We start from the raw sequence: 72089 nt of genomic DNA, 5'->3' as shown, positions 1-72089 counted from the left end.
TCTACCCTGCAATTGGCATAAAGTTCTGACCACTCCTTCTTGGTGTTGCATTTGCTCTGTCAGTCAGTGTAATTAGGCAGAGCTTCAGAAAACAAATGTTGAATTGCAAAACTTCCTATGTATTCTGACCACAGGTTGTTGTTCAAGAAATGTCATCTGAATAAAAAAATTGAAGGAAGGAATGAATATAGGTGGAATCTAGAAAAGTTGAAAGAAAGGAATAGGGACATGTTCCACAAGAACTAAACTAAAAGGTTGAAGGGAACACAACAGATGAAGAGTGGATAGTCGTGAAGAATGAGACCAGTAGGACTGCTGAAGAAATATTAGGAAGAAAGTTAAGACCACGTAAATATTAGTGGATAACACGGGAGATACTAGACCTGCTCGATGAACGGCGTAAATACCTGAATACAAAAAAAAACCGAGGATGGCGACTATTAAAAAATTAAATAGTTTGGAATTGCAGGATAACTAAGGGAGAATGGCTGAAACAGAAGTGCAAGGATGTTGAAGGTTGTATGGTGGAAGGAAATGTAGATGTTTCATAGAGACCAATTAAAGAAACCTTTGGAGAAAGGAAAACTAGGTGTAAGAAATTTAAGAGCTCAGATGGGAAACCTCTTCTACGGAAAGAAGACAAGGCAGGAAGATGGCAGGAACATATCCAGCAGTTGTATCAAGATAAAGAAGTAGATGAAGTAGATCTTCCTCTTCCATTCTCTGTTGATGCTGATGGAATGCGAGACCCATATTTGAGGTCAGAATTCGACATAGCTTTGAGAGACCGAAATGGAAAAAAGCACTTGGAAGTGATTACATATCCTCAGAGTTACTGACCGCCTTACGAGAAACCAGCATGGCGAGGTTCTTGTGTAAGTAGTATGATACAGGAGATGTGCCATTCGATTTTTGGCAGAATGTTGTTATACCTATTCCAAAGAAAGCAGGTGCTGATAAGTGTGAAAACTATCACACCATTAGTTTTGGAACTCATGCTTGCAAAATTTTGACACGTATTATTTATAGAAGAATGGAAAGTCAAGTTGATACCGGGTTGGGAGATGGCCACTTTGTCTTCAGAAGAAAAGTAGGAACACGTGAATCAATCCTTACCATCCGTCTGATTCTAGAGGAACGAATTAGGAAGAACAAGTCCAAGTACATGGCTTTTGTAGGTCGAGATAGAGCATTCGATAATGTTCATTGGACCAAGCTATTTGAGATTCTGGAGGTGATCGCAATCAGATACCGAGAATGAAGAATTAACTGCAATTTGTACAAAAATCAGTGCATTGATATGAATCGGAGGGTATGGAAAAGAAACAGCAATCCAGAAAGGAATGTGGAAAGGCTGCAGTTTGTCACCACTCCTTTTCAGTATTTATGTAGAACAGGTGGTAAAGAAAATCGAAGAGGAGATGGGAAAGGAACTCAAAATCCAAGGAGAGGAAATCAAAATGTCTGAGATTTGCCGATAATATTTTTGTCTTTCCTGAGTGTGCAGAAGACCTGGAGAAATCGCTGAATGGTATGGACACAGTTTTGGAGAAAGAGTGCAAGATGAAATTTAACAAATTCAAAACAAAATTAATGGAGTGCAGTCGAACACATTAGGGTTATGCAGGAAATATTAGACTAGGAAATTAAGTCTTAAAGGAAGTAGATGAATATTGTTACTTCGGGAGTGAAAGAACTAACGATGGAAGAATTAAGGAGGACATAAAATGCAGACTAGCACAAGCAAAGAGGGCCTTCCTTAAAAAAAGAAATGTTCTCACTTCGGTCACTGACATAGGAATTAGTAAGATGTTTTTGAAAACTTTCGTCTGGAGCGTGGCATCATATGGAAGTGGAACACGGAAAATAACTAGCCCAGGAAGAGGGTTAATATAAACTTTTGAAATGTGGTGTTACAGAAGAATGATGAAGGTAAGATGGACAGATCGAATTACGAAAATCCGTGGTACTTTGTGTCACCAGTGTATAGACTTGTTTGATGCATCTCTCCATCCCACCTTGTCCTGTGTTATTTTATAACTTTTACGTAACTACTACATAGGCCCTGCCTTGATCTAATCTTACCGTTATTGCCGCCTACACTTCCCTCAAAAACTAACTGAACAAGTCCTGCGCATCTTAAGATAAGTCCTATCATTATATCTCTTCTGCTGGTCAAATTTCACCAAATCATTATCCTCTCATTAATTCCATTTAGACCGGGCGAGTTGGCCATGCGCGTAGAGGCGCGCGGCTATAAGCTTGCATCCGGGAGATAGTAGGTTCGAATCCCACTATCGGCAGCCCTGAAAATGGTTTTCCGTGGTTTCCCATTTTCACACCAGGCCAATGCTGGGGCTGCACCTTAATTAAGGCCACGGCTTCTACCTTCCAACTCCTAGGCCTTTCCTATCCCATCGTCGCCATAAGACCTATCTGTGTCGGTGCGACGTAAAGCAACTAGCAAAACAATCCATTTAGTATCTTTACAGCCGCGTTTTTTGTCTTCAACAGGTACTCCGATACCAGTATGAGAACAGTGAATTATATCTTCACAGATTTCCATATATACTGCCGGAAAAAATGCTTGCAACATCCTCAAGGACAAGGTCATTTTATTCACAAGCGATATGACAGGTAGCTCATCATTGCAGGAGTATATGAATACAAATTCAGACCAAATGAAACGTACATATCACAGGAAAGGGTGCCCAAACAGTCGCACAATTCACAGTTTGCCCTCTCTGGCGACAATGCAGGTGTGGATTCGCGCATACAATCGATCATAGAGTTGCTGAATGGCATCCTGCGACAGATTTTTCCAAAGCATCTTGCACCTTTTGATACAATTCACCAATGATACTTGCAGGCTCTGGAGAATGCGTAAGTTCCCGCTTCATCTTGTGCCATACGTGTTCAATTGGCGTGAGATCCGGTGAACTAGTTGGCCAGGACAATTGTTGTACACCGTGTAGAGCACGTTGCGTCACAGCTCGAGTATGTGGACGTTCATTGTTCTGTTGAAAAAGCACATCACCTTCCTGACGAAGAAATGACAGTAGCACGGGGACGACAACCTGTGCAGTGTCGCGGAAGCTGGTTACCTTCCCCTGCAGAAACATCAACTGTGAACGCGAGATGTAACTGTTTCCCCCTCCCAAATCATGAAGCCTGGGGTAGGACCTGTGTGTCGTGGGCGAATGCGCTCTGGACAGGCCGCTCACCAGCCTACGCCGTACACGTGTACGTCCATAATTTGCATACAGACATAACCTACTCTCGTCACTGAAGAAAACAGAGCGCCATTCCCCACTCCAGTCGACTCTTTCGCGACACCAGATTAGACGTGCTTGGCGGTGTCGTGGTTTCAGTGGTAGCCTGGCCAGAGGCACACGTGATGGTAATCCTACTGCAAGCAGACTGTTTCCAATGGTCCTTCGTGGCACAGCAGGTGCAGCATGTGTCTGGATTTCTTTTCTGTATGATGTTCGGTTGGCCATCGCTGATCGCAGAATGCGTCGATCTTGACGTGCGTCTGTACTACAAGGACTTCCGGAGCCTGGTCTACGGGTATAGGAATGTTCCACAGGCCATTTCTGAAAGCAGCGACATACCACCGATACATTGCGCCAAGCATGTACAGCAATCATTCGATACGTCCATCCAAATTCCTGCAAGCTCACAATGCGACCCAATTCACATGGCTGCAGTTGTTCAAAAGGAGCACGTAGTCGTCGGCGGGGTATTGTTGTACGATAGAATGAATGTTGCAAACACGGTCCACCTGTAACCTCAGCACAGTTACTGCCTGCAGAGTCAAAGGGGAGTGCTCACGGTCAAGCATTCTGAGCGCCATCTGATCGCCGATGTCCGTGAAATACGGATCACTATTACAACAACTCCTCAGTATGCACATACCCTGGTGCCACTAAACACAGTCCTTGAGGATGTATCAAGTTTTTTCCGGCAGTGTAGTAAAGGTAACAAGCGATGCTTCATCAATTGCTCAAGAAATGGTGCAATATTCTCAGAAAGCATTATGTACTCTTACAGTGTTTCACATTGGTAGAATGGCTTGGAGATTTATCAGTATTAATAGGATTTCTTTCAATTCCTTCAAGAAAATGTTGAAGGACCTCCCCAACCCCTCGCACATTACTCATACAGCCCAGTAAGTAAGTAAGTTTGCCAAAACAACTGCTGACCACCTTGGCCTTCCGCTGACTTTTATATCAGCCAGTTATTATGTGTTTCTCACAAGGATCGTTGAACCCAGCTCAGTCCAGAATTAAAATCCTTGTGCTGGCTCAGAATTGACATGGATCTTAGAATAAGAGGCAATAATTGGCAATTTTCAAGCAGCTCACAACAAATCGCTTCTCAAATTTAGTAGAAATGTGAATGGGGTCTTTCTCAACAATCGCAAAGAAACAAGAAGCGTTAGTCCTCCATTAAGATACGTAGGCTAAGAAGCTAGTTTCTTATGTAGGAGTTATACCTGCTCAACTACACCTATGTAGAAAAGTGCGATTTAGATAAATGTGCTAATTAAAATGACCGTTCCATTACGCTTTGCTTCATATATTTCATATCCTAAGTTGTGTAATAAATTCCACTCAGTAGAGTACTTGCGGTGAGTAAGAGGGTTAATAATTTAGATGGCTGACACAATACTATGTTAGATTTATCCAAAAGCATCGGGTCATATCACATCTTTTACCGCCCCTCGCTCAGAGCCTTGCACCATTCACATAAAATATCCACATTTTGTGAAGTACGGAGGTGCACAATCCTTCCACTCTCTGACCTGGCTCAGCGCTCGCTAGCGTGAAAGGGAGGGAGTGTCGTGCAAAGGTTGCACCAAACTACGCAGAAAAATTCCATTTGCGCACCGTACCTGGACTAGAAGGGTGCATTATCCCATCTACATGAGGTGAGCATTCGTCACGCAGGATAATAACTCATGTATTCGTCATTTACACTTCACGTGGAAGAGTGTTGTTGGAGGTGGGATTGGAGGGACGCTGGTGTTCGCGGAATAGTAAGAATGGGAGTTGTTGGATAAATGCAGTACTGATTTGTGAAGTTTGCAGGTAGATAGAAGTAAGGGATAGTCACACGTGTGCACAGAAAGAAACGATTCTAGTTCAGTTAAACACGTGAAATAAATTACAGTACTGTTGTATCGGAATAATATTGCGACAGTCATTGAATATATATTTTATGAAGAATGATTAAACTGCTCTCAGGTAAAAGCAAATCTACTTCACATTTTGCAACTTCTAAGGAACCATACAATAAGCCAATAAAAAATGCTCAGTATATGACACGTGGCACACGTCTGTAGAATATGACGTCATTTTGATCATTATACAGTAGAAGAGTGTTTATTAGATCGTATACTCATCCTGTTGTACACCATTATTTCAGTTCGCTAAGTTTCTTCAACTTCATTACCTTCAAAACAAAATAAAATAAATTATTTTTTAACTTTCGTTTGATAACGATAATTTTTATACAATATGAGGGGGCAAATATCATTAATTAAACTAAAATAACGCTTATTCCTGAAACACAATCCGTCATCGACACTGAACATTTTCAGTTCACTGAATACAGGTAAATTATCACTGCGCCGGGCTGAGAGTCTCAGACGGTTTAGGAGCTGGCCTTCTGACCCCAACTTGGCAGGTTCGATCCTGACTCAGACCGGTGGTATTTGAAGGTTCTAAAATACGACAGCCTCGTGTCGGTAGATTTACTGGCACGTAAAAGAACTCCTGCGAGACTTAATTCCGGCACCTTGGCGTCTCCGAAAACCGTGAAAATAGTTAGTGGGACGTAAAGCAATAACATTATTATCATTATTATTATTATTATTATTATTATTATTATTATTATTATTATTATTATTATTATTATTATTATTGTCACTGCAGAGGAAGCAAGCTAATCAGTGACTTGATTCCATTTTCCCCATTTGAAAATAGGTGCAGTTTAATTTCAAACGTTTAAATTGGTAAGACATCTTTCCTCAACGTTGTCAATATTTTCAGTTAACGATCAGGCACATTACTAAAACGGATGAGGCTGACGACGTAGACGTTAGTACCCTTAAAACTGCTATTATCATCATCATCATCATAATTACCATCGTGAATGCTGATTTATTCACTTGAAAATCGACCTGAGTTACATTAGCCTACCCCTAGATGCTACCCGTGAACAAAATAAGAAACTGCGGAGAGCTTTAAACGCCTGCATTGTAACCTTTTTGATGACTACCAAATAAATAATAATAATAAAATAAAATATAAATAATTAACATAAATGAAAATATTCAAAAACTTCATAAAATACATGAAATAAATTAATATTACTCAAAATAATGTATCGAAATGTCCGTAGTATGGGCGCCAGGGTTCACAAGAATGGATCCCTCGAATTTTGATAGAGCATGATCAACTTTATATCCCAGGGCGTGTACATAATGCTGCGTACTGGTACATCTGCTGCAGGCCTTACCTAACCTCCTGAAAACGACTAAATAGGTAGGAACTGCACCTAGGTTCATCAATAACTCCACTGATTCTAAAATACCTAACCATATTCTTAACAAAATCCGTGCATGGGCACCTCATCAACACACAAAATTATACATATAATAGACACACAAAACATTGCTGGAAGACTCCATATTTACAACAACAACAATAATGAAAACCGTGGGGGAACGAAAGCGAGAACTAAGCTACCATTTGTAGATAGTCCGATGAACATTGTACATGTATGAAGATAAATACCCTTCACTGTCTCTATATCAATTCGACTTACCGATTCTCATAATCGGCAGTTATCACATCACACAGATACTGTACCTTGTAATACTGTGTTCACATATATTAACACTTGTTGTAAAGATATATACATTTTTAGCAACACACGCCTGTCGATCCTCAACATAAATTATGGAAAGTCTGAGATAGCTTTCACCAACATATAATGCCAGACTTCCACAAGTACTACAATGCTTAATGCGTATGCCCTCCACAATTTGTTGATCAGCCACTTTCCACGAACAGAACGTATACTACGCTCCACAAACGTTTGAAGTCCAGTCCATTGTAGCCGTGTCACTCGAATACCGTATATCCAGCACTACTTCCTTCTCGTACAGTGTGTCAGTTGTCGTTCTCTCATACAGTGTCATTGGTTGTAGTTGAAGTAGTTCCCTTCTGCTGTGATGTCGGAGTATATAAAGACTTCGGCATTCCCCTTCCTCTCAGATGATTCGTCTGGATTGGTCCTTGCCCGCCAATCATGAGTGATCTCTAGTCAAGACCAAGCCCTGAACTTCTTCTTGCTCCCAAGACAATAACAAACGCTCGGGTTTATTACGTGAGTCAACGAACTTTCCTAATACCACAAGAAGCTCCTCTAATCAGGCTGGGATATTTACATGACTCATAGAATTTCCCGACGACAACAACAAATACATCTCCTAAGACACTGGGGTAGCCACATGACTCATACGAATTACCAGAGTCCAAAATAGCAATGTTTTCCCACTTGTGCAAAAGAAATTACTCATACCTACGTATGTGGATATCTTCCAGCTTACAAATATAAATGGCAAAATATGCAAATGAAATACCAATAATAATAATAATAATAATAATAATAATAATAATAATAATAATAAATCGAATACTGACAATAATATCTCCAACTTCTACATATAATTCGGGGGTGTGATATATGTACTATCACAGCATTATATTTATTTTTCATTGAACTTTTCCTCACATTTACCCCCTTTTTATGCACAACTTTCTGGTTAAATGTAGAGCAACTGAGAAATCAGATTCTATCAACCGTTATATATCGACTCATGACTGAAAATATACCTAAATATCTCTCCAGAAATCTCCGTTTTCTATCTTTCTTTCGTGACCGTGACATGCGATTAGGGTGAATAATTGCAGTACCTTCACATCATACATTTGCCTTCAGTAATTCCTTCCTTGTTTCGGGTGCTAGAATATGAATATTTTAACCCCTGAAATTAGAAATTGTTCCTCATTAATTACCTCCAAAAGACCGTCTAAATATTTCCTCTTGAATACGTACGCTATATTATACAGCTATGTGTGAATGTGCGAGTGAATGTCTTGAGCAAGTAGTTCACAAAAGTTTCCATAAATTACTGTTATGTTATATGAATTTCACGCAGAGTAGTTAATATCGAATTAATTGCGCTTATCTTACTCTTAGGATATATATCTTAGAGTTTTAGTCTATATTAAGTTGTATTATTATATTTTATATATGTATTAATTTGAACATATAACTTATACTGTATTCAGTATCAAGCTGCGTAATGTGGTTAAGTGTGAGGGAGGGCCAAGAGCCCTAACTTCACCATAAATAAATAAATAAATAAATAAATAAATAAATAAATAAATAAATAAATAAATAAATAAATAAATAAATAAATAAATAAATAAATAAATAAATAAATACGTTTTTCAAACGATATCAATTCAAAAAGCTTGAATGACAGCAAGGCTCCTGAATATTTATAATTTAGGCGGTGATAACCGAAAATACTAAAATTATTGTACAGAAAGGAAGCACTAGATGATTTATAATTTAGGAGTAGTATAATTGATGACTTAAGATTGTCACCGAATCTATTAAAATGTTCATACCCCGCACTCGAACGCACGTAATTCGGCTTTTCCGTTCCTAACCAGCGCTCTGTTTCCACGAGAGCTATTTATGCAGGCCTAGCTTAGAGGAAGGATCCTCATTAGTGCTTATGAACTATAATAATTCAGTACAGTATTGGCCTTCGTATTCCCCTCATAACCATCATCGGCATGAAGTAATAACAGTAAATGACGAAATAAGTAAAGCCAAACGTTTGTACATATAAGGGTTTAAGAGACCTTCCGCTTGAAGACCAGGGTATCTGGTACATGATTTCCCACTGTTGTGTTAGCGTTCCTAGCTACGGACTAATCTGAAAGCTTTTTGTCATTAATCGCTGTCACGTGTAAAAGCCAATTGATCATCTGCGCTCAGTGTCCAGTCTCGGCGGTAGTATTGGTGGCAGGTGGGCGAGTTATCTGTCATGTGTTGAACGTGTGTTCTACCGAAACTCAAGAGTACTTTTTTAGTTTGGTCAGTGAGGAATGATGATAAGGAAATATGAATTCACTTTATTACAATCTTTAAATAATGTTCCATTACTTCACCATCAGTTCATTGTTCTTGAATTTAAAGAACAAACAAACAAACCTGTTTGTTAATGTAGTGATCATTCTGAAATGAAGAAAGTATCTAAATTAGTAAATCGAACATCTTATAGTTATGGCTTTGCTTTTGGGGGCGTGTCAGCCGAGTGGCATCGTCCATGCCTTCCTACCAATGTGGCTGTGGTTCAAACCCCAGCCAAAATACATGGTGGTTTTGAAATGAAAAATCACGTTCCTCTGGTTCGGATTGCAGGGAAGACTAGAGGAGTTACGACGATATCAACAGACACATTAAAACTACAAACTAGCTTGCTTAGTATAGCTTTCACCATATTAATTCGTCCTGAGGAGAAAGATAACTCATTCAGTCTCGGCACAGTTCAGAGGTGTGTAACGTAATCGAAGAGAGGATATCTCTGATAAGCGTTCATAACTGGTATTTAAGGAACTACCTTCAGAGTGTTGAATCATTAGCTCAATCGATTAAGCGTTGTCCTTCTGTTACCTAAAAATAGAGTTCGACGCTGGGTGAGTTGGGCGGAACTTGAGGTCGTTCAAATACGACAACTCCGAGCGACTGATAAAGAACTCATGGTCAAAATTCTGACACCTCATTGTCTCTTAAAATCTATAGCAGCGGAAATGACATTAAGAAACTATTCTTCTTCTGCTGTACCATAACTGGTGGGAATGGTGCTGTGATTAAATTTGCAACAATAATGGATGAAAAGAGTTGTATTGTTCCAGAAATCGGCTGACATTGAGCCGTAAAGTAGAATACCGTATACCTAGTTTCCAACCACTAAACGTTTGGTGTTCAATCCTTTGAAAATTCTTGTATATATATCAGGTTACTGAGTCGTGTTTATGAATTACTCGGACATATTTTCTACCCTACCAAAGTTCTCCGTGGAGGCAGAAGAGATTTTTTCTTTCATCTTTATATACCTTTCTGTTATACCATGTCATTGTCCATATAACCACGGAGATATTACGATCTAGTTTCATGAATGCCGTATTGTATGAATGACTCGACAATTTCAGATGGTTCCATTATCATCGCTTATTTATAGACACATTGAAGAGCCCTTCATCATGTATGAGGCTCTTTAATGGTGGTACTAATCCTTCATCCCACAGGGCTTTGTGGAAATGAATCTCAAATACAGTATACTGTAGGAGTGCGTAAATTCACCATGCAAACAACATCCCTACAATACGGTATGGGTAGGTCCATTTTTCTTAACCCATTAGCATAGGAAAATGAACATAACGAAAAATGTTCTGATGGCTTGCATAGAAATATGTGACCGGGAGGCGTGCCCAGTCTTAAGGAATATAATGAGTAGGAAGAGCATTGGTACATACGAGGTTTTAGGAGTAAGCCATCGATATTTTTCTTCTTCTTCTTCTTCCTTTTTTGCTATTTTCTTTACGTCGCATCGACACGGATAGGTCTTATGGCGACGATGGGACAGGAAAGGCCTAGGAATGGGAAGGAAGCGGCCCTGGCCTAAATTAAGGTACAGCCCCAGCATTTGCCTGGTGTGAAAATAAGAAACCACAGAAAACCACCTTCATTGCTGCCGACAGTCGGATTCGAACCCACTATCTCCCGGATGCGAGCTAACAGCTGCGCGCCCCTAACCGCACGGCCAACTCTCCCGGCTTTTTTCTTCTTGTACGTGTAAGGAATATGTCACTCTACCTTATTGTTGCACTATCTATAATTCAGATGAATATATATCGATGATTCATGATTATTTCATTTGATTTAATTTTTGTATACGGGGAGGTAGAGACTGAGTAAGAATTTCTTTTCCTAGAATATTAAGTTTCCTTGCTTTATTTACCTTGGCACTAATTAGTTTCATCTACTTGGAAATATTGTACAAATTATCATTCCTATTAAAGTTATAGTTAAATTGGTTCGTGGACTTGCAGGGAAGCGGCCGTAAGTAGCAACGAGAGCTATGCTCAGTAAATACCTCGGATGACGTGACAAAAGGCGGCCAGTGTTAGAATACAAGTATGTCTGTATCCTGATCCTTCGAGTAGGGCATGTTCCAAATTTCCTGTTTCGTGTTTTCCAAGGCTTTACAAATTTCAAGTATATTTTGATCTGAATTTCAGTATTTACTATGTCACTTTTACGTTCGGGCACAGGAAGCACTCAAATACTGAACATATAATAGTGTGTTTGAAGAACCTTCGTATAATGGAAACCCTAGTTAGGCATGGAGCTTCCGAACTATTTTATATCAGTGCCGCCAATAGTAAGTACACTTTAATCAAAGTTTTATCGATCTGTTATAATAAACACCAAAATTAACGAAATCGTATGATAAAAATATTATCGACAGATTCATTATACTCTTGACCCTGGATAACACATCGAACCAACTCGCCAACTTCATCAAACCTCACCGCGATGTTGTTCATCCAGGAAAGGGCACAAATTATAATAATTTTCATTTACATTGCATATTTGGAAGGATAAGTAATAAAAAATTATATCCATTCGTTAACTGTAAATTTGAATCTGTTTGTCGGTTTGAAATCATTAATCAGCTCGCCTGGTGGCTGTTATATTTAAGGCATGAAGTCTGTATTGTCCGACACTGTGGTTAGCCGGATCGAGACCCATTGTTGAAAAAGATTTTCACCATCAGAATGTTGGCCAGCAGTGTAGATGTGGAGGCATACAAATGTCTAGTCATTAGATTGCGTGCAGAAAGCCTGGATTCAATTACAAACCTTTCCGCAGTATTCATACGCAGTGAGGGCGTATGACGATCTTGATGGTGATTCATCCGTCGAATGGGTACGTTATATCTTGAGCATATCTCTTGGTGTTATTCGACAGGAGTAGGCCAAGTGCCGACACTGGATTTCACCCTCTCCATACCTCATAATTCTCATCATAATTATCATTATCATCATCATCATCATCATCATCATCATCATCATCATCATCATCATCGCAGGTACCCTTGACGTCAAGTATAAAGACCAACATCAGGTGAGTCGAACATGTCATCGGTCACTCCCGGAACGAAAAGCCATACGATAAATAAATAAATAAATAAATAAATAAATAAATAAATAAATAAATAAATAAATAAATAAATAAATAAATAAATAAATAAATAAATAAACTCTGTAATGAAGTGAAATGAACATGTCAACGTTTTCTGATATTTGATCATCTTGTACATATATTAAAATGCGATGAATATCTTTTGAGATTCTAGCCAGCTGTGTATGCAACTGCTAAAATACTTACCGTCTGTACGAAGGGTTGCCGATGAAATCCTACGGAAGTCTATTAGCATACTTTAAGAACGCTCAAACGCTCGAGATTTGTGTCGACAAAAATGTATGTTTCATTAGAATCACATTAAGTGCGAAGTTTCAAGACTCCTATTAGGAATAATGGGGGGGGGATAATAATAATAATAATAATAATAATAATAATAATAATAATAATAATAATAATAATATAAGAAGAAGTGGAAATTCATGTCGTTATATAATGATTATTATTATTATTATTATTATTATTATTATTATTATTATTATTATTATTATTATTATTATTATTATTATTATTATTGTTACCGCGTTTTGATGGTAGGTAGAGGTGTAAGAAGGTGCGGGCGTGAATGGGTCTCAAACTACGGAATTAAAGTTAACGTAAAATTTAACAAGGTTATATTTTCTTTTCAAAATTAGGTAACAACAAATAGAACAGGTACTTAGTAGCCGAAACACAATTGAAAAATACATTTACATAGGTACCCCATTTGGGGCTTCAGAAACATAATTCTTGGGCAATCAGCTCAGTTTTACCCCAAACACAATTTTAACAGAGGGGCAGAAAACCCCATTCATACCTAGGAGCCCTTGCTCCAAATTACACTGAAAAGCCTCCTCGAGGCATACAATATACCATTTTCAAAAGAGCCACTCGCTCTCAATTTTAAGCCTCTCCCAGGCCACACCAAACTCCACCTTTAAGCTGTCCTCAAAGGACATATACACAGGGGTAAAATACCCAACCTACTGAGGTCTATTAAATGACAAGAAGGTTAATTAAATGACCTCTAAAACAATTTGAGAGGAGGCGAACTTGCACTCCTAATACACTTTGATTAAGATCTACTTGGCGCTAGGCCGTTAATACAAGGGCTAATCCCATACTAAAGAGGTGACTTAAGAAGAGAACAATTTGTTTTACATTATCGAAGAATAGGTTGAGAAAAATAAGTTCACCTCAAAACAATATGAGTGGGAGCTCGAGAGGGTTAGCACTCTCTATCCCAGAATGTAGCTTTACAAGAGAATCGAAGAAAAGAGTAGTTACATTTTAGGAAAAGGTTACATGGTAGAACGCTTCGCACCCGCCCCGAGAGTTAAACTGCTGAGCAAGAAAAGAAAAAAAATTATTAATCGGCCATTACCTTATTGTTGACCGCTGCAGAAGAAAGAGGCGCTACCCGCCTCCTGCGATGTACTTAATACACTGAAAGATGGAACAGAAGTGGCACGGAGACCCAAAAATCAGCAGTTTATAACCTCTCGTGGAAGGTTCTAGGCGTTAGGGGAATGAAAACACCCGCCCACAATTATTTTATTGGCTAGGACCCCGCAATCGATTCAAGTTGGGGGAAGATACATCTGATTGGATAGAAATTAATTTAAGAAATTCGGGATTGGCTACATGCAAAACAAGGGGAAAGAGAGGGGTATACAGCCAACTTAAACAATAACAGAAAGAAATTTAGCAAAGAACAAACATTTGAAATAAAAATTTCTTCAACAAAATAGTTCTTTGACTCCGCACTAGGTTGCACTATTGTTGATCTTCAGTAGTGTCCTCTAGAAGAGAAAGTTCACACTTCTTACTTCAAGCTAAACAAAAACACATCAAAAGTGACACAGTTCAAAAACTCAAAATTTTCCACGTGGTGACATCTTCTGAGAAAGTAGAGAATTAATAGAGTAGATAAAGTTCAACCTTCCTCCAGAAGAGGAGTTTCAACTGGCGCAACTTTTAAATAAACGGTGTAGAGGTGTACCGCCCGGTACAATTATTATTATTTTTGCTAGTTGCTTTACGTCGCACAGACACAGATAGGTCTTATGGCGACGATGGGACAGGGAAGGGCTAGGAATGGGAAGGAAGCGGCCGTGGCCTTAATTAAGGTACAGCCCCAGCATTTGCCTGGTGTGAAAATGGGAAACCACGGAAAACCATTTCAGGGCTGCCGACAGTGTGGTTCGAACCTACTATCTCCCGAATACTGGAAACTGGCCGCACTTAAGCGACTGCAGCTATCGACCTCGGTATTATTATTATTATGATTAATAATAATAATAATATTAGAGGGTAACATATACAATTTTATCGGCAATTTGGGTACATTCGGACTAGACAGCAGAATACATTCTTGGTTCAAAGTAGTTACTTGTATGCGTGGCATTCAGTTCAGCGAAGACATTGTAATAAGTTTCATTCCAGAGGAAGAACTGATAATTAATTATTATGGGGCGGATTTTAATGACCTAAAATCTTCGTAATATGCAAGCAAATATGACCCAAGAGTCTTTATTATATGACCAAAAAGGGAAAAAATATGACCTCACATTTTAATTGATTTATTTAGGCCTATAAATTAACATTTGTCAGTTTCGTTTGTTACATTCAATTTCTTTTAATCACCAAGTTTTTTTTAACTTTCAGATGTGGCAACACACGTATCCTGTAGAAATAATTAGCAACGGATGATGATCAGATAAAGTATTTAACTAGTTCTGAATCGGCAAATTTCTATAAAAATGACGACGAAAATATCCTTACCTGGTCTTCGTATTCCTTTCCGGCAGTAAAATCGCACTGGATGATCGGATGCATTTTCAAATTGTGGAACTCGAACCTTCTTCGGTCGTCAGGCAGTATGGTTCTGTACCTGGAGAAACGTTGCTGGACGTCACACGATGTTATGGGAGGAAATTTGACAAAGGTTATGACCGCCGGAGAAAACTGCTGCTGAAAATCCCCAAATGTTGTATGGTGTCCACAAAGAATGCCAATTATCTTACAAAGCATAGAATAAACTTCATTTGAGAACAGCACTCTTTACAGTTTATCAGAATTTTTTTTCAGCCACTTCACCCTTCCCTTTCCTTAAATCGCACTCAATGTTCTTCACAATATGCAATGTGTCACTTAGTGGATGCCCCACAGTTTCAAGACGAGTGATTGCTCTTGGTATCACACCGAAATTCGGTGATATGAACGCCATATTTACGACCAAACCTGAAGAAGGAAACCAATTTTGCATAGTCCTGACGGATGATGAATCGCAAGGATCAAATTCCTGATTATTCGTCTTGAAGGAATCATAACTGCTACAGTAATATTGAACAGCATCGAGCCAAGTTCTCCAACTAGTAAGGACAGGCTGAGGTGCAAGAGGCAGAGTAGGAGCAGTTTTTTTCAACTTTTGAGCTTGATAGGGAGCCTTCAGGAATATTGTCTTGCCATTTCCAATTAAGTTATATTCTTTAGGGTAGTTGATCCGAACTTCTTCAGTCACTCTACGCAAAGTATGGGCAAGGCACGTTACGTGGACCATTTTCGGACAAAGTAGATTTAGTCCTTCGGCTGCCTTCTTCATGTACGGGGCGGCATCAGTTACAAGAAGTATTATGCTATTTCTTTTTGCCCCATATGGCCACAATAACTTCATAGCATCATCAAACAGCACTGCAATGGAGGAATGATTTACTTTCTCTAAAACAGCACACGTCAGGAGAAACACATTACCTGGCATGTCATATTTCATATTGCCAATAATTACGTTATCTACTTCAGCTGTTTCGTCCAATGAAACCCATATCTTGTGGTTGAGAAATTCAAGTCTTATCTTCTTTAAAACATCTTTATATAGACTCGAAATATAAAATTTTCTCAAAGTTGATTAATTGGGAATATTTTGACAGTAATACTTCTCTAAGGAGAACCTGAAGCTGGTACTGTTCAATTTTTTCAAGGAAATATTTGAAGTTACAGTCATCCTGGAGAGATCCTTACAGAATTCCGATCTGTTGTCTGACGGAGGAGTATCTGCACATGATGCCCTTTCAAAAAGCAAACGCTGCCTATTCTCTGCCGCGGAAGATTTTATTAAGCACTTCTGATGTTTAGTTGTGGCGTAGTGTTGTTGCATATCAAAACGGTTCTGAGAACATACCTCCACTTCACACAATTTACAACATAAAATAACACCATCACTACTAAAATTCTGCTCTACAATTTCCTTAACAAACTGCCTTAATTTAACACTCTCTGAACACTTCGGTTTAGGCATGTTGAAACTACACTGATGAAGTGGTCTCAAAACAACAAGCCAGATAGTCCTCTATTTTCTAGGAAACAAAAATACCAGTTCATTAGCTACGTACGTACCCCAGGATGCCTTTCTCCTGAAAATTTTCAATCACTTTGTGCTCCTCATTGGGAAATTCCCAGAAGGTCCCTTGTTCATAATTCCAGTTACTTGCTACGATCGTACCTGCCCATTTCCGAGTGCAGAGTAATATTCAGTCCACAAATAGACTCCCTAACTATTACATCCAGATTTCCTCGCTGAATACCTTGCCACAAAAATTCACTCAATATGAAAATTCTTAGAATATGACAGGAAATATGACTTTATTCCGCGTCAAGCAGAAAAATGACCAGTATATAAATTTGTCCAAAATATGACTTTTTAAGCAAAAATATAACATGACATTAAAATCCACCCCTTATTAATTATGGCCTATGCTGGAAACTTGCATGTATGATTTACTGAAGAGAAGTGCAGAGACTCTGGATATGAAATAGAATTGTGAACATGAAAAAAGAAAAGAAAGGAAAATCAGAATAAATATGTGTTCACATAACGAGAAATCACTGATAAAAATATATTTAGATTAATCAAGAAACTCTGCAAAGCGTGGGGATTAACTTTAAATAGTTGAAGCAAACGTTTAATATTTATAATATTGAATCATAAATGAACACAGAAATAAATGCTGCCCGACAGATACTTCTATATTGTTAAAGCAAGTTTTCTGATGTGTGCTTGTAGTGCTTCAGCTTCACATCGTATTTTCTCTTCGATTTTGCAGCGTATGTAAGTGGCTCTTCGAGCTAAACATGCCTAGAGAACTTGTGGAAATTCATGTTATAGTGTTATAGGCTTATTTTTGCTAGTCGTTCATTTTGCACAAATTTCATCTTAAGCATTTTATCCCCCATTATTACACCACGAAAAATTATGCAAATTATGAACATTTTCACCCTATATTAATACATGTGTAGCATTATTTGGAAATGAAAACTTCTGATTTTCTATTAATACATGTGCTTACGAGAGCATCCTAAGAGATCTTCAGAAGGAAAGGAAGATATATGGTCGGTGCACGGAGAACTACCACCCTATCGACGACCAATGTGTGTGTAAACTGTGTGGGAAATACTGCCTTGGATATCACGCTCTAGAGTGCTATAAAAGACAGTTCTGATCCTCTAGCAACAAAGCTTATCGTATTTTTGCCGTCATTAGAGGTTTTCAAAGTGTGGTACGCGTACCACTAGGGATACGTGGGGTCGTCTCTAGGGGTACGCAAAATTTATCGCAGCTTCTGACTGTTTTCGGTGACAGTTCAAAAAAGAGGATCAGAAGTGTTCATTTCTAAATAATGCTGCACATGTATTAGTAGAGACTCAGAATTTTCCATAATTTTTTGTGGTGTAAAAATGGGGGTAAAAAACTTCAGATGAAATTTGTTCAAAATGAACGACTTGCAAAAATAAGCCTATGACATGAATTTCCGCAAGTTATCCGGGCATGTCACGAGTGAACATGCACATTGTGCGCAATTCCTCTTATAATTACAAATTATGGAGTTTAAGGTAAACCACAAAACTGACGGTGGCATCATAATGAGGCGTACTGAGCAGCATTGAGAGTAGGGTAGTTTCTCATTGCTTTCGTCACTGCACCAGAAAGTACTATTGCAGAACTACTTAGCCTATCAGTAGAGCTGAACTCCTGTAGTTGTGCTCTGGTTGTCATTACTCAGCAATCGCCCATACCCAGTGGCTTCCATATTGCCACAGCCATACTGAGACTTCTGTGGACAAGGAGTTTTATTCTGGTGTGTGGTGAGAAACAGGTGTAAAACTACTCGTCCATAAATAGCAAAGCGCGGAGTCATTACCGTATGGAATGATATTTTGTAGATTTTAGAGAGCTAAAATGAACTACAGTACCGGTCAGAAGTTTAGGACCACATAAAGAAATCATGAAATATCATCTAGAACCTAAAATTGTACCACTTGACTTCTGTAATTTGTTTTCTGAGCTCTTGCATCTAATAGGATATATGTTGCCTGATTTCAATGAGTTAGCCCAAGTATTGTAGAAGTTATGTATTTTTAACTATTGGAACGTCGCACCAAAAACTAAAAATTATTGGAAATATAATGTACTGTATACTCTAATTGGTTGCAATTACTACCACCAAGATTTTTTGTATACTTAGCGATAAGTTGGTGTTATTTCTGTATAATTATAAAAATTCCGGAAAAATGTTGCACTGTTTCTTGCGTGTTATTTATTTTCAAAGCAGTACCAACGTGTTCTAATATTTTTCTTGATCTTGTTCTTTTCACAGATCTCAGGGTGAGATACCAGCGGCAGAAATGGGTGCTTGGATGTAATCTGTAGAGGGCGAGTAAAATAAGTATGACGCCGATAGCTGGCCCTGCGAGCTTGGGCCATACATGACAAAAAAAGGAAAAATCCATCATATTGGTGCTGCTTTGAAAAAAGTTAAACACATACAAAGAGGCGGTGTCGCATTTTTCTGAATTTTTTATATTTGAACTAAAACGACCCCGACCTACAAAAAGTCTTGCTGATAATATTTGCAACCAATTAGATGATACAGTACATTCTATATCCAAAATGGTGATTTTTTGGCGTGACCTTCCAACAGTTGAAAATTTCGTAACTTCTACAATACTTGGCCTAACTCAATGAAACCTGGCGACATATATCCTATAAGATGTAAAAGCTCAGAAAACAAATTGCAGAGGTCTAATAACACAATTTTAGGTTCTAGATGGCATTTCACGTTTTTATATGGTCCTAAACATTTAACCGGGACCGTATACTGTGATATCCGCTTGCCAGTCGTGCCCATCTTATGTACTAGTGGACTTTATGTCCACTGGCGTAGCATTGTTAACTGAAAATCTAAAATTCATTATTCGGAAACACACATGCACATGGCAAACTTGGGCAGCGTCAATGAAGCTGTAGCGTGTTGTCCGCTGGATATAGTAAGTTAACTGTGTACTCAAAGCAAAATCAACAACAGATTATGTTGCCCGCCAGCAGAAATATAAGAGCAAAATTGTTCTGTACACGTGTGTAGGACACAGTAGAAAATGTAATAAACGTTTACATTTCGAAACAAATGTTTTAATTAAGCTTAAATTAGAATACACATTATTGTTTATCATAATCATTCATTAACACAGTTCCATTCTCCATGTAATTTTCTGAGTAATATATGAAATTTATATCCAATTTCATTTCTCATTTCGTCTGAACACAACAGGAAGGCAGGACATACCTAGTCGCTTTGACACAACCTGCTGTACAGAGAGTATTATTTCACAGCACATATTTTTCTCGTGCCACCCCAGATGTCATAAGCTGTTCCCAGGTGCATAAATTAATTATTAAAATTATCTTTCTTGTTGTGGGATGTTCACACACGCCGGGATTATTGCACAGTCAGAATGAGCCGTCTCCTGGAGCTTAATTTCCGAGCTCCATCCCCACTGGAATGAGATCAGACGACGAAATTGCATGATGACTAACGCAAACATTATAATTAGTTTTTGCTTAGAAGTCTGTGATATAAAAATCTACGGGAATACATTTCCCTTATGTCATTTTTTTCTGGATAGTTGTATTGCTTTCGTACAATATGCAGTGTATCATTATTTAGAAATGAACAATTCTGATCCTCTATTAACAAAGCTTCTCGTATTTTTTCCATCCTAAGAGGAAACCATGTTTTATAGTCTAGGGCAGTGGTTTTTAGAGTGTGGTACGCGTACCACTAGGGGTTCGCGAGGTCGTCTCTAGGGATACGCAAATTTGTCGTAGCTTCTGATGTTTTCGGTGAGAAGTTCAGGAAAGAGTTGGGCCTGCTTATTTTCAATAAAATCTTGTTTGATTTAGTGTTTTTCTCTATCGCTACACATAGTTCCCTTTCCGAACTATTTATTCTAAACTATGTGTCAGTTTGTACCTCCCATTGACTAGGTATGTAAAAATGCTTATTTAATCTGCATTGCTCCTTCTTAATTTCTTGTTTCGAAATCCACTCATTCACTTCATTTTTCCTGTAAGGTAAAGGAAGGGTGTACTCTGCCCGAAGGCAGGTCCGAACCTTCGCAGGGGGGTGCCTGAGCCGGAGTTTACGTACGGTAGGGTGGCCAGTTCCTTTCCGCTCCTCCATTCCCTTAACCCCACCAACAGCGCGTGGCAACCCATCCAAATCTTGACCACGCCCAATGTTGCTTAACTTCGGAGATCTCACGGGATCCGGTGTTTCAACACGGCTACGGCCGTTGGCATTTTTTCAGTAGCAGTGTATATAGTACGACAGTAATTGTTGGATTAATATAATTATACTCTTAAATATATATTTGCAAGGCAATGAAAACCTCGTAATTCCCTTCATGAAGAAAATTGTTTCTCCATCTCTCCTGTGAAGGCTTGCCACGTTGCCTGAGAATAGAACAAAAGATTCCAACGTTCGTTAAGCAATGAAAATGGCAGTAACAGTTCTCCGACCATTGCTGACCGTTCAGTTTGGGCTTCTTCTGTAAACTTTACTACGATGGAGTTACGAGACTTCCTTTGCCCAGCGACGATTATATACTCGTACAATACATTATAGGGTTATTGTGGTGTAGCGAACTGGCTGCTTTCCTTTAATCTCGGCGACCGTGTTTTGCTTCCTAGTGTTGCTGGGGTGGGATTTTCAGTTGAAAATCCCATGGTGTCAGAGAGAGCATGCGACCTGAAATCCCCGGTCACAATTCTTTCATGCTTCAGTGCGTGCAGGGATCCTGAGTAAGCGAGATGTGCTGTGGAAGATGATGACAATGATGATGATGATGATTATAATTAATATTATTTGGCATCCAGCAACAATCATTTGTTATTTCTGGTGTCATCGCAGTATAATCGTACTTCAGGGGTACGACGTTAAAACAATTGGATTTTCGGAGTTCACCACCCAAAAAGTTTGAATTAGTGATGGGACATTCGATTCATTTTACTGAATCGATTCATTTGATTCCGTTCACGTTATTGAATCGATACAGTGATCCGATTCACGGCACATTAGTCATCGCTCCTACTGCATCTGTGTAGTATGTGCTGGTAAGGCAGCAGCAACAGCATTCAGTGCTCGCAGCTGCCATCTAGTCTTCATACTATGAACTCCTTTCTTAGAAAAAATGCTAGTCACTCTAATACATCGAAGGTTTCCGGCGACGCAGGATGGAAAAGGTTAGGATTAGGAAGGTAGCAGCCATGGCCTGAATTAAGGTACAGTCCCAGCATTTCATGGTGTGAAAATGGGGATACTACGGAAAACAACCTTAACGACTGCCGACGGTGGGATTCGAACCCACCATCCCCCGAATGCAAGCGCATAGCTACGCGATACTAACCGCACGACAACTCGCTCAGTCATTTTTGAAAATATGTATTTTTTTATCAGCTGAGGATTTTTTAAAATCGTCATATTTTGTATAGGTTACCCGAGATGTACAGTAGCCCGCTGGTTTTCTGATTCAACATACTGTTGGTTAAGTTATTGCGTCTGTCCACATATGATTGAAGTCTTGTGCAACGATGTGACATATGAACTGAGAGAATACTGAGCCGTTCTTCCCGATATAAAACAGGTACTCTTGAGTGGTCATGAGCATGACTCATAGTCATAGGATAGGCTAGAGTCGAGTTTAATTGTCAAATGTCAACTACTGTAAGTTATAATACTGAGAATCATTAAACTAATGAATAGTATAACCTAACAGCCTACCTACTTACTAGCTACTTCAGAATTATGTTTTGACTATCTTCTTAACACTACAAATAAATCCATCTATTATTAAAACCTGCATGTAAGAAGAGGACAGTGAATGCAAATGGGTATTATTTTCAAATGAGCTGAGCTCGAGAGTCCATTATAGCATACGATTCTTTCAGTGTACCGTGGCTCCGTGTGTATCTTGAGTCTCGCTGAGCCGTGCTCGTTCACGATCCTTTCGGTGTGCCATGGCACACTGTATGTCTCGCTGCAGCGGAAGCTCGGCTCTCCGCGTGCCCAGTGAGCCGATAAGGAGCCGTGTGTGTCTTGTGTCTCACTGAGTCGCGCTCGTTCACGATTCTTTCGATGTGCCATGATTCACTGTCTCGCTGCAGCGGAAGCTCAGCTCCTCGTCAACGTCCAGTGAGTGCGCCACTCAGCACGGTCCGCTGGGAGTAAGCTGAATCGTGTGCCGTGAGCTCGCCGTTCCTGTGAATCGATTCACTCGGACACTTGAATGAATCGATGCACTGCTTCGAATCATGCATTCAGTAGCCAACACTAGTTTGAATACCACAGGTCTAGGGTATATACCGTAGTTTTGAGACATGATTTCATTTACCAAAATAATAATAATAATAATAATAATAGATTATACTAGATTCCCAGAAACAAATCCACAACAACTCAGATCCAAAACCACCAAGCTGTGATGAGCTCAAGGAGACAATCAAGGAGATTAAAGATAAAAGAACACCTGGCGAAGATGGCATTATGGCAAAAATGTTGAAGATCTGAGTAGAAATCGCTGCAAAAGGAATCCACCGCATTATTGAAGACACGGAAAACTGAAAAGATCCCAAATAACTGTCATTGTGTGCTCATACAAAAGCTCCATAAGGAAGGTAACCGAATGGACCCAAGCAACTACAGAGGGATATCTCCTCTTCCAGTCGCCTACAGGGTACACTCTCAAGTCCTGCTGAAGAGAATTGAAGGTCAAGCTGATCACATCATTGGAAAATACCAAGCTGATTTTCGAAAAGGGAGGCCGTTCGCGGAACAGATATTCTACTTTAAAAGCATTCTTAGATCAAGAACAATAAGGAGGCAGAATACCGTGGTCATCTTTGTTGACTTCCAAAAAAAACATAAGACTAGATTGGTAGACAAACCGTATTTAGTTTCTTAGAGGAGTTTTGAATTGACAAGAAAACGAGAGAAATTATAAAACTACCGAGCTCGATAGCTGCAGTCGCTTAAGTACGGCGAATATCCAGTATTCGGGAGATAGTAGGTTCGAACCCCACTATCGGCAGCCCTGAAAATTGTTTCCGTGGTTTCCCATTTTCACACCAGGCAAATGCTGGGGCTGTACCTTAATTAAGGCCACGGCCGCTTTCTTCCCACTCCTAGTCATTTCCTGTCCCATCGTTGCCATAAGACATATCTGTGTCGGTGCGACTTAAAGCAACTAGCAAAAAAAAATTATAAAACTAACACTGACGGACACTATTTCGAAAGCAACGTTTTTACGAGAATTCTCTGCTCCGTTTGAAATAGCGGCAGGTGTCAGACAAGGAGACGGATTATCCCCCATCCTCATCAACATTGTACTGGAGAAAATAATGAAAAGATGAGAAGAAGCTCTGAAATTGGACGAAATATGTGAATACACCTGGGGAAAAAAGGACAGAACCTTCAAACGAAGTGTTTAATTTTCATCGATAACCTTGCCATCTTAGCCAAAAATCGAGGAGACGCTCAACAGATGCTTGAGAGCCCGCATTAAATCGCCGAAAAAGTGGGCCTCTAAATCTTTTATGAAGAGACTGGCGATAACACATGGGAAGGTTAAAAGGACAGAGATGTTCAAATACCTGGATGAATGAATCCAACTCATCAGACTGGATAGAAAGGCCAACAAGGCAAAAGCCAGAAATTTAGATCTGGCCTGTAAGCTAACACAGAACAGGTACCTTTATAAGGAATGGGTAATATCCTACAAGGACAAAATCCGAGATTATAACTCAGTAATAAAACCGGAAGGACTGTGCGCTTCTTGGTGTCTTGTTTGAAATAAAAAGGGGAAGCTTGAAGAACTCGAAAATAAGGAAAGGAAGATTCTGAAGAAAATTCTGGGAGCGCAGAAGACTACTGATGAGAAATGAGGAGCTCTACAAGTACAGCGAAAAGTGCGGAAACTAAGGTTGAAATTCTACAGATAAATGACAAACGACTCACCAAAAAATGTCTCCAGATTCCTACATCATGGGATTAAAGGCCAGCTCCAAGTGGGTAGAAGGGGTCAAGACGGATGCGGAAGAAGCTGGAATTACAATAGAGATAATCACAACGAAAGATTGTTCAGAAGAAGAGTCAGCAGTCTAAAATTATTTGAAGGGAAACAACTAAAGAGGAGACCCAAACGGATCATTTCCGAAGAGGAGAGAAAGATAAGAAGCGAAAGAATGAAAAGTTTCTGTAGAGAGAAGAGAGAAAAGGCCAAGAAACCGTGAGTTCCATGAGATCTATAGTTGGCCGAATTCGGAAATAATAACAATTGGTTTTACGTCCGATTAACTAATTTTCCGGTTTCGGAGACTACAAGCGGGTGGAATTCCCTTCCGCAGGAATTGTTTTACTTACCAGTAAATCTACAGACACAAGTTTGGCGTATTTGAACGCCATGAAACATCGCCGGATTGAGCCAGGATGAAACTCACCAGCAATATACACATGTTTATGAAGGGTCATGGCGTGAGAGGTGCATTCGTTTAGGCATTGCCCTTCTGTTTCCAAAGTAGAAGGTTCGATGGGGCTGAATTCAGTGGTATTTGATAGAGTGCGTGAATTTCATGGGATTTATATCCAATACGTTGAAGAACTCCCAAGGGACTAAATGTCAACACTCTAACGTGTCTTAAAATCGAAAGCAATTGAAGAGACGTTCATATTTTTCTTCTTCCCCTATTATTATTATTATTATTATTATTAAAACAATTGATCAAGCTGAAGACATTGACAAGTGCAAAAAAGAGCATCTAAGGAGGATCCATTCCATTTTCGAGAGAGAAGTTTCGTGGAACTTACGGCTGCAGAGAGTTCATCGTTCATAGCCTTGTGTTCGATGTGAGGCGAACGATTTATCGATTCTTGGCGAACGTACTGTTTAGTTCAGGGATAAATAAGAAAAACCTTTGCTCCTTTGCAGAAAATATTGTCGCTAAATCTGGTAGATTAACATTCTATTTATATAAACCCAAAAAATAATATCGTTCTTATGATGGATTTGGTCACCTGTGTCTGTGGCACTTTGTAGCAAAACAAGCAGCATCATTTTACAATACATGGTTTAACTCTATTTTATATGGAGGCGTTCAAGAGAAAGAATAATTTCTGATTCGTGTCTTGTGGTAAAGTCAGTCCTTATTGGCAGCTACTTTTGGTTGGGAACCCGAAGAAGTTTCCAGTTTCTAAGGTGAAAATATTTTGTAACCGGTGTGTATATTCGCCATTCTACGAATTTTGAATTTAATAGAGATATCAATTCTTTGTTTCAGTGCTTAATCGTGGCCCAGAACTGCAGTTAGCTACGATTCCACCATCTCAGAATCACTTTCAGGGATGTCTTTGTGAACTACTGTCCAGCTAAAGGTAAGGAAGTAATATTACGTATCTTTTGAATTTTTTGTTATTTGAGTCATCAGTCCATAGACTGCTTTGATAGAGCTCTCAATAACACCCTATCCTGTGTCAACCTTATAATTTCTATATAACTACTACAACCGACGTCTGCTCTAATCTACTTGTCATATTCGTTTTTACCATCCACACTTCCTTCAAAAACCAGCTGTACAGGTTCTGGGTGTCTTAAGATGTGTTCTATCATATTTTGAATTCATTAAAACAATTTGTTTGAAGTACTAGCCGTTGTGCCTGTGCTTGATGGATTATTTTTTGTACAATTCCAGCTTCATTGCCATCTTCCGGAGATGGCGAGACAGAGGGGCCCTCAGCTAGCAACAGTCAGTCCCTGTGATTTTATTAAATGTTTTAATTTAATAATGCACACAATTTGTGAAGAATAAGCTTAATAGTACAAAAGATAGTATTCGTTTCAGTTTATGCCGTAGTCTATGGTAGATTTTCCTCGATTTATACACGTATGAACGTGGTAAAGTTCACAAATTCTGTGACACAGTTCGCAGATACAAGTTGAGATTGGATCATGGTATGATTTTATCTTGCACATTTTATGATGGAACCCGTGCACAGTCAAAGGGGTCATAAAGTGACGTAAGTCCTGAGTCGCACCCATCCATGCTTTATTTATTTTGGCCTCGGTCGAGTAGAACACTGTCCAGATTTCTCTTCTTTCCAATGTCATTTCTTTGTTATTGATGATCAGTTTGAAGGGCGTTGAATATTGTAGGCCATCACATTGTTTCTTCCTGATCGGCGATTTTTGAGCATCCGAGGCCTAAGATTTCGTCTACCTCCTCTCCTACATGATGCCTTTTCTGATAATTTTTGAGTACTCACTAATTCACGTGATTCTTTTCGTTTCAGTAGGCATCTGCATTATCTTCCTAATTAGAAGGTGCAGACGATCACGTGGTTATCCACTTTATAAAGAAGCCACTCATGATTACAACCAGTATTATCTCCATGATGACTTAACAATGTATCTTGAGCTTCTGTATATCGACGTTGCCGGGACAAAAACCTCTAATGTGATAATATTTTTGGAGATATACTGACCCGAAGCACATACATTATGAAGAGCGAGAATGCCTTAACAATATTCAAACAATAGCACCTTAGATGACAAAACCTTACCGACCAATGTTCTAAGCTAAAATATTCCTCATAGGAGGTTTTGTCCCGGCTACGACGATATCTCTGTTAGGGTTGGCCATATCAAAAATCTGTAGAGTTTCTGAATATGTAAAGATATGCAGTGTTTAAATTAAATTTAAAATTAGTTTTGTTTGCATCACTTCTAAATTAAGCTAAACATTTTGAAAATATCAACAAGAAACCATTTCAATCCCATTCCGTTCTCTGAATAATGTAATGCCAATCAGCCAGACAATGGTCTAAGGCCTTTCTAGTACATAGCAAGGTTTTTATTCATAAAAATATTATTTTGGTACGGAAAACACGTAAATTTCTTTTAAAGATAAGTCACTTTGAAATAACAACGGCTACTCATTTACATGTTTACATTCATTCATGTTCATTTGCTGTAACGCTAGAGAACAATACTAAGCTTATTTTTGTTGAATCTAAAGAGGATGCACTGCTGCATTATTCTTGGTAGCATCGAAAGCTTGGTTGTTACTTGCTCTATGAAGTGAATATTCTGTCAAATCTTCCGTTGTCAATTCCACTGATACTTCGCAGTGTCGTGATGTGAACCACTTTTACTGTTCTACGTCAAGTAGAGCAACATATTTTCTTTAATATTGCTCTTTATTCTGCTGGAGATCACGTTGTCTTTCGAGAGTACGTTTGCCAAACATTCATATAGAACTTGCCTTATATTAATATGGTTGTCAAAGCATGTTTCGCGAACTTCGCAACATAGTTTTCTCGGAGTTACAGTCAATGTATTAATTTAAAGAGCGTGCATACGAGTGCATGGTAGTGTATAATTGTAGAAAGGTGCTGAATATCGCGTAAATCATAACTTGTAACTTCACTAGCATTTGTTAAACTTGCGTATACCAGCAATTTTAGGTAATCATGTGACCTGTAGATACTCATACAGCAGAGACAACGTAGTGTTCACACGAGAAGTAAGCGTGCAGTAGGGGTAAAGTGAAGCGCGAATGGTACATATAAATCATCATTTTAGATAAGTAACTTCCAAAGGAACTTTGCCCACTTTTAACTAGAATGAAAGGTAACGTACATTAAAAAGGGGAAAAACTAAAAGGAGAAGAATAAACTTTAACATTTCACAACATGTATTATTGAATTCATTTCAAATCATACAATATTCGTAAGAAAAAAAGTGCAGTAGTCACATCAATGGAATAATGTTTAACTTTCCATGACCCAAGCACAATTAACAAATTCTAAAAGTCTTTTTCCGGTAATCACAAGACTGAAAGAGACGAAAGATTCATATTAAATTCAAAGCTGGAGTGAATCGTTCCGACACCGAAACTAGAAGTCTTCTATCTGACATATACGCTCTTAAATTTCAAAAGGGGGAAAACCTCATTGAGCTCTTTATTTAAAACCCTTAAAATTTTACAAAACGTTGATCACCTAGTTTTTTCTCGACCACCAGAGAGATGTAATCGATAACAATAAATACTACGCTAAAATAGCCTAAAATACAAATTTCTAAAATACACCAGTTTCAATTATTTGAATGCTACAATCTGTGCTGATTCCTGGTATCGACACTAAGACAATGATATGAATTCCTCAGAAGTCTTATAAGAATTTAGAAAATATAAACAATATCACTAGTAGATTTGTAAATAGGTCAGTAAAATTGAATGGCGTATGGCTTTTAGTGCCGGGAGTGTCCGAGGACATGTCCAGCTCGCCAGGTGCAGTTCTTTCGATTTTATGTCCGTAGTCGACGTGCGCGTTGTGGTGAGGATGAAATGATGATGAAGACGAAAAATACACCCAGCCCCCGTGCCAGAGAAATTAACAAATGAGGGTTAAAATTCCCGACCCTGCCGGGAATCGAACCCGGGACCCCTGTGACCAAAGGCTAGCACGCTAACCATTTAGGCATGGAGTCGGACAGAAGGTCAGTGATGTTATCTCATTCTAACTTTAATATCTCAGAGTAATCTGCAAAGTATGTTAATCATTTAGTTAGAATGCTTGTTTGCTGTCCAAGTAGAGGAGCCACCGTTTCGATTTCGAGTCGGACAGCGATTTTATTTTTAATTTCTTGTAGCTCGAAGGTTGAGTGTTTTATGAATTTAACACACAATCATTGAGTTACTCTCATAGTCTAAAGGAAAGAGTGACGAGTTCGATTGCCAGTCGGGCTGGGGATTTAATTTATCACAGCTCAAACGTTAGGTGCTAAGTGATGTAAACATTACAGCAGGCAATTAGAAGTCTCCGGGGTTCAAATCTACAGCTCAGAGCGTCATGCGGAAACAGTGAACTTTGTATTCCCTGTCTCAGCTATTAAGTTACTTCCAAGTCTAGTCAACATGCTCGTATCACCGATTTATATTTTGCTGAGATGTGCATACTAGGCTAAATGCAAAAAAACAATGAACTTGGTATTTCATGTATCAGCAAATACCTCCAAATCTAATCAACTTGCTCGTGCAGTCAGTTTTTGCTGAGATGCACATACTGTCACGACCTCACTTTATACTAAATGAGCTGCATCCTCACACCGTATTCAGTTAACGTAATTTTAACTAACTGTTCACACTTAGTCTTCATTGAAAGAAAACCTCGCCATGAATTTCAGGTCCGGTTGATGCTTTCTTCTCCTTATACACTTAAGCTCTTTAGTTCTGAGTCCAAGTGAGCTCCAGGTTAGAAACGCCGAGCCGGCGACATTTTCCTTTCCTCAGAGTTAGATGTTTGAATTTTCGGAGTTAGATATTTGAATAGCACTTCAGCTGCAAGTCCAAGCGAGTTCCAGGTTCGAACCCTCGTTTGGGTGGGTTTTGTAAATTTCTCGCAGCTTAAACGTTTAAGTCTCTTGAATTAAACAATAGCACTTCGGCTTTATGTCTAAGTAAGCTCCAGATTCAATACCCAATTCGGTCGGTGATTTTTCCATGTGACGCTAAAGCTAGGTGTTTCAATTAAACTCATACGCTTTTAACGTACAGTCATGCTTGTTTTATATCCAAGTTGTGGAGCCACACGTTCGATTTCTAATCGGGTCGGCGATTTTTAAATTCCTTGTAGCTCCAACGTTGGGTGTTTCGAATTTTACGCACGCTTTCAATGAGTGTTTATTTACTTAGCATGATACTCAGCAGTCCAAAGGGAAGAGTTCTGGGTTCCATCCTCTGTAATGTGTAGCGCGAACATTTTTCGGGTCTGAACACAAAATTGTAATCTCTAAGTGGTGTCGACAAGCCTCCAGAGTTCAAAAGTATAAGAACGAAATGTTAAAATGAAGAATTCAGCGATCCAAACACTAAAAACGAATAGCGCGTTACGCATCAGCTCACACGCTAGTGTCTTTAACTCTGCAGCCACTCAGCTTCAAGGCCTTGAAATAGCTTTCTAAAGTTATGTCCCTATGAATAAAGCACATGCATTAAAGCTTACACCATCCTCCTAGACCCGTGCCACCATCTTGTTCAAAGCTCATTTCTGAGCCCTAGACTATAGCTTATTCTCTTTAGCCCTTTTCATTTTAGTCCTTTTTTCCTTTTGTCCGTTTGCCCTTCCCTTCTTTGAAGTTCAGCTTCCACCAAGCTCAGTATCAAAGCCCCTGAATCATGTCTCATCTTGTCTCCTTAGGTTAAGCCTGGGATCGAATCTCGAACTTGAATCTGTAACACCCTTGTTAGGTTAAGCCTGACGTCAGATCTGTGGATGTTAGGTTAAGATTGGAGTCGAATCCGTGCATGATAGGTTAAGCAGGCACTCAGGATGAGGTAGTTATACGCTACTAAGTCTAGGAGGAGGAGGAGGAGGAGGAGCAGGAGGAGGAATGACTCTGCAGTCGCTCAACTTCGAGCCCCAAAAATGCTTCCCAATATTACACCCCTATGAGAACGCATATGAATTACGCCTAACACCAGCTCTCTAGTCCATGTGCAGCCGCCATCTTGTTCCAAGTTCAGCTACAAGCCCCTGAGGTTGCGTTCCAACGTTACGCCCCTATGGATAAAGCATATATATTAAGTATTACATCATCTCGCTAGTCCTATTAGTACAACGTGTAGCCGCTAAGCTAGGGTAGAGAAGGTTAACCAGTTAGGTTACCGCCTGGTTTGCGTGATGTTAAGCCTACACAATTAGCTTGGGTGTAGGGAATGGCAGCCCGTTAGATTAACGCCTGGTCAGCGTAAGGTTAACCCTGCACTTTTAGCTACGGTGTAAGGAAGGGTAACCGGTGAGGTTAACGCCTGGTTAGCGAAACGTTAAACCTGCTCTTTTAGCCTGGGTGTAGGAAAGGGCAACCAGTTATGTTAACATCTATCAGCGTGAGGTTTAGCCAGCACTCTTAGCCATTAACATCATGTAATTTTAAGCCTTCAGTGTTTTGCGGTTAGCCTCGTCATCGAATTTAGGTCTGTAAGGTTAACGCCCTTAGATCTAGGGTCGAACCCGAGGTCGCTAAGGTTATGTCTTGACACGTAACCGGCGTAGTATCTTGTGAGGTTAAGAGCGTGCTCTTAGGCAACCGCCCTACTTTTCAAGTGAGGTCATGTGAGGTTAAAGGTGCACTCTTAGTCAGCACATTCCATGAGGTGGAGGCCTCTCCCAGGGGCTGGAGGTGGAGGTGGTACCAGAACCATCCAGTTACATCTACTGCTGTACTGGAAATCGTGAAATCAGTTTGAGTACGGACGGAATAAACTGCAGTTATCATAGCTTGTTGCGCGATGTGCAGGAGTACTTAGACGAAGAGGTGAGTCATTTCTGTTACATTTCCTCACTGTTGGGTGCAAGAGGTCATATCTCACAGTGCTCTTCCCATCCATTATTTTCCTTAAGACTGTTCACGCCTCCCAGCCACACATGGATATGCAGTCAATTAGAACAATTTTCGTTGTGTTCATTTTCGTATGCTAACGTGTAAAGGATAATGAACCTTAAGTACTTTATACTTCAGGAGTGCGTAAGGATGCCATGCAAACATACATCCTAGAGTGCTGTACAGTAAGGTTCATCTTCCTTTACACGTTAGCATAGGAAAATAAACACAAGGACTATTGTTCTGATGGACTAAATACACACATGTGGCCGGGAGGTCTGACTTTCTCAAGGAAAAAGTGAATACGAAGAGCATTGGGAGATATTACCTTTTGGTCCGAACAGTGACAATTTTTTGGTTACGATGAAAATAGTGAGACAATACGATGGCTCCTCTCCTACTTACATTGAAAGTGATTTACGAGATTTTTCAACTTTTTAAAGTTATTGGTAACTATTTACACCGTAAATATATCTTTATGCCATCCGGAAGGTCACAACTACAAGGATAATATATAACTGAGGGGTGTAGAAGCAAAGCTCACATTGTCCACTTTTCATGATTTACGGTAAAGCTGAAAAAAACCCTCAAATGTGCACACCTGGACGAATCTTGCTATATACGTTTTTATTTACATCTTGAATGTGATAATAAATGCCAGAGAACATCTTTTCTTGTGGAAAGTAAACGTGAAGACGACAAATTACATTTTAAATTTGGAGGATATGAGTTTTGCTCCACGTTTTTGGACAATGAGAGTTATGCATCACAAGGCTGTGGATAATGTAAGTTTTGGTACAAACATTCTTATGTTTAGTAGGCTATATGAAGCTAAGAAATATGATTCAAACAGTGAACAGAAGCAAATAAATAAAAGAAAACCGGGCACTTGGAGGAGAATAATGATAAAAATACAGTTTAATAAACAGTAATGCATAATTTGTCCTTATGAAAATGGAATCTCTCATGAAACCTGCGAAGGTCTTGAGCTCCAACTATACGACATAAGAAGGCTCCCTGACTGTGATTTAATTCCCGAAACTTTGGTAACCTCTTTGAAGAATATCTGGAAGAAAACAAATTCAAAACATGTAAATACAAAAACTTGGAATAGTGAAACCTTCTCTTAATGCCCCATCTCCAGAGCAAGAAAGTGCACATCCAACTCACCTCATTTGTTTAGCCTTGTTTCTTTTCCAGTTAGATTGATCTCTGCTCCTCTTCCGACCTCTTTCCTCCGGACAACATGGTTTCACACTTTCTTCCATTTATAACCCTTATTTTGGGGAACTATTTATCTTAAATCAACAACTGATGTTCTGCTGAAGCCTTCACGTAACAATATGACATAACCTGTAATCTAGTGTAATCATGCGATACCCACAATGCACTCGGAAACAAGTGTAGCATCATGATTGGTGTAACCGGAGAGTGTGACTTTTGCTTCGTGCTGGGAAGTGGATAATGTGAGTGTTGCAACTAACCCTTAATTTCAGAATGATTTTATACAAGTAATATGTTAGTTTCGCTGCAGATGTTTCATTGGAAATGATGCCCATTAACGCAGAGAACATGCCTTCATACAGAACTCTACATTGAAAAAAATGGAATGTGAGTTTTGCTTCTACACCCCTCAACTATTTATTTCGATAGCCACTTTGCATAAGATAAGTGTTTCTCGATTTCATTGTATCACTTGTTATATAAGTCATTAATGTAAAATTCTTACCGGTAGTGAAATTTGGTGAGGATATTGCTACAGTTTTAGGATATGGCACTAGAGCAAACAGAAATTCTTCAAAACAAGGCACGTCATATTTAATAATGTTAAAAAACAGGGTAGAAAATCGTACGTGTAAGCAGGGCCGGGCCTGAGACAGGCCAGGTGAGCAGGGCGCAAATTGCCAACTTCAGGGGTGCCATAATAATGAAGAATAACATTACTAGAATAGGTTTAGTTAAAAATGATACAATATGTGTTTTTCTGTTAGGTTATTTCACAATAGGAAATTACCTAGCCTAATTAATTTAGAGTGCCTTATTCTTTCCGTTGGCAGTATAGGAATCCCCATTCGATCTATGAATAATGTTTTCAAATACAACATGGAAGACTGTTTCCCGAACATTTGATTATGTCCCAGGTTTTAATTGACTACACATTCCTAAGTGGAAGGTGAAGAGCGTAACTTCAGTAAATTGAATCTACTGTAAAAAACATTTGTCAACTTTAGAAAGTATTAGTTGAGAATAAAATTGTCGGTACTTGCATGTATCTCACACGAGAAATACTTTCCCGATAATCAAAGCTAGGTGCCGGAAATGTGTTCGAGGATACAGAGCAGTCGAACATTCCGTACTGCTAATCCAAAGAACTCCTGACATTTTAGTGAAAATGAAAACCTACAACCTGTTTTCCAGTCTTTGGCCGGGTCAGGGATGTAATGAAATGAAATGTCGTATGGCTTTTAGTGCCGGGATATCCCAGGACGTGTTCGGCTCGCCAGGTGCAGGTCTTTCTACTTGATTCCCGTAGGCGACCTGCTCGTCATGATGAGGATGAAAATGATGATGAAGACAACACATAAACCCAGCCCCCCTGCCATTGAAATTAACCAATTAAGGTTAAAATCCCCGACCCGGCCAGGAATCGAACCCGGGACCCTCTGAACTGAAGGCCAGTACGCTGACCGTTCAGCCAACGAGTCGGACAGGGATGTAATGAATGAGGCAGATATAGGCTATTAGTGCGATGGGGTCGCCACTCCCAAAGCCTGACATTTTAGTATGAATTAAAATTAATTAGAAGTTCAGTTATATTTCCAGAGTGTACCCTTTATCTTGACCACCCACAATAACTCCGTACCGGGGTTCCAACTGAAGAAGTGTTTCATACAAAAGATTTGTAACTGAAAGAGGGAAATAGTACTCCTGGGGACTCAGCCTTATCATCATCATCATCATCTGTTTACCCTCCAGGGTCGGCTTTTCCCTCGGACACAGCGAGCGATCCCACCTCTACCGCCTCAAGGGCAGTGTCTTGGAGCTTCAGACTCTTGGTCGGGGATACAACTGGGGAGAATGACCAGTACCTCGCCCAGGCGGCCTCACCTGCTATGCTGAACAGGGGCCTTGTGGAGGGATGGGAAGATTGGAAGGGATAGGCAAGGAAGAGGGAAGGAAGCGGCCGTGGCCTTATGTTAGGTACCATCCCGGCATTCGCCTGGAGGAGAAGTGGGAAACCACGGAAAACCACTTCCAGGATGGCTGAGGTGGGAATCGAACCCACCTCTATTCAGTTGACCTCCCGAGGCTGAGTGGACCCCGTTCCAGCCCTCGTACCACTTTTCAAATTTCGTGGCAGAGCCGGGAATCGAACCCGGGCCTCCGGGGGTGGCAGCTAATCACGCTAACCACTACACCACAGAGGCGGACACTCAGCCTTATAACATGATTTATTAGTGAGATATGAGTCAGTATTTTAAACAGCACTATGTGTTTCATGGTCAAAAATTCAGTGAAGCTTGTCAAGACCAGTTCAAAGAAGTATCACAATGTAGTCCTACCATTCTAATAAATAGATCGTTAAACACCGACAGAGAAACTGGGACGCAGAATTGTTCTTGAAGACCGGTTACTTGATGCGTTGCAGCACGATTTCCCCTACTTCCTCGCATTTATGCAAACCTCATTTTATAATCTAACGTGAAAACATCTCCCACGTCGTCCGATAAGTTCTCGTAATGGTTTGGAATGCGTGTATTCGTTGATGACAATCTAGTAATACGGAAAAAAGTAATGATTGGTCGCATAGAGCCATATAACGAGCGCTACTTGTTGATCAGAAACGGCGTTGACACTGAAATGTTACGATATAAGTAAAATTACAAGTGACTTCTCCGTAGCCGAGGGCATGTTTGGGAGGTAGTAAATATTTTTATGAATTTGTTTCAATCCAACATGACCCGCAATAATTAATACCACTGTAAATTTGGATCACATATTGCATTCGACATGCACAATATATTGCAATGCAAAATGCACATTACAGACGCCTGCTTAACGTTCAGATCATGTGCTATCGCTCATTAGCTGGTATGCGATATCAGTCGCCATGTTCTCAATTTCTTTGTTATTATCAGACGTCACTGGCATATAGCGAACAGGTCTCTTCCGAAGGATATCGCTTCTAGCAGGCGTCTTTAAACCCTTCGAAACCTATCCGAAGCTGCTAGGCTTCGTGTAGGAAATCTTTCTTTGTATAGCTATTGCCCTTCTCATGCATTACGTCTTGATTCTCCGTGGGGAATATATTTTCACGCACTCATCACCTTACACATATTGGTTGCCTGTGTAAGAATAATGACAAGAATATGTAAGTGATATCCTATTCCCTTCTAATCCTTGTGTCGTTGAAAAATCTTTCATGAGCAAATGCTACATTAAACCCCCAGCAAAAATAAAATATTTGGACTGATTTGCTTTGATGCAACAACCATTACCATTCCCATTCTCAACGAGTGGAGTAGGTATCTATAACTTGACTGAATAAGCCCAGCATTATTTCTTTCTTTCTTTCTTTCTTTCTTTCTTTCTTTCTTTCTTTCTTTCTTTATTTATTTATTTATTTATTTATGTTTTCTTTCTTTCTTTCTTTCTTTATTTCTTTATTTATTTATTTATTTATTTATTTATTTATTTATTTATTTATTTATTACTTCCTTCCCTCCCGATTTATGGGTTGCCAAACTTGAGAAAGTATACCGTATTTCATTGATAATGCCATTATTTACAAGTGACCAGTTAATTGTTGATATTCAGTGACAGACTATCTTTTAGCAAATTCTGGTGTGCTAGGTCACGGTAATAGTTCGCACCTACGATGACGTGCCGCTTGACAGAATTGGGCCTACAGTGTAGTGTATAAAATAATTCAGTGTAATATTTAAGAAGGCATTCCACGCATTATGATAGCCAACTTTCATTAATAAATGATGAGTTATAAATTCAACGTTAAAAAAATAGTTTAAAATATGCAGGTGTGACCCAGGTTATTTAATCAGTCACTCAATACTGATCTGCATTTAGGACAGTCGCCCAGGTGGTAGATTCCCTATCTGTTGTTTTCCTAGCCTTTCCTTAAATGATTTCAAAGGAATTGGATATTTATTGAACATCTACCTGGGTAAGTTGTTTTAATCCCTAACTCCCCTTCCTAAGAACGAATATCTGCCCCAATTTGTCCTCTTGAATTCCTACTTTATCTTCATATTGTGATCTTTCCTACTTTTAAAGACACCACTCAAAATTATTCGTCTACTAATGTCATTCCACGCCATCTCTCCACTGACAGCTCGGAACATACCACTTAGTCGAACAGCTCGTCTTCTTTCTCCCAAGTCATCCCAGCCCAAACTTTGCAACATTTTTGTAACGCTACTCTGTTGTCGGAAATCACCCAGAACAAATCGAGCTCCATTTTTTTTTCAGTTCTTGAATCAAGTAATACACTGGAACCATACTCTAGTTGGGGTCTTACCAAAGATCTATATGCCCTCTCTTTTACATCATTACCACAACCACTAAACACCCTCAAAACCACGTGCAAAAATATGTACTCTTTATTTACAATTCCATATAAGTGATTACCCCAATGTAGATCTTTATATTAACACCTAGATACGTACAGTGATCCTCATAGGGAACTTTCACACCATCAACGCAGTAATTAAAACACAGAGGACTTTTCCTATTTGTGAAACCCACAAACTAACTTTTAACCCCATTTATCATCATACCATTTCCTGCTGTCCATCTCACAACATTGTCGAGGTCATATTGGAGTTGCTCACAATCTTGCAACCTACTTATTACTCTATGTGGAATAACATCATCTGCAAAAAGCCTTGCCTCTGATTCTACTTCTTTACTCATATCGTTTATATATAAAGATAATATCTAGTAATACTGCCTTGAGGAATTCCCCTCTTAATTATTACAGGGTCATAAGGACATTTGTTCTCTCCTCAACTTGTTCATTGGAGTTCGACACGCTTACTTCTTATCGATGAGGCAAGTACCGTCAACCACGCTATTGTGCTGTAAAGCACCTGGAACATAGTCTGTTAAACTCATGTTCAGTTGAATTCTATTTCTTCTTGTAAACAGAATTAAAGATATAAACCATGAAGAGGAGACCGTGGGATAATCAAGTAACTCTAACTGTAACTTCCACCTGATGGCTGAATAGGAGCGGATTTCTTATCGAGACACTGTGACACCATGTGCGGTTAAATTTAAGCAGCGATTCTCGTCAACTTCAGGCCATCATCGCCAGGTACCATAATGATGAAGCCATCACTAAAACTCTCTAGATGAAGAACTATCATTTATTTATCTTACTCCTTTCTGAGCGACCAGTTGATACAGTATTTTGTGAGGTAGTCTGAAGTAGATTAGCACGCTGTTGCTTCATTTGCGAGTGCCACGTGTTATTTTTCCGCTCATGCTTCATTTTGTGATAGCCATGTGCTGTGTTAGACAGAATCTGTGAACCAGTTCAAGTTACGATAGCTTTCGCTGACTTAATGATGTGAAAATAAAAATCACTTCTCCCCGAATATGACCCAGTTGAGATCGAGAGACCTAAATAGGAAAAGGGTACCTGGAATTGATCACATACCGTCAGAATTACCTCACATACCGTCAGAATTGCCGACTGCCTAAGGAGAAACCAGCATGGCAAGGTTAATCCGTTTAGTGTGTAAGATGAACGATACAGGATAATTGCCATCCGATTTTAGACAGAATGTTGTTATAACTGTTGCCAAGAAGACAGGTGTTGACAAGTGTGAAAACTAACGCACCATTACTTTAGTATCTCACGCATGCAAAATTTTAACTCGTATTGTATACAGAGGTTTAGAATGACAATTTAAAGCTGAGAAGATAAGTTTGGCTTCAGAAGAAATGTAGGAGAACGTAAAGCAATCCTGGATTGACGCCTGATTCTTGAGGATCGAATTATGGAAAACAAGCCCACGTACATGGACCTCGTAGACCTTGAAAAGGCATTCGATAATATTGATTGGACCAAGTTATTTGATATTCTGCTGGTGATCGTAATCAGATACCGAGAATAAAGGATTATCTGCAATCTGAACAAGTGATAAGAACCGAAGGTTATGTGAAAGGAATTCAGGAATTAAGGTCCCACGAGACTCCGAGTCCCATACAAGCACATTATAAATATATAAAATAATTAAAACGAAAATAAGTATCTGTGAATTTTATCTTAGCCTATTCAAGTCAAAGATATAGTGTGTTCAAGTGACCAAAATCAGTAGATTGTATGTCAGGCTCCATGGCTGAATGGTTAACGTGCGGTTTCGATTCCCGGCAGGGTCGGGAATTGTAACCATAATCGGTTAACTTCGCTGGAATGGGGGCTGAATGCATCTTTCGTCTTCAACATCATTTCATCCTCCTCACAACACGCAGGTCACCTAGGGACGTGAAATCAAAAGACCTGCATCTGGCTAGCCGAACTTGTCCTTGGACACTCCCGGCACTAAAAGCCATACGCCATTTCATTTTAGTAGATTGTATTATTCTATATTTCGGTTCTTCATTAAAAAATGTTGAATGAAGACGTTTTAGGCCTTCTGAAATTATGAATTGTTCTCTCGATACAAAATATAAGTTTAATACTGTGTAGAGTAATTATAAACATCACATGATAATTTCAGATGTATTAGATTTTGTTGTTGTTGTTACTTGTTTGACGTCGCATTAACACATCGAAGGTTTTCGGCGACGGAGGGATGATGAAGGGCTATGACTGGTAAAGTAGAGGCTGTGGCCTTAATTAATGTACAGCCCCAACATCTGACGGGTGTGAATATCTGAAGCACGGAAAACCATGTTCAGGGCTGCCGGTGGTGGTATTCGAACCCAGTATCTCATAAATGCAAGTTGACAGCTGCTCGATCCTAACCGCACGGCCAACTCGCTCGGTAGAAGTATTAGAGTGTTGTTTTCTGTTGAAATACCAATCATGTAATTCCAGATTATTATACAATCTTTCATAAGTATCATTCCACTGAATTCCACTTCGGAAGGTGTTTAATACAATACATAATTCGAAACTGTGATAATAAATTGGCACATATGCACCCGAGTCATTCTGCTTCATGATTAAGATCTGTTACATTAATAATAATAATAATAATAATAATAATAATAATAATAATAATAATAATAATAATCGTATGGCCTCAGCTACCGTTTGCAGACATTTCGATTTGACGCCATCTGGCTGTCCGCTCGTCAATTTCGACGTTCCGTTTTTACTCTAGGTCCGCTAGATGGCAGACAGAGTAAACCGGATCTCTCTTGGGCGTCTATGGCTGAAATTAAATTAATTTTGTCGGGTAAATACCAAATGTATCACCAGAGATCTTTTACATGCCGACATCGTACGACATGGAGTGTCGAATGGACTTTTCTCCGCCCTTCAAAAATCCGACTACCTCTGCCGGGTTTCAACCCGCTATCTTGAGATCCGGAGGCCGACACTCTACCACGGTTCCACAGAGGCAGCTATCTTTTACGTTAAGCACTAGGGAAGGTGTGGTCCAAATGTTTTGTAAATTTTCGTCAATATTTAGCGAACCGCAGTGACAATGTTCTACATGAAGAAAGTACTCTAACTCTAATATTTCAGTTTAGAATGAATATTAATTATCTGCATCCATAAAAGTAAGTGCACAGTCAATTATTTTGTGTTTTCTGTAATGTGTAATTTTTGCATATGTTACAAAATTAAATCGGTAAAGAAGGATATTATCCCTCTCCCCAATTTAGTTTATAGATAGATACCTCTATAAATAGATCTGCAACATAGTGCTCCAAAGAACGTACTATGTCATCATAATTATTTATTCAACTTCACAAAACATACTGTAAAAATAAAAAGACGCATTTATGATAATGTGATGACTCATCGTACTCACCTACGAAAGAGGAATTACTTTTCAGATACACATTCTCTCGAGCTCTACAACGTGTTAGCACACGTATTGCATTGGAGATATGAAACTTCTCTGTGAATGTTGTAAAACTTTGTTCGAAAGTTTGAACGATAAGTTCGTATTTCTCGCAGACAATTACCGTACTTCACAACAATACTGTTATATCGTCACTGCTGTGTTGAAACAGCGAATGTGACAGTGCTCTTCCTATCCATTATTTCCCTTAAGAACGGTCACGCCTCCCAGCCACATGTGGATATCCAGTGCATGAGAACAGTTTTTGTTGAGTTCATTTTCCTATGCGGGTGTATAAAGCATAATGAACCTTACTGTACTCTACTGTATGTTTGCATGGAATATTTACCCATTTCTACAGTGTGATTTAGGGGAAGAGCATTGTCACATTAGCGGTTTGACATATCAACGACGATATATACGAAAACTTAGTGGCAGAAATAGTAGACTTTTTCTATTAACTTACCACAATGTGCTTAAAATTGTGTCATTAACCCTCTACTGCATACTGTTGCCGTCAGGCAACAAATAACAATTCACCTGTATAAATGGATAAAATATAGTAGACAGAGGTAGTTTTACGGCACACCTTCAACTGTACAGTCAAATTAACACATATCCCAGTGATACCTTTCCTTTTACATACCATAAGACGAAACAGCCCTACAACCAAAGGTACTCCTTCCATCCCGTCAATATCCACGCGCACCAACCACCGTTTATTTTACCTGGGCCCTCCCCATCACGTTACCACAGGCTTCAGGAGTACCTCTGGCTCAACCTCAAAGACATTACCGACCTACGGTCGTGCAAGTTGTACCGCAGTACGTGCCCATGGCCAGTAGGCAGTAACGTTCGGTCTTTGAATGTTAAAAGCTTAGCGTGGAAAATTTTATATATATTCCACTATGGCAATCCACATAACATACGAGTGTTAAGCTATTAGCCCCAGTTAAGAATTGCTGGTACATCTAAAACACTGAACGTATGTTGAACATTAAAGCTTGAAATTTTCTTCACGAAACGACAACGACAAACAATTCATCCAGTAGAGGGTTAATATTTCCAGGAGTTTCTCATTATTTTAGTGTTCAATACACTTTGTATTTTAATAGCAATGAAGCACTTGGTCCTTCGAATTCTCTTAGCTGCTGCGTAGTAGTTTTTCTACAGGTATCAATAGCTCTAACTACAGTATTCTGTTGGACTGCTGAGTGGATAGTAAAATCTCCTTTCAAGCTGTGTTTCAATGTTTAACCTTCGTTATTTAAACTTACAAATTTTGATTCGACATTAGCAAATAGATCATTTACCCTTACTCTCTCGAAGTCACTGGCTTGGACTTCCTTCTTTGCCAACATTTTGTTGATTCATAGTCCTAAAGTTGCAAGATATTATGAAGTGCTTTGTGGCAATCCGGTTCCTGTATTTTGTATGAATTCCAATGGTAACAAAAATACTTCATATTACTACTTGATTTGAAAATGTAACACTTCTTCATAGACTGAGCAATTGGGGGCGTAGTTTGGGTCATGCAGCTATCAGCTTGCATTTGGGAGTTAATGGGTTCGAACCTCAGTGTCTGCATCCCAGAAGGTTGTTTTCCGTGGTTTCCTATTTTTAAACTATGCAAGAGCCGGGACTGTACCTCACTTAAGGTCATGGTCGCTTCCTTCCCACTCCTAGATTTTTCCTATCCCATAATCCCATAATCCCCATATGACTTACCTGTGACGATGCGACGAAAAACAAATTGAAATAAGAAAACAATTCAGAACTTCCTGCAGGGAAATGGTATAATTTAGAATACACTGTTTAGGTTTGAAATGTGGAGATAACTATATTGGTCTGGTCGAGAGAATATCATGAGATGATAATCGTTGAACAGTCAAGTAATATTCCGCATAGGAATATTAAGAAAACTGTTTATACACGATATCTATGTGTAGACAGAGATTCATTTAGCTTTCGATGATAACGATCATCATTATCACGACAAGAAGAGCAGGGAAGGGATAGAAACGGCAGAGCGCAGGCTACTGGACAACTGACCACAAGCATATTTAAATTTTGAATGCATTTCCTAAACATTCTTTGTTCAACCTTTTCTGTTCCTTTACCAAAAGCAACAACAGTAAAAAATTAACAACCAAACTTGACGGTGGAGTAAATATTTAGAATAAAATATAACAACATTAATAGTCCACAATACATATCGGTGAGAAGTAACTCACTATTCATGACACTTAATAGCCTCTGTAAGGGTAGAACAGTATTAGGTACGTAGCTTCTAGTAGTTAAGTAAAACGGTACAAGGGAGACAGAACTCACAAACTTCATGATCAATGGCCGAACGTGCCTGGACTTTTCATTAAGGTCCTTTAGTACACTTAAAAGCTCATCAACCTTTACCCAATTTGACAATATTTGCCCTTAGGCAACATGGAAGCAACAAGACAACATATGGATCTGAAGGATCCAGAAGAAGCGGGTGCAGTAGGTCATACTACACAGCCAAGAATGAGAAAATCAAAGGTTAATAGAAAAAGGCCGAAAACAAAATAGACCGGATGATGAACCAATTCAAGCAATCCCGTGACATGACTTGCAATACAACTTGATGGGGCAGAAGGCCCGATGACTCAGACGATAATGTGACTAAGACAGGAAAGAAAATTATTGGCTGAAAGGCAAGAAGAAGATTTAGAAATCTGGAAAAACTTGGTCACCAAGAAAGTAAAGTGAACAAGGGAAGGAAGGGTCAAAACTCGTACATCCTTAATACATTACTAGATACCCGCATGGGTGGTTATACTTCGTAACAAGGAAGCCTAGAGACCTAGATTTTACAGACTATATTGAGGGAAATCCTACATTAAAAGTGGATAATCTTGGCTCCTGCCGAACAGTCACATGCTTGAGGAGAACGCTTTTATCTTCCCGTCGCCACACGCAGGTATGTTCACATGGTAAATTCATTAGCCGCCTACCTTAGAGGCTGCGCCAGCACGTCTGTTGCCTTATGTGAGGAGAACCTCACTCTGCGTAGCGCTGATCAAGATAGATACATAAACTCCAAGATTACTTCTATTTATAGGAGCGAGCTGGGTGATGATCGGTTAATTTAATTTGGAATCACAGTAGTGGCAACTGTGGCCACTTAGAAACAGATGAAATAAGCCATCGTGTGCAACTCCCCAACAGTTACAATTCTCTACTAAACAACCAAATGTAGTAATATATGTTAATACACATGAAAACTATGTGGTTTGCATTAAGTTTAGACTGTCTCCGCGAGACTTCATCACATTCAGGCACTTACGGTGTTTTCTTCCACTAGGGAGAGGCCATACAGATGTTGCAATCATCATCATCTTCATTCTTATTACATTATTATTATTATTGTGATTATTATTGTATTGTTCAGTTTCTTCAAAATTAACAAAAACGTTATAAACACTAAATTCAGTGTATGAATTTTCCGTGGGTCGGCATCATAACCTGGTAGCGGTTTGCAGCTTGGGGGATAAGAAACACTGCATCTCAACATGACTGTCACACATGTCTTCTATAGCAGTAAGTAAGTAAATAAGTAAATAAATAAGTAAGTAAGTAAGACGTTGGATGTATTCGATCACCTCTGCTGTAATGAAGCAAATCTTTTCGCAGATATCAAGGCTGTGTTTTCCAAATCTAGTGTCAAAAGGGACTCCGTGAATGCATATGCGTGTTCTAATAAAATATTTGCACATCAATACATTCCATTACGCTGCCAAGCACTTAATCACTATTTGCACATTACAAGCTCCATTAAGTTCTCATAAATAATTCCATTAAATGTAACATTCATGTGTCGGAACACAGAGACTACCATTAATATGAAAATACTTATTACATAGGATTTTGTGTAATTAATTACAAAACGGAGATTTATGTTTTATCATTTGTGCGGCCGTTGCATGAATTTATCAGATCGTTAAGTATTTTAAATCGATAATGTAGTGTAAGGATATTTAGTCAGGTAGCACTCCCATATTCATCCCAATCAGGACCATTAATCTGATATAATATATACATGCTAAGCATGACTGAAACTAGAAATTGCGAACGTTCTTTAAACGACTTCGATTTTTCATTCTGAGGAACTATAGGCTGCACAACTCTCAGAATATTACTTGATGTTAATCTTCCATCCTTCTTAATTGAAATTCTGCTCATTCCTTCTGAAGTGGAAGTTAATGTTAAATGGTCCTCTATTCAAAAGGAATAATCATTCAGGTACCGATATGAAACCAAACCCCGTGGCGCAACAGCCCCGAAGCGACCGCTGCTCAGCCCCGAGTCCTGCATATTACGAGGGATAGTGTGGTCAGCACGACGGAACCTCTCGGCCGTTATTCTTAGCTTCCTAGACCGGGGCCACAATCTCGCCGTCAGATAGCCCCTCAATTGGGATCACGTAGGCTGAGTCGACCTAGAACCGGCCCTCAGATACAGGTAAAAATCCCTGGCTAGGCCTGGAATCGAACACGGGGCCTCCGGGTAGGAGGCAGGCACGCTACCCCTACACCGCGGGGCCGGCTTCCGGTACCGATATGCAGAACTTGAACTATTTTCGCAAATATTGTCGCTTCAGGCGGTACTGTCAATTTTGTGCACATGGGTCCATCTTCCGTTGACCGAGCTCGATAGGTGCAGTCGCTTAAGTGCGGCCAGTATCCAGTATTCGGGAGATAGTAGGTTCGAACCCCACTGTCGGCAGCCCTGAAGATGGTTTTCCGTGGTTTCCCATTTTCACACCAGGCAAATGCTGGGGCTGAACCTTAATTAAGGCCACGGCCGTTTCCTTCCCACTCCCAGCCCTTCCCTGTCCCATCGTCGCCATAAGACCTATCTGTGTCGGTGCGACGTAAAGCAACTAGCATCTTCCATTGACAAGCATGCGACACCAATATTGTAACTCAGACCTTAGCGGCGCCTTCATCTGTATTAAAGTGCAATGACATAAGGCCTTCGCCTAAAAAGTAATCTGTTATTCACACTCGTAATTAAATTCGGAAGACATTTTCACATGGCTGTGACAATGCCCCTAACAACTAAAGATCTCACCAACACATTTCTCAGATAAACATTTAATCTTCCATACAAAAGCTAAGATTTAGTGCTAAGTAAATTTCATATCGCGGGTTATGAGACAACACAACGTATCTGACAATGCTCTTCCTATCCATCGTTTTCCTTAAGCCACGCCTCTCTTCATTGTGTTCAATTTTTTTTACCTATGAACCTTAAATATGTATTACACTGTACCGGGCGAGTTGGCCATGCGGTTAGGGGCGCGCAACTGTGAGCTTGCACCCATGAGATAGTGGGTTTGATCCACACTGTCGGCAGCCCTGAAGATGGTCTTCCGTGGTTTCCCAGTTTCACACAAGACAAATGCTGTGGCTGTACTTTAATTAGGACCACGGCCGTTTTCTTTCCTAATCCCGTCGTCGCCACAAAACCTATCTGTGCTGGTGCGACGTAAAGTAAATTCTATTATGGTATAAAACATTCCTCCAGTACGTAAGGTTCATTCGAAAGACACAACGCTAATGGTTCTGATGGACTGCATATCCGTACATGGTTGGGAGGCGTGACCAGATTTACGGGAAATAATGAGTAGGAAGGGCATTGTCAGACACGTGGTATTGTTTCTTAATCCGCGATATACTTCTACATCTGACATTGTTCCTTGGTGGCGAACGTTTTCACAAGGATTGCGATGTCAAGGAAGAAATCTGTGAATATGTGATAGTCGTCAATAGCATCAGGATTCTGAGAGATGGTATCGCATCATGCCATTTCCTTACATAAGTAAATAGTCTCAAGTACGTGTAAGCCAATGCACATGATATATCGTCACTGTTCGGGCAAAAGGTCATATCACCCAATGCTCTTCCTATCCATTATTTCCCTTAAGAGTTGTCACGCCTCCCAGCCACATATGCATATTTAGTCCATCAGAACAATATTCGTCGTGTTCATTTTCATGCTTACGTGTAAAGGAAACTGAAACTTACCGTACAGCACACTAGGAATGTATGTTTGGGTGACGTATTTACCCACCCCTACTGTGTAATGTACTTAAGGTTCGTTTTCCTTTACACTTTAGCATACCAAAATTAACACAACGAAAATTGTTCTGATGAACTGCAGATTCATACGTGACTGGGAGGCGTGACCAGTCTTGAGGAAAATATTGGATAGAAGAGCATTGTGAGATATGACCTTTTGCCCGAAGAGCGATGATATGTTTCCAATATAGGTCTGTTTATTTCAGAAAGAAAATAAACTTATACTTTTGGAAAATAAGTCTTCAAGTCTTTAAGTATAAGTGAAATAAGTACACTCTACTCAAGCATACCTTTCGAAATTATTTGAGTGTAAACTATAAATTATTTTCTGAGCAGTGTCTAACATTTCCCCTCCAGATATTTGAAGATTCGGTACCGTAAATTTAATTTTCCTTTACATACAAACATAGGAAAATGAACATTACGAAATAGGTTCTGATGGGCTGCATATCAATATGTGGTTGGGAGGTACGACCAGTCTTAAGGATAATAATGGGTAGGATGAGTACCGTCAGGTACGCGGTTAAAGCGATACAATTCCAAGAGTAATCCAAGCATTCAGAATTATAAACATGAGTTTTCTGAAGTAAGTGAATTACTGTAGTATGTTCAGTTGTCGCAGACCCTTCGTATTACCTGAAAAGGGATGGCTAAGCCAGCTCGAGGAACTTCCTAGTCCGCCCGAGGACATGACACGACCCTTCCTCTACTGTTCCTTTCATCTAATTTCTCCATGCGATTACTGGAACATACGACAGGAAATTTCCATCTACAGCCTAACCCTGAATGTTCTAGTGGCCCAGCATTGAAATGTGAAATGTCGTATGGCTTTTAGTGCCGGGATATCCCAGGACGGGTTCGGCTCGCCAGATGCAGGTCTTTCTATTTGACACCCGTAGGTGACCTGCGCGTCGTGATGAGGATGAAATGATGATGAAGACAACACATACACCCAGCCCCCGTGCCATTGGAATTAACCAATTAAGGTTTAAATCCCCGACCCGGCCGGGAATCGAACCCAGGACCCTCTGAACCGAAGGCCAGTACGCTGACCGTTCAGCCAACGAGTCGGACGGCCCAGCATTGAGGTATAAAGACAAGGCCCCTGCGAGCAAGCTGTTGTTGTGGTGTCGGAGTAACCAGCCAGTGGGTGGGCTGGAGATGACGGAACAAAAGACTGTACTGTGTGTTCGTGTATTTCTGTGATCCGAGCTCGGCGTAGCGAGTGTGAGGGTAAATGTTCGCTGTTGTGAGTATCGTCCTGCTGTTCAATGCTGATGAGCGCTGTTTAGTTGTTCACTGCATGTGACTCTGTGAATTACTGGACTGTTTGTGGAGTCGAACCAACGAACAGTCATCGTATGTTGAGTGGCCCGTAGCTCTGTGTTCAGGTCCGGCGGTCTACACACAGCTGCTATATGAGGTGACTGGAGACGTGGGGAAGTAGAAGTAAGGCTTGAATGTCCCAGGTATAGCTGGACTGCTTGCTGTGCCGTAAGGAAGAGTGAGTCTTTTACATAGACTGCAACTAGTGAGTAGAGCCATTCCTTGTTATTAAGAAGTGTGTGTGTGTGGGGGGGGGGGGCATTTATAGGTCATCCTGAAATAAATTAGAGTAAAACATCGGATGGAGTTTTATTCGTAACAATATTGTATATTTTAAGGAGGAACAGGAAGGAGAGAAGCATTACCTGCTGGTATTCAATACAGTGACAAATAAATAACACATAAGGACTCAAAGGAAAAAGGAACAAATGCAAACCGTTAAATGTTGATAGTAATGAAATAACACAATAAAGATAGTATATGGCTTTGGTCCGCCTCTGTGGTGTAGTGGTTAGCGTGATTAGCTGCCACCCCCGGAGGTCCGGGTTCGATTCCCGGCTCTGCCACGAAATTTGAAAAGTGGTACGAGGGCTGGAACGGGGTCCACTCAGCCTCGGGAGGTCAACTGAGTAGAGGTGGGTTCGATTCCCACCTCAGCCATCCTGGAAGTGGTTTTCCGTGGTTTCCCACTTCTCCTCCAGGCGAATGCCGGGATGGTACCTAACTTAAGGCCACGGCCGCTTCCTTCCCTCTTCCTTGCCTATCCCATCCAATCTTCCCATCCCTCCACAAGGCCCCTGTTCAGCATAGCAGGTGAGGCCGCCTGGGCGAGGTACTGGTCATACTCCCCAGTTGTATCCCTCGACCAAGAGTCTGAAGCTCCAGGACACTGCCCTTGAGGCGGTAGAGGTGGGATCCCTCGCTAAGTCCGAGGGAAAAACCGAACCTGGAGGGTAAACAGATGATGATGATGATGATGATATGGCTTTGACAAACAAGGGAAAGGAAAGGAACAACACAAGTTATATGTTGATATGGTACCAGATAAAATTATTTATTTTATAGACAAATTCAACTCAAACATGGAGACAGTAAGTGTTATCTGCCAAATACTTGACCAGGTCACTGGCATTAGCTGCCTTCACCAGCTTCTCCACTGTGTAGCTTAACGGACACCTATTATGGGCCGCTAAATGCTGCTCGTAAATAATGAGTCAGGGTTTAGGAGACTTCGAGTGGGAAGTAGTGTATAACTCACCAAACTATGGAAGTCATGTGTGTGCAGCAGAATGGAACAATAGAGGATTTTTAAGAGCAAGCAGACAGGTCCAACCATATTGAACAGGGTTCAAGGACTGTGCCTGCTTGCTAAGATGTCTGAGTGTGAGGAGGAAGTGAATGGACAAGTGTTGCTGACACTAAGGATGGAGGCAGGTCATGTACCCCCTAGAGTGCCGACATGTTTTATTTATTTTAATGTTTTTCTTTTTCTTTTTTCTCTTTTTTCTCCCCCAAAAGGCATTATATACCGGGTGGTACAGCTGCCCCTATTTTTCCCGAATATATGCAACCAGCCAGGACGTAAATGCCTCTTAGTCCCATCTTGCGCAACACCTTACAGCAATGTTATGTGCAGTTAACCCGATGTAGACTTCTCCGCACAATGGAAAAATGGTACAAGAGGCAGTAAGTGAAGTCCATCTCAAAAACACTGTACCATTTTATGTAGAGCGGTGTCCAATACTCTACTAATTTTTACGAAATGTTACTATACTGTACAAACCATAAACACGCCTATAGCTGTCGGTAGAGAATTGCGCACCTGATTGGTCCAAGAGGCCATTTTCTTTTGATAGAAAGGGCGGTCGTGGTATCATAGAAACGTGATAGGGTAAGACCAATTACAGACATGTCAATGCACCACCATTTTCTACAGTCTCATCACATCGAAATTGATAGAAACGTGTTTTGCACTGTAGTTTATAATCTGTTGCACGCAAATGCTGTACAGCAGATGTGATAGCTTACGCCATGTAATTACTACCGTTAGAGCGATCAAAAAAGGCATAAAACGGGACCATAAGGCTGTAACTCATCAGTAACTTGTCGAAGCGGGAACTTCCGCTCTCCTCGTGAATACAGAGTTACAAGGACGGCGCTTGTACGTTGCAAATAGCTGCGCGGAATTACGTATGGAAGACGTACCTCGATAGGTTACTTGAAGCAGGAAGGGTTCCAACCATTCTTGAGTCATGCATTTTTTAATGTCATTTCGTATTCGCCTAGGCATCGTTTACGAAGACCTTTCTGAAGTCTCCGATATTCTTCTACGGAAGTTATAATAAACAGGTATCATAAATATCGCCACATACGCACCGATTGGGAATACCACCTGAAACATAACGCTGGACTCATTCAACCAAGTAACGCGTAGAAAATGGTTGCAACTATCTGGGCGTAAGAGAGACGCGATTCTTTAGTTCACTGTGATGTTTGCACATTCGAGTTCAGAACTTTTAACATCAACGATCAGTATCGAAGCGATAGCGTAGGTAATTCCATTAGTACAGAGCTGCGAGACCAATTCTTTGTCGCCTGCAGTGGCTACATGGCACCAATCGCAGCGAGCATACGGTATGTTAGCAGGCATTTAGAGTTCGAATCTAGTCACGAGCTTTTCAATTTTATTTTTATATTATACTTGTAAGGCCATTCGCAATAAATATTTAACGTTCTTAAGTCTCAAAAGTAATTTGCCACCTTTACAAAGAAAGCATACATTCGAAAGGAATAATAACATGCGACTTCCATATGGCAAACGACTACAGGGAATGAAGCGCAGTGCACGTGTTGTCAACATTCTGACCCACCCATTCAACCAAGCAACTGCGCACGTTCGACTCGAAGACCAACTAACAGCGGTCTACACTTCATACGTAGGGCACATGAAACACCATATCGTAATCCTAGCAGCAACGTGTGAGCACGTACTGTACGGTTAGCACGAAAGCAAACATTATGTATTCACGGGATGATTATATGAATATGGTACTACTTTATGGAGAAGCAAGGCAAAATGCACGGGAAGCCAGACGCTTGCATCAAGAACGATTTCCTGGACGAAGGCTGCCAACTGCAGATACATTTCGAAGTGTTGAAAGACGGTTGCGTGCAACGGGGTCATTTCATACATTACCCCCCGTTCGGGATGCTCCAGTGACGTCTGGAAATAACGACGAAGCTGTTCAAAATGCAATTGCATACAACCCGCACACAAGCTCACGGGCCATAGGAAATGAACTGAACATCAGTCATGTATCTGTACTGCGAATATTGCACCGCCATAAATTCCACCCTTTCCATCAACAGCTGCACCAGGAACTTCACGGAGATGACTTTCCAAAACGGATAGAATTTTCGCAATGGATATTACAAAGAGTTGAAGCTGATGCGAATTTCTTAATGGACATTCTCTTTAGTGATGAATCCAGATTTCACAACAACGGAACTGTTAATCGCCACAACTTCCATTACTGGAGCGTTGAAAATCCTCACTGGATCAGGGGAGCTCGATTTCAGGTACAATGGGGCGTCAACGTGTGGTGCGGGATACTAGGTGACAAGATAATTGGACCATATTTCTTCGAAGGAAACCTCACGGGACGACGCTATCTAGAGTTTCTTCGTGAGTACCTCCCACTCTTATTGGAGGATGTGCCCCTTATGACACGGTTACGGATGTAGTTCCAGCAGGATGGAGCTCCCCTCCCACTGGTCGTTGGCAGTACGGAACCACTTGCATAGGACATATCCTGGACGATGGATTGGACGAGGGGGTCCGGTCACATGGCCGGCTAGATCACCTGACCTTACTCCACTCGACTTTTTCCTGTGGGGTTATTTAAAGGAAAGAGTCTATGAGCAGGAGCCTGAGAGCCCGAATCATTTACGGCGGCTCATCACGGAAGCCTGCAGGCAGATTCCACCACATATGTTGCAGCAAGCAAGAATGTCTCTCCTCCACCGTGCTCAGATGTGCATTAACGAAGCAGGTGGTCATTTTGAACATTTGCTTCATTAATCGAATGGCCATGCATAAGCCCATCGCACCGCTGTCGGTACAATCTCACTTTATTGCAAATAGCTCTTTTAAGAGCTCCTTAAAAACCAAACATAGCTGAGTACCTGCAATATGAGAACTGATCATGATTTAGATTTGTCGTCAACAACACGACTCTCACGAACATCAACAACGCAATAAAAATATTCGTCGTACACAGGACTCGAACCGCCTACTAACGAACACCGGTACTCTCCTCTAACTTTTCGCAAGCTCGGCTATCATGGGTTGCTGTTTAGCTCTGTTGTGTTGCTGCTACTTCTAGTCATTCACCAATAATATTCTCTGTACAGGACGTTTCTGCGACACATAATTTTCACGATTCTTTACCATCAATCGGTATTTTATCATTAATGCTGATTTGCTTGACACGAATAAACGAATTATGGAAAGCGTTGTAAGAGCAGACAGTGTAGTGAGTAGTCAAGGTCAATATTTTTAGGTTCGACTATAATCTGCGGGTTGCATAAAACTGCGTGAATAGGGGAGCTGTACCACCCAGTATATTCATGTTGCCGTTCTGCCAAGGTCTCCGATAAGGAGCGAATCAATTCTCTTTTTTTATCAGTTCTATATACTGTATATTGTGTTAGATGTAAATTAGGAATCATACTTAGTAAGAGGGGGTAAGAGGAATTGTATATTTGTTTTTTTATGGATATGGTGAACATATATCTGGGCGAAAGCCTCCTATGTTCAGTGGTCAATAAATAAATAAATAAATATTATGGGCCACTAGCAAAAAAAAAAAGGAAGTTTTTATGATACCCATGCTTTCAATTTTCCTACAGTCTTAGACTTGGAACTAACATTTCTAACATTTATGTTGTGAAGTACTCGATACATCTTTTCAATTGAAGCATGAAAATTGAAACTAAGAATGATTATAGTTCGTCGCCATAAGATCTATCTGTCTCGGCGTGACGTAAAGCCAATTTAAAAATATATAAAGTACTACTATCTTATGGTTATATTTAATTAATAATTAGAGGGTACATCTGTTTGCATATCTCGGATATATGTGGTTAGATATTTAAACGTGAATAGTACACGGTACTTCACTTCTGAGTGTACAGTATGTAGAGCCGGGCATAGACAATATTCACGATTTACAACGGCAACTACGTAGAGGGACTCTAGAGTGATCGACTTCATTTTTTATATTTATTTACTTCGAATAATGGTTTACTGGGTCCTAACTCGGATAAGTGTTTGCAACTATGGAGTAGGGAAGAGCTAGGACTGGGAAGGAGGCATCCGTAACCTTTATTAAGTACAGTCTGGTATGGTACTAAAACGGGAAACTGCGGAAAGCAATTCTCAGATATACTGCTAATGGGGTTGGAACCCACCATCTCTCAAATACAAGCTAACAGCTGCGTGACCCGTACCAAGTGGCTAACTTTTTCTGTTTATTATGTTTGTATTGCTTCTACCATGGTCTGGGGTTATCGTAGTAGCTTCCGTATTAGGCATAGAACGAGGAATTTTCATCGTTTGGAACAGTATAAGGGAAGACAAGTCGCCATCCTATGTTCTCCCTCCACACATTTTGAAATTGATACAGATGCTGGGGTGGTACCAAAGTCCGACTCGTTGGCTGAATGGTCAGCGTACTGGCCTTCAGTTCTGATTAATTCTTCTGGCTCGGGGACAGGGTGTTTGTGTCCGTCCCAACACTCTCCTCTTCACATTCACACAACACACTACACTACCAATCACCACAGAAACACGCAATAGTGATTACATCCCTCCAAATGGGGTTGGCGGCAGGAAGGGCATCCGGACGTAAAACAGGGTGAAATCGACATGTGCGACGCAGTTCACACCCGCGACCCCACAGGCGTGAGAACAGCGGTAGGAGAAGAGGAAGAAGAAGAATAATAATAAAAAGAATTAGTCTCAAATAAGTACAAACACACATAGTGTCTGCACGGTATTGTAGAACACGATATCCAAATCGGCACAGAAGAAAGACAGACAGTGAATACCGGGTGACAGAGGCGTTATCATTGATTTTGTTCAGAGAATAAAATATGGTGTCAATTTTAGTAATTTAGGGGCTGCTAATGTAGTCTAATGTGGAAATGAATAACGATGGCCATACATAGGCGGAATTTTGTTATTTTCTTCATCTCCTCGAGACAAATCTCGGCTTCAATACATTGCCTTAAAATCTGCATATATTTGTTAAATATACACTATTTTTATTTCACAAATCTCTCCGAATGCAATTTTTGATGATGTTCTAGGACACATTACAAACCACGCCTAATTCAGCATCTCTGTCTTCCTACCCCTTTCTTTTAATGTCCTCACAGCCGACGTTTCCAGCTGAGTGACCTAGCTGCTTCGTAATACTAATGTTGACTATAGTTACCAATTGTATGCCACGGTGACATGTGCCACGGACTTCATTAGAATCCTATTTATGGCTTCCCATTAAGTTAATTTTCGTTATTTTGTGAAAAGCTTGGGATGCTACTTCTCTGAAACCCGTGGCTTCTTCCTTACTAATGACAGCAAAATACACTACTTTTCACAGCATGTACACAATTGATGGTAGCTCGTTACTGATATGACCTCGTTCTTCGAAATGAAATGAGAGAACACTAACAAGACGACATTGTAATGTTCTACTGCTCCATCATGTCATCAAGTTGTTTACAAGACATTTCCAGAAGGTGAAATTAATTACAGAAATCGTATTTACCACCTCGCTAGTCTAGCGGCTGGGAGGCTCCGTGTGTTCGTATCACCTCGACTTGCGCTGCTCGAAATTTTAAGACCATGATAACGTGTTAAATGGTGAATTAAAAGGGTGCCAAGCTCAATGTGTGAATCCGTGGTTGAGAGTCGATATTCGAATCCCAAAACTGAGAGTTCAAACCCGCCTTTTGAAGAGTGGATAAAAATGCATTTACACTCGTTGTACACGCATGCACAGAAATGGTGTCCTGACGTAAACACTAAACATTGTCTCACATCTGTACTGAAAAGGAGGAGAGGAAATGAAATTGTAGTGTTGAAGGTTGCTCCTGTATGGAAAAGGAGGGGGAGGGAGTGAACAGGTAGTGGTGAAGGCACAGTGTGTGTATTGCTATACATCCACTGCTGAGCCCATTTCAGTCGCAACAGTCTTATAGCGGGCTGTCTACCTACAGCAATGCGTTAAGCAAGGAGGTGGGGAAACTCCGTGTTTTTTTTTATATCGGGACACCACTTCTTCCCGTGTGTGTACAGAAGTTCGATGCTGACATATAAAATATATTCTGCGATGCATCTGGGGTTCACCAGAAGAAAAATTAAATCTCAGCCGTACGCCTAGCAGAGATGTTTATTCTGTGTCTGGTAGATTAAAGTAGAACATTGAAATTATCGCGCACGCAGCCTAAATGGCATTAATTCAAAATGTGTGCTCACAGTAGGTGAGATCGTGTGATTATATACAGAGTGTATCCAAATTCAAGGCCAAAATTTCAGGGAAGAATTCCTCATAGAGAGAACAGGGAAAAAGGTTATGAAACATAGGCTGAAAATGCATAACTGAATCGTTATGTAATCCTTGCTTAGCCACCACGCTCTCTCGACCTAAACCCTCTGTACTTTTACCTTTGAGGACACGTAATATCTGTTGTGTATTCGACTCCTGTTGATGATGAACCAACTCGACGTGCGATCATTGTGGCAGCCTGTCAGACCGTACACATTACACCGGTCAGTTTTGATCGTGATGATGAGCGGAGGCATGAGGAGGCCACTTAAAATATTTCTTCTGATACGTGAAAAGTATTCCAGCTGGTGTTGCGGACTTACTATCCTTTCATACTACAGGTTTCGAACGTACCGCAAAAAAAATCGTACGGCTCTTTGCAGTAGATATGATGTTTTCACACTGTAACCGTTCCTTGGCGTTGGAAGCTCAGTGCATGTCTTGATGCTAGTCGTACAATAGATTCCTGGAATGGATCGTGAACAAATTATTGCGTTATGGTTATTTCATCGTCGCCGAAAGAGACAAAGACGAAATACCATCTTTTGGTGCATCCTATCAACCAGAGAAGGTATGAAGTGGGATTATTTTACACAATGTCTCCAGACTTTAGTCTTCACCATTGTACGTCCTATGGTCATTTCAGCCAATTCCGAAAAAAAAACACGACTCAACTTTATGCCAATTACACCCTTTTCCAGTTTTATTCTTCAAATGTTAGCTGTCGCAGACAAGTTCCGTCACACAGGATCAGTCTCTTGTTAAGGAAACGGGACAGCAGATCGTCCAAGAACCCTCACCACGAACAGAATCATGGATGACTTTTCCAATGTTTCCTATAGTCTCCAAAGCGTAGTCTATGACGAAAATCGCTGTAACCTTACTTTGTAGAGCATGCTGCACGGAATCCAAAAACAGAGGAGCAGGTAGTGTACAGTGACTTCATTATTACCCAATTCGTACAGGATTAACGCCGTTCATTGTCACTCCAGAAACGTACCCCTCCAATGACAATGGGTGCGGCAAGATCAAGCATCAGCCCACAACACGCGGTAGTTTGGAGATGGCATACTTTCTCTTGGAACTCCATTCCCATACCCTTCCTGCTTTGCGGATCTAACCCCCCCCCCCCCCAGATGCTAGCGTATGGGAAATATTGAAAGAAATCATTTTAAAGATTCTTCCTACAAATATTCCCGAATTAAGGGAGAAGTTAAAGCCGTTTTTCGTGTTCTTCATCAACATGTTCAATAATATTCAGAAGCGTTATGAACAGTGTGTGGCACGTGGTGGTACACATATTGAACACTCCTGCGGAACAAAATTCCAGCACCACAGCATCTCCGAAAACCGTAAACATGGTTTGCGGGGCGTAAACTAAATATTGTTAATTACAAATTTTTAAATAAAAGCAGATATTTCGAAGAGATACTCTTTCTACAGTCTACCGAAAGTTAATACGAATGAAGAGGAGACGTAAATTCTGTACCTTGGAGATCAATAGTCGTAACTCAAAAATTCTCATGTTTTTCAGAAAACAAGAAAGCCTCTTGCTTAATTCATTGCGCTCTTATTACCGGCGCACAGTAAGGACTGCGTTCCAAATAGCTGTTTCCATACCATATTATTTATTTTAGCATATTGTTTGTCAGTTATCAACTGAAATTTCTTCTTACAATACCAGAACTTTAAAATCACTAAACAGCGTGGTTAGGGGCATGAAACAGTGAACTTGCAGTCAGGAGATGGTAGGATCGAACCTACTCTCGGCAGCCCTGAAGATGATTTACTGAAGTTTCCCATTTTCACACAAGGCAAGTACTCAAGCTCTACCTTAATTAAGGCAACAGATGCTGACGTGAAGCTAGTTGCAAAAGTATTAACTAAAATCGGAGTTACGACCCTTGACTTCTAAGGTACAGAACTATGAATGGGATTTTATGAACAGTCTTACCGTAGTGGGAGATTATGGGGTTAAGTGTCGATCATTAAAAGCAATCAAGGGCATTTATGTTAACAGTTGGGCTGCAGTCAGAATGGATGGTAGAATGAGTTCGTGGTTAAAGATTTTTACATATCGTCGTTGCCGGGATAAATCCTCCTATATGATAATATTTTTGGAGATATACTGACCCGCAGCACATACATTATGAAGAGCGAGAATGCCTTGACAACATGCACACAATATTGCACCTTAGATGACAGAACCTTACCGGCCAAAGATCTAAGCTAAAATATTTCACATAGGAGGTTTTGTCCCGGCGGCGACGATGTATTAGTTAAGACTGGAATCTTTCATGTTTGTTGTTCATAATTTAGATGGATCATCTACTGACAGAGGATGATTCAGTTACGCGGAAATGTAATGAGCATTTTGGCTTATGCCCATGACTAGGTCTTAATGGCAGATAGTGTTAAAGGCCGTGAAATGGAACAGGAAATTAGGTGCAGTGAGTATGATATAAAAATTAGCCTTTCCAAGATTAAAGCGATATAAGTAGGTAAGAAATCTAAGAGAAGTGAATGGCAGATTGGGAATACAAAAGTGGAACAGATAGAGAATCTCAAGTATTTAGGATCTGTACTCTCCCAAGATGGTGGCATAATAAGTGAGACTGAATCAAGTTGTAGCAAAGGTAAATGCAGTGAGCTTGCAGTTGCGATCAACAGTATTTTTAAGAAGGCAGTCAGCTACGAGAGGAAACTATATTTACACCGGTCTACTTTCGGACCAACTTTGCTGTACGGGAGTGAAAGCTGGGCTGATTCACCATACATACATATATATATATATATATATATATATATATATATATATATATATATATTTCAGAAGTACAATCAGGTATGAACAATGAGGGTAGGGTAGTTGAATGGGGAGATAAAAGCCTAAGTTAAGAATGAACTCGATGGCTGAAGCTGTACGCATAAAATGGAGGGAGATAAGTTACGCAGGATAAAAATGGACTCTGTCATGAGGGTAATAGATGTAGAGGGAGACCAAGACGACGATGGTTAAACTTATTTTCTAATTATTTAAGGATTTTTATTTTATTTATTCGTATCAGAAGCATTATTACTATAAATACATATATATTCTTACTGAATTATATACATTATAGACAAAGTCACACTTATCAGAAAAGGGTCTATACTACTTTTGCCCATAAATTGGCGACATCCAGTGCATTTTCTGTTGCCTGAAGTAGATCTTGTACTGTGCATGTTTTAGGGCACCTACTACACTGCAACAAACGAGACGTCGTCTGGATTGCACCACACTCACACAATGAGGACTCGATGTTGAAACCCCACTTCTGCAGGTTGCTTTTACATCTTGTCCCGCCTGCCAGTAATCTGTTCAGTGATCTCCAAGTACTCCATTTCTCCATGTGACCAGGTGGTAGTTCTTCACTTGGTGTCAGCCATTCTTCGGAGCGAGTGCAGCTTGCGCGCCACATATCAATTCGGGACTACTGAGGTGTCCTGTTAAGAGCCTCTGTTGTTCTAAGGAAGCTTTTCCTTGATTTGAGTCTTGGAGTAACTGGCCTGTATCCATACAGAGGGTGAGCTTCAAAAATTTCCGCCTTCTTCCTCTCGTTTTTCGCTGCAATCTCTCTACGGATATCAGGAGGGGCAATACCAGCAAGACTGTACAATTTGTCCAACGGAGTAGGTTTTAGACAGCCGGTAACGATGCGATAGGTATCGTTTAGAGCAAAATCTACCTTCCTACCGTGACTTGACTTGTACCATACTGGGGATGCATATTCCGCTGCAGAGTAACATCGATTATTTAAGCATAAGAAATATGGAACTAAATGGAGGCACAGAGCTAGTTAGAGATAGAGGATTGTGGAGGCGTGTAGTATATTCGAAGAGGCTTGCAGGCTGAACGCTGAAAGGCATAACAGTTTGTAATGAAGATGCATGTATGTCTCACCAAGCTTAAAAATATGGATATTAGGAAATGATTAACTTTCGAAGGATGTTCTTCTTCTTCTACTACTTCGCTTTTTCCCAGTTGTTTGGAATTGACAGTTTCTATGGATTCAGCCTATTTTTACGGCCGGATGACTTCCCTGTGGAGGGATGTATTCATTATTACGTCTTTCTGTGATGGTTGGGAGTGTGTTATGTTGTATGTAAACGAAGATACGTATTATGTTCAACACAATCACTCATCCCCTAGCTAGAGGAAATAACCTAACAAGGTTAAACAACCTGCCTAGCCTGGAATCGAACCCAGGGTCCTCTGAACCGAAGATAACTACGCTGATCACTTCACCAAATAGCTGGTCCGTGGGAAGATACTTACACTCAGTTAGAACGTATTCGCCTGACTACAATCACATTATATTCTTATCAATATTGTGGTAAAAAGGAAGAATTAATTCACAATTTATGCTGTTCATAATTCGTTTATAGATGTTCTTCTAAAATAACATTAAAATACTTTAATATATTACCAAATTTTGTACACAGTCAGGATACTAACTTTATAAGCATGTCAACCTTGACGCTAAACAAGAATTCTCGTTAATACAATGCCACGACTCAATCCCTGCAGATCATACCCGCACCCTCCAGTTGCTGAAGTCAGTTTGTTTTCAGCTTTGGAACAGTGTGTATCAGACTTGAAATATACGCAAGAATTAGGAAAAGACTGAGGGAGAAAGAAATATTGTATTGAGATGCTTCCAAAGTGCAGATCCTTCAAAAACATTGCAGAAATAATAAACAGACCCGTCAGTACAGTAAAGAGCATCATATCGCCTTTGCACCTCGAAATTCCGTAATGTGACAATGTTAAGGGGAAAAATATTGACCCGCAGCGCGTCTGTCGCCTGGAACGAAAATTCGTTGATACAGTTCATGCAATAATGAACCTTAGATGACAGAACCTTTCTGGTCAGAGTTCCAAGCTGAAATATTATCACATAGCGGTTCTTCTAGACGCAACGGCGATATACAGGTTCAATCAATGTAAAATTTATCACAACAGAGCAAGAGGTGTTTGACCGTCAATTGTGACTCCTGCAGACAAACAGCAGATAGTCAGAGAAGCAAAGAGGAATCCGAAATTAAGTGCTCCAAAGATTAGGTCTCAAGTGGAAAGTGAAAATGGCAAGCTACGTCACAAACTATATGAAATGTGCTTCATGGAACTGGGTATGATGACCGAACATCCGGAAGAAAATCTTATATCAGTAAGATTAACAGGCGAAAACGACGGTCCTATGCCAAGGATGTCTATGATTTCTGGAAGGAGGTTGTATCATGAAAGTACGTTCAATATTCTCAGATCTGATGGCCGAGAAGCATTGTGGCAGGAAAGGAATTTTGAACTGGATGCGAAAAATCTCATTGCTACAGTTAAACACGATTGGAGCTTCGTACTTGTATGGGGGTGTATGAGTGCTAATTGTGTAAGTGAATTGTGTTTTATTGGCGATACCGTGGAGCACAACAACTAAGTTAACACTTTAAAAGACCGCCTTCTCATGATTGCAAAAAAATATGGGACTTACTAGGGACTACGTCTTCACCCATGTAATGTTTAATAATAATAATAATAATAATAATAATAGAAGGAGAAGAAGAAGAATATGGAGATATCACTCAAACAGATCAAGGAAGCGTGTGGATACTCAAAGTTTCCGAGGCAGGTACATAAAAATGAGAATCTTAACCCAAGATTGACAACAAGGGCATTTTAAACCAGTAAAATACAAATAGAAAAAAGGAGGGGTACCGACAAGTTGTAAAGAGTGAATAATAACACGCTGATTTTAATGCCTCAAAAGGCGGAAGAACACTAACCATAAAGAGCCTCAAGAAGTTAGATAAAAAATCCTAGAATTAAACATCAAAAACAATATTTAGCAAAACTGAACAAGTCATAACACCTGCAAAAGAAAAGAACCCAATAGAATAAAAGAAGGGCAGGACACAGACGGGAATAGGTGGCGAAGAATTCATCCGGAAAAGCAAAACCACGGAATAAAAATAGAACTATCACCACCTTGCATAAAAGTACAGTACATTACATTCCAATAGTCAGTCCTCACGATGTTTCCATTTCCAAAGTGTACATTTCAAATTTTCAAACACAGCACTCGCAGCGATTACACAGTGAGAGAGCAATATAGCATCCCTTGAGTAGTGGCGAGTAATAAGAGCCTGACCGGGGTACGGGAACCTAAGTCCCGGCAATTTAGAAAATATTTTGCTCACCGAATGTCTTTCTGTGAAGTCCAATAATAAAGATGGAAATAACACATGACCAGCCCTTCACACAACAGTCGAACCTGGACTGAGGAACAGGTGCAAAGGACTCAGTTTTATAGGGCGTGTGGAAGGCGCTAGAAGTTTGCACAGCCTGTTCGAGAAAGTAGACAGGAAATATCGTAGCACTGGCGCGGTGATCAGGTGATAGGAAACTTGCAACGCCCAGTTGTATGACGATCCGCAGTGCGAGATGTTGGTGAACTGGAGCGATGTAAGGAGTCGAAGAAAAAGATAAATGACTTAGAATCTTGAAAAAACTTTTGGGGGAACTTTATACTCATTATAACAACCCTAAACATACAGCCCTCAACAGAAAGCTGTGATTAATGTACAACACTCCACACTGGATGCTAACACCCCTACAATCGGCGGGTAACAATTCTATTGAGAATTTGTGACATTTTCTAGAATAATGAACGCAAAACACTACATTTCAAACAAAAATTATCTCAAGAAGACATTGTTGGAAGAATAGAGAAATATACCACCAAAAACATTTGCCAACCTAGTCAAATCAATGACAAGAAGGTTGCAAGAAATCATAGAGGAAAGGGGAGCCGGCCTGGTACTGAAGATGTTGAAGAAAACTTGCAAACTGTCTCTTAGGTATTGCAAGACGAATATTTATTTGGTGTGAAATGAAACATTACTTTGTTAGTACATTTTATTTCTCCTTGGTTCATGGTGTGGGTTACTGTAGTCGTGTCCTAGTCCTTGAACCATGGGCAACGGCTGAGTGGCCCAGTTAGTGGTCCTGAGAGTTAGGATACCAGTTGCTATGGAATGAGAGTGGGCATCTCGGACATATTCTGAGTCATGGCCTTCCTTGTGCTCAGCCGGCTAGGGCTATACAATCCACCGGTGGTCCCTAACTCGATAGAGGAGAGATAATCACTTGGGCTATGTGTAAGTAGGGTAGCATCCTGCTTCATGAATTTACCGAGCTCAGAACATTTTAAGCAAACCTCGAACCTATGGGAGTAACGGAGTTCCACTAACATTTGACAGGCGAGGGAATCCTCGGAAACAACTTGGCGAACGAAATGGAATTCTATGGTGAGCTATCAATATTAATGGGGCTTATGGAAGAAACAAAGTAGAACTGGCTGAGTCAGCAAAGAGAATGCATCTGGATGTGCTAGGCGTAAGTGATATTCGGCTAAGGGGAGATAACGAAGAAGAGACAGGAGATTATAAAGTGTACTTGACGGGTGTTAGAAAGGGAAGGACAGAGTATGGGCTAGGGCTCTTTATCATGAACACCATTGCACGCAGCATACGTTCTGGTATATACGTAAATGAGCGAATGATGTGGGTAGATTTGACAGTTCGAGAAATTAGGATGAGTGAATTCACCATGAGAGGGTGCAGATGAGGGTGAATTTGACAAGTTTTATGAAGCATTGAGTGACATCGTAGTCAGGATCGTGCTAATGGGCGATTTCAATGCGATATTTGGAAATAGAACTGAAGGATACTAAAGGGTGATTTGTAAATGTGGGGAAGATATGGAAGCTAATGTGAATGAGAAGCGTTTGCTGGACTTCTGCGCTAGTATGAGTTTGGCAGTTACGAAAGCATTTTTCAAGCATAAGGATAATCAACGCTACACATGGGAGGCTAGGGGCACCAGATCCATAATGGACTATATCTTAACCGACTTCGAATTCGGGAAGTCTGTTAGGAATGTATGAGATTTCATGGGATTTTTCGATGATACAGACCACTATCTTATCTGTAGAGAACTATGTATCTCTAGGCCTAGAATAGAGAAAGTGAAATCTGTCCGCAAAGGAATAAGGGTAGAAAATCTCCAGGACGAGGAAATTAGACAGAAGTACATTTACATGATTAGTGAGAAGTTTCGAACAGTTGACAGTAAGCAGGTTCAGGATGTAGAAAGAGAATGGGTGGTATACAGGGATGCTGTAGTAGAAATGAAACGAAATGGCGTGTGGCTTTTAATGCCGGGAGTGTCCGAGGATATGTTCGGCTCACCAGGTGCAGGTCATTTAATTTGACTCCCATAGGAGACCTGCGCGACGTGTTGAGGATGAAATAATGATGAATACGATACATACACCCAACCCCCGTGCCAGTGAAATTAACCAATGATGGTTAAAATTCCATACACTGCCGGGAATCGAACCCTGGACCCTTGTGACCAAAGGCCAGCACGCTAACCATTTAGCCATGGAGCCGGGCTGTAGTGGAAGCAGCAAGAGAATGACTAGGAACAACTGTCTGTAAAGATGAGAAAAAGCGAACATCTTGGTGGAATGTTGAAGTGAGAGCAGCCTGTAAACGTGAAAAGAAGGCTTATCAGATATAGCTCCAAACAAGGGCAGAGGCAGACAGGGATCTGTACGTAGATGAAAGAAACAGAGCGAAACAAGTAGCTGTTGAATCCAAAAAGAGGTCATCGGAATATTTTGGTAAAAACATGGAAAGGCATGGTCAAGCAGCAGGGAAACCTTTCTGGATAGTAATAAAGAATCTTAGGATAGGAGGGAAAAAGGAAATGAACAGTGTTTTTGGTCATTCAGGTGAACTCATGTTAGATCCTAGAGAATCACTGGAGAGGTAGAGGGAATAATTTGAACATCTTCTCAACGTAAAAGGAAATCTTCCTGGTGGTGTTGCGAACAACCAAGCTCATGGGGAGGAGGAAAATGATGTTGATGAAATTACGCTTGAGGAAGTGGAAAGGATGGTAAGAAAACTCCATTGTCATAAATCAGCAGGAATAGATGAAATCAGACCTAAATGGTAAAGTATAGTGGGAAGGCAGGGAGGAAATGGCTTCATAGAGTAGTTGTAAGGTTAGCATGGAGTGCTGGTAAGGTACCTTCGATTAGACAAAGGCAGTAATTGTACCTATCTATAAGCAAGGGAACAGGAAGGATTGCAAAAACTATCGAGGTATCGCATTGATTTGTATACCAGGCAAAGTATTCACTGGCATCTTGGAAGGGAGGGTACGATCAGTGGTTGAGAGGAAGTTGGATGCAAACTAGTGTGGCTTCAGACCACAGAGGGACTGTCAGAATCAGATTTCCAGTATGCGCCAGGTAATTGAAATTTACTGGCACGTAAAAGAACTCCTGTGGGATTAAATTCCGGCACCTCGGCGTCTCCGAAAACCGTAAAAGTAGTTAGTGGGACGTAAAGCCAATAACATTATTATTATTAGGTAATTGAAAATGCTACGAGAGGAATTGACAGTTGTGTTTATGTTTTGTAGCCGGCCCTGTGGTGTAGGGGTAGCGTGCTTGCGTGTTACCCGGAGGCCCCGGGTTTGAGTCCCGGGCAGGACAGGGATTTTACCTGGACATGAGGGCAGGTTCGAGGTCCGCTCAGCCTACGTCATTAGAATTGAGGAGCTATCTGACGGTGAATTAGCGGCCCCTGTCTGGAAAGCCAAGAATAACGGCCGAGGGGATTCGTCGTGCTGACCACACGACGCCTCGTAAACTGCAGGCCTTCGAACTGAGCAGCGGTCACCTGGTAGGCCAAGGCCCATCAAGGGCTGTAGTGCCATGAGGTTTGGGGCGGGGTATGTTTCGTAGATCTAGAGGAAGCATATGACAGGGTACCGAGGGAAAAGATGTTCGCCATACTGGGGGACTATGGAATTAAAGGTAGGTTAAATCAATCACCGGGCGAGTTGGCCGTGCGGTTAGGGACACGCGGCTGTGAGCTTGCATCCGGTAGATAGTGGATTCGAATCCCACTGTCGGCAGCCCTGAAGATGGTTTTCCGTAGTTTCCCATTTTCACATCAGGCAAATGCTGGGGCTGTACTTTAATCTAGGCCACGGCCGCTTCCTTCCAACTCCTAGGCCTTTCCTATCCCATCATCGCCATAAGACCTATCTGTGTCGGTGCGACGTAAAGCAACTACCCAAAAAAAACAATCAAAGGCACTTATGTTGACAATTGGGCTTCAGTGAGAATTAATGGTAGAATGAGTTCTTGGTTCAGGGTACTTACAGCGGTTAGAAGAGGCTGTAATATTTCACCTTTCCTGTTCGTAGTTTACATGGATCATCTGCTGAAAGGTATGAAGTAGCAGGGAGGGATACAGTTAGGTGGAAACGTAGTAAGCAGTCTGGCCAATACTGACGACTTGGTCTTAATGGCAGATTGTGCCGAAAGCCTGCAGTCTAATATCTTGGACCTTGAAAATAGATGCAATGAGTATGGCATGAAAATTAGCCTCTCGAGGACGAAATTGATGTCAGAAGGTAAGAACTTCAACAGAATTGAATGTCAGATTGGTGATACAAACCGCGAACAGATAGATAATTTCAAGGACTTTGATTGTGTTCTCCCAGTATGGTAGTATAGTAAGTGAGATAGAATCAAGGTGTAGTAAAGCTAATGCAGTGAGCTCGCAGTTCCGATCAACAGTATTCTGTAAGAAGGAAGTCAGCTCCCGGACGAAACTATCCTTATATCGGTCTGTTTTCAGACCAACTTAGGTTTACTGGGGCGAAAGCTGGGTGGACTCAGGATATCTTATTCATAAGTTGGAAGTAACGGACATGAAAGTAGCGAGAATGATTGCTGGTACATACAGGTGGGGACAATGGCATGAGTCTACTCGGAATGAGGAGATAAAGACTATGTTAGGAATGAATTCGATGGATGAAGCTCTACGCATAAACCGGTTTCGGTTGTGTGGTAATGTGAGGCGAATGGAGGATGATAGGTTACCTAGGAAAATAATGGACTCTGTTATAGAGGGTAAGAGACGTAGATGATGACCAAGACGACGATGGTTAGACTCAGTTTCTAACGATTTAAAGCGGTATAGAAATAAATGAGGCCATATCACAAGTTGGGAATAGATTGCGCGACGTTTAGTACATTCACAGAGGCTTGTAGACTGAACCCTGAAAGGCATAAGGTCTATAATGATAATGTATGAATATGTATGTTTTATTTTTCCTGTTGAAAAAAATATTTTTGTTACGTATTTACATTTTGTACCCACAATATCTTGAATCAGTTACTTGTACAGTGCACTTGTCTTATTACTTTTATTTCTCTAGTTATATATCCTTGAACTACCGGGCGAGTTGGCCGTGCGCGTAGAGGCGCGCGGCTGTGAGCTTGCATCCGGGAGATAGTAGGTACGAATCCCACTATCAGCAACAATGAAAATGGTTTTCCGTGGTTTCCCATTTTCACACCAGGCAAATGCTGGGGCTGTACCTTAATTAAGGCCACGGCCGCTTCCTTCCAACTCCTAGGCCTATCCCATCGTCGCCATAAGACCTACCTGTGTCGGTGCGACGTAAAGCCCATAGCAAAAAAAAATATCCTTGAACTATAAGACTATGGTAAGACAAGAAATGTAGTATATCACATTTGGCAACTTTACAGGAATTAAAATAATCCCAGGTATTTCTTTATAGAATGCAGGTCTGGGTTTAATTCTTACTGTAAATAAAACTTACACTTTCTCCTTCTTACACTATGTAAAATAATAATTATATTTGTTTGTATATGAAATCACGGGAGAATTACAGTGAGAAAACTGCAAACTCCCTGGAAGAAAGTTGTATATCACATCATGAGTTCTGTAGTACTTTCGTGCTTTAAGTACATGACAACTCGAAATATACATTACTGTGTTCCTTTATTGGTAAAAAAATACAAAACCAATAAAGGAACATGTGTAGTGTTGTAACGCAAACGGCCTCTAAATACTCCTTTTCAGCTGCCTCTGTGGATCAGTGGTAGATTGTCGGCCTCCGGATCCAAAGATAGCGGGTTCAAACCCGGCAGAGGTAGTCAGATTTTTGAAGGGCGGAAAAAAGTCCATTCTACACTCCATGTAGTACGATGTCGGCATTTAAAAGATCTCTGATGACACATTTGGTGTTTACCCGACAAAATTAATTAAATCTCAACCACAGACGCCCAATAGAGTTTCGGTTTACTCCGTCTGCCATCTAGTGGGCCTAGAGTAAAACGGAACGTCGCAATTGACGAGCAGACAGCCAGATGGCGTCAAATTGAAATGTCTGCACACGGTAGCTGAGGCCATACGATTATTATTACTCCTTTTTAAAAACAACCTCTGGGATTGTACACCTGATACTAAAAGGAAACAAACATTTTAGTAATAAACTCTTACTTAAAAAGTAAACGTATTATCTGACATATAGTCCTTAAACAACGGCCGACGTGATCTTCAACATTCTTCCCTTACCTGTGTCGAACGTTGCTTTTCTTCCACTACACTCCCCGATGTTGATGTATTGCCTCTTCCGCTATCCCTCAATTGTTTGCCTACATTGTCCTTCCAGTTATGTTGATTAATATTCCTCTACCTACTCTTATTCGGTGTTAACTTCGATCGAGGTGACACACTCAGATTATTGAAGTCGGCCATGTTTTTTGATTTGCAATGTTATTGCAGGGAAGCCAATTTTCAAACAAACATTTCTCTCTCTCATTTGTTGGAATATAGAGTAACATTCTGGGGCCAACATATTCCTTAGATGATATACAACCTTATTCCATGAAAATCTCATCTTGTTCAAATATTGATATACAACTTTCCTTGGGGGCAGGCTTCAACTCTGTTTCATAACATTCATAATTTTGTTACTGGTACGTATGAAGTGATTAGGAAACCGATCAGTTCGACTCGCTAAGAGGGACGGCCATCTTTTGGTTATTCTGTCTTCGTAATTCGTAATTAAATACTAGTTGGTATTGCTGTTAGACACGAAACCAAATAAATAAAATACCACCCCACGATTTCTTCACTGACAAAAATGTGATTTGTTTTGTTACGATTGCATACTGATAGTGATATAGTGATATAGTGATATTCTGAAACACTAATATTTCAGTATCATATTATAAATTATATCAGTTGGATAATTAATGAGACTTCTGAGGAAAACGGCACCTGGTGTCCTTGGAGCTTTGTACACTCGTGGCGAACATCATCACGTTGTGTGGTTGAGGGGAAACAAATTGGAATTAGTTACACAGGTTGATAGCGCGGGACGGAAGTGCGCTCAGTGATTGATGGGCGACATGTTCGTCGTGATGGGCGTGAGGAAGGAACATGTACAGGCTGGTGTTGTGATTCTAGCTATCGGCCTTTGACCAAGGACACTTCACTGTACACTGGCTTGACAGATTACCTCTGTGTTGCAAATGGGGATCAGAAATTCCGAACTTTTACCTTATTTTTCTCTTAAGCTCAATCTTTTCAGTGTAACATTGTCTGTGATCTGAGAGTTCCAAAATGAAAGACTTTCAGATTTTACAACAATTAAAGAATGATTGATTGTGTATTCATGTTGTTGTTTGAGTCATCAGTCCATAGACTGGTTGGATGCAGCTCTCCATACCACTCTATCCTGTGCTAACCTTTTCATTTCTACGTAACTATTGCATCCTACATCTGCTCTAATCTGCTTGGCATATTCATACCTTGGTCTACCCTACACTCCCTTCAAAAACCAACTGAACAAGTCCTGGGTGTCATAAGATGTGTCCTATCATTCTATCTCTTCTTTTCGTCAAATTTAGCCAAATCGATCTCCTCTCACCAATTCGATTCAGTATCTCTTCATTCGTTATTCGATCTATCCATCTCACCTTCAGCATTCTTCTGTAACACCACATTTCAAAAGCTTCTATTCTCTTTCTTTCTGAGCTAGTTATCGTCCATGTTTCACTTCCATACAATGCCACGCTCCACACGAAAGTCTTCAAAAACATCTTTCTAATTCCGATATCAATGTTTGAAGTGAGCAAGTTTCTTTTCTTAAGAAAGCTCTTCCTTGCTTGTGCTAGTCTGCATTTTATGTCCTCCTTACTTCTGCCATCGTTAGTTATTTTACTACCCAAGTAACAATATTCATCTACTTCCTTTAAGACTTCATTTCCTAATCTAATATTTCCTACATCACCTGCCTTTGTTCGACTGCACTCCATTACTTTTGTTTTGGACTTATTTATTTTCATCTTGTACTCCTTACCCAAGACTTCATCCATACCCTTCAGCAACTTCTCGAGATCTTCTGCAGTCTCAGATAAAATAACAATATCATCGGCAAATCTCAAGGTTTTGATTTCCTCTCCTTGGACTGTGATTCCCTTTCCAAATTTCTCTTTGATTTCCTTTACTGCCTGTTCTATGTAAACATTGAAAAGGAGAGGGGATAAACTGTAGCCTTGCCTCACTCCTTTCTGGATTGCTGCTTCTTTTTCAAAGCCCTCGATTCTTATCACTGCAGACTGATTTTTATACAGATTGTAGATAATTCTTCGTTCTCGGTATCTGATCCCTATCATCTTCAGAATCATAAATAGCTTGGTCCAATCAACATTATCGAATGCCTTTTCTAGATCTACGAATGCCATGTACGTCGGCTTGTCCTTCTTGATTCGATCCTCTAAGATCAGACGTAAAGTCAGTATTGCTTCACGTATTCCTACATTTCTTCTGAAGCCAAATTGATCTTCTCCCAACTCAGCTTCAATTTGTTTTTCCATTCTTCTGTAAATAATACGTGTTAAAATTTTGCAGGCATGAGATACTAAACTAATGGTGCGGTAGTTTTCACACCTGTAAGCACCGGCTTTCTTGGGAATAGGTATAACAACATTCTTCCGAAAATCGGATGGGACTTCACCTGTCTCATACATCTTGCACACTAAATGAAATAACCTTGCCATGCTGGTTTCTCCTAAGGCAGTCAGTAATTCAGAGGGAATGTCATCAATTCCAGGTGCCTTGTTCCCGTTGAGGTCACTCACAGCTCTGTCAAACTCTGACCTTAAAATTGGGTCTCCCATTTCATCAGCATCAACAGTCTCTTCATGTTCCAGAACCAAATTATTTACATCTTTACCTTGATACAACTGTTGGATATGCTCCTGCCATCTTTCTGCTTTGTCTTCTTTCCCTAGAAGTGGCTTTCCATCTGAGCTCTTAATATTCATACACCTAGATTTCCTTTCTCCAAAGGTTTCCTTGGTTTTCCTGTATGCAGCATCTACCTTACCCAGGACCATACAGCCTTCGACATCCTTGCACTTCTCCTTCAGCCATTGTTCCTTAGCTACCTTGCACTTTCTATCCACTTGATTTTTTAATCGTCTGTATTATTTTCTGCCCTCTTCATTTCTAGCATTCTTGTATTTTCGTCTTTCATTAATCAGGTCTAGTATCTCCTGAGTTATCCACTGATTCTTAGTTGATCTTTTCTTCCTTCCTAACATTTCTTCAGCAGCCCTACTGACTTCATTTTCCATGACTCTCCACTCTTCCTCTATAGTGTTTCCTTCAGCCTTTTCATTTAGTCCTTGTGCAACATGTTCCTTGAAACAATCCCTTACACTCTTTTCTTTCAACTTGTCTAGATCCCACCTTTTTGCATTCTTTCCTTTCTTCAATTTCTTCAACTTCAGATGGCACTTCATGACCAACAAGTTATGGTCAGAGTCCACGTCTGCTCCTGGGAAAGTTTTGCAATCCAACACCTGGTTTCTGAATCTCTGCCTAATCATAATGAAGTCTATTTGATACCTTCCAGTGTCTCCAGGTCTCAT

This window comes from Anabrus simplex, chromosome 2, assembly GCF_040414725.1.
Source record: "Anabrus simplex isolate iqAnaSimp1 chromosome 2, ASM4041472v1, whole genome shotgun sequence".
NCBI lineage: Eukaryota > Metazoa > Arthropoda > Insecta > Orthoptera > Tettigoniidae > Anabrus > Anabrus simplex.
Note: the sequence above shows the minus strand (reverse complement) of the source record.